Raw genomic sequence first — 53,049 nt, forward strand, 5'->3', positions numbered from 1 at the left:
GACTGCTTATGACCAGCTGACTGAGGGAGAAAACTCAAGCCTGGATTATAGATGGGTCTGTATGATATGCTGGTACTACATGAAGGTGGACAGCTGGAGCATTATAGCCCCACTCATGGGGGACTGTGAAGACAATGGTGAAGGAAAATCCTCCCAGTGGGCAGAAATTCAAACAGGATATATGACTGTACACTATGTCTGGGGGGAGAGATGGCCAGAGTACAGATCTACATTGATTCATGGGCAGTTGCTGATGGTTTGGCTGGATGGTCAGGGCCTTGAAGATTGGTGACAAGGAAATCTTGGACAGAGATACGTGGCTGGACCCCTCTGAAGAGGCAGAATGAAGATACCCGTCTCCCATGTCAACGCCTCCAAAGGGCAGTCACTGCAGAGAAGACTCTTAATGATCAGGTAGACAAATTCCTGTGCTCTGTGGAGGTCGGAGAGCTTCTTTACACAGCTGCCACAGTGCTTGCTCCATGGGACCGTGAATGAAGAGGCCATGCAGCAGGGAGCGAGGATGTAGCAACAACAGAACTCCCCTTACAAAGGCTGAGCTGGCTAATGCTACTGCTGAGTGCCTGATCTGCCAGTGCCAGTGATTCCTCTGTGGTGAGCCATAGGAATTTTGCCCGAAGGGAATATACATCTCTGTACGTCAAGCTGAGCTGGTTGTGACATCTTATGAATTCCCTTATTAAGTTTTATTAAGTTAAATAAACATTTTGATATATCTTCATGGTTTATTTTCAAGGGAGTCATGATTTTATCTTTTTGGACATTATATTTTAGCAGCAAGCACACAGTTTTTTCTTAGATTTGGAGTAGCTTGGGGGTTAGTGGTAGATCCTCTGGCCCTGCCATCAGTTAACTCTAATAGTTATCAGTGCAATCAAACAACAAATGAATAAATTAACCTCCACACAGAATTTCCTATGCAGTGTGCAGTCAGATTTGGTTACTACCCCCCCTCTGCCACTCAGAAGCTGGGCGACCATGAGCAAGTTATTCAGCCCTCCCAACTTCAATTTCCCCACCGATGAAATGGAGGCAATAAACTGCATTATAGGCTGTTACAAGGATTACATGAGTTGGTATGTGCAAAGGCCTTAGCATAGTACCTGGCACATCGTAAAAGCTCTTTACAGAGGAGCTTGTATTATTAGTATGAGTTGACCAGGGTTACCAGGCTCGCTTGTCCCATTTTTAACCAAAAAATCAAGATGTGACATTTTGGGTGAGCCTTACTTATATGGTTTCTGGTTTTGTTTTTGTTTTTAAAATACTGAAAATATCTAGAGCTTTTCAGTGATTCACAGCCCCCATTGGTCTCTTGCCTTTCCCACTGCCTCTCTGTGCCCGCAGGGCCCCTCCTGTGCCGCATATGGTTGCCCCAGAGCCTCCGTTTGATCCCCCCTCTCTCAATTACCTTCTTCCTCCACTTCCAAACCCCTACAAGGGCCTGAATGGCCCCAGGGAGGTCTCACAGGGAGGGGCTGGAAAAGGGCTCATTAGCCCAGATAAGCTGCTTTCAAAGTTGATCTGACCCTGGGAGTCCTTCCAGGGGATCCTCCAAGATCAAAACTATTTTCATAATAATACATATTACATAATAATATGTGTGGCTTTTAAAACACTCACTTTCTCAGGAGTTTTCCAGAGGCTACTGATGTGTGGTAAAGGCATCATCACCGGAATATGAGCTTCTGTATTCTTGTTTTATGATTTTTCTCAGTTTGAATTTCTAATATGATAAATACTGATAGGTATAATCCATATAAACAAAAAGCTCTCTGGGGTCCTCAATAATTTTTAAGAGTGTAGAGGGATCCTAAGATGGAAAACTTTGAGAACCACTGGCCCAGATGAATCTCTAACTGATGATAATTACCAATTTGATACATGAGTAGGGATCGCTTATGTGGGGTGGGGGGAGAGGAGAGAAAAGAATGAACAAGAGGAAGAGGAATATAGAGAGGAGGGGGAGAAGAAGAGGGGGAAAGGGGGGAGGAGGAAGGGGATAAGGAAAGAGGTGAGACAAGAAGATGGGCTTCCCTGGTGGCCCAGTGGTTGAGAGCCCGCCTGCTGATGCAGGGGACACGGGTTCGTGCCCCGGTCCGGGAGGATCCCACATGCCGCGGAGCGGCTGGGCCCGTGAGCCATGGCCGCTGAGGCTGCGTGTCCGGAGCCTGTGCTCCGCAACGGGAGAGGCCACAGCAGTGAGAGGTCCGTGTACCGATGTTGCAAGGGAGTAGGGAGAAGGAGGGAGAAGGGAAAGGAATTGGAAAGGAGAGGAAGGGAACAGGAAAGGGAGGAGGGGAAGGTACTTTACATACCTTGGAACTGTCCCATTTCCTAGATGAGGGAACTAAGGCTGAGACAAATTTAGACACTGTATATCCTGTAAAAGTGGTAGAGCTGGGTCTGAAACTAGGTGCACATCCTTTGTCCCCACGCCGTCCCCCTCTTAGAGATGAGTCCTAGTGTCAGCAGGACCACCTTCTAGCCAGATGGCCAAGCAACTATGAGAGGCAAGGATGCTAAGGCCCTTACAACCTGTACTGCTTTTAAGCCACTTATAATCCCGGGAAGGGTATAGAGGAGGTCCAGGGTGGGAAGAGGGAAGTGGATATGGGGTGCCTGCTCTGGCCTTGGGCTCATTGCAGAACAGGACCAGCAGCAGGGCCCTACTTCTGGGAGGCCAGCCGCCCATTCCCTCCAAAGCAGCTGCCTTGGTTTCAGTTCACAGGTATTTCCCACAAACACCTGTCATCACATACCTCCTTGTTTGACCCCCCTGTCTGCCTAACCTTTCTCTTCTCTGGCTGGAAAGGGGGTGTCCAAGGCTATGCACACCTCAGGGCACATCTATTTGGCCCCTTCACCACAACGGTTTGGTAGCTTTGCCTCCAAGTCCTCTAAAAAAAGAAAACCAGATTAAAACACTCCACTCAGCATTATTTTGAATATGCAAAATATAATTTATTACCTGGGGTTTATCCTTCAGTTTCCATGTGGTGTAGTATATTTCCAACCAAGTATTTCATCAATAAATACTAAACAACAGGCACTCTGAGATTAAATACTTATAGGGGAGGTGGCTAACTGCCCATGGGGGTGAGTGTTTCAGGGAATACTGTCTTAGGGCCTTGAAGGTCACTTTAAAAAAAATTATTATTTATTATTTTTTTAAACATCCTTATGGGAGTATAATTGCTTTACAATGGTGTGTTAGTTTCTGCTGTATAACAAAGTGAATCAGCTGTACGTATACATATATCCCCATATCCCCTCCCTCTTGCATCTCTCTCCCACCACTCTAGGTGGTCACAAAGTACCGAGAGCTGATCTCCCTGTGCTATGCGGCTGCTTCCCACTAGCTATCTGTTTTACATTTGGTAGCGTATATAAGTCCATGCCACTCTCTCACTTCGTCCCAGCTTACCCCTCCCCATCCCCATGTCCTCAAGTCCATTCTCTACATCTGCATCTTTATTCCTGTCCTGCCCCTAGGTTCTTCAGAACCATTATTTTTTTAAGATGCCATATGTATGTGTTAGCATACGGTATTTGTTTTTCTCTTTCTGACTTACTTCACCCTGTATGACAGTCTCTAGTTCCATCCACCTCACTACAAATAACTCAATTTCGTTTCTTTTTATGGCTGAAATGTGGTCACATTGTGGTCACTTTTTTGATTGGAAAGTTAGGGGCTATTTTGCACATATACTGAAGATGCTCCCCCACCTCTCCAAACATATAACCTTGAATTTGCTTCCCCAGAGTCTGGGTGACTTTTCCTTTGCCCTGCCTTTCTTCACTTCTGGGAGGCCCAGGTCAGAGTGCAGAGACACAAAAAGGTCTGTGGGAGAGAGGGAAGGGGATGCCATAACTAGGAGCCCAGGAACAAGCTCAGGAACATTCTGGGAGCAGAGCTTGGGAATTTCACAGGACACATTGTGGGGCCAGCCCTTCAGCAGTTGGCAGGAGCTGGGTAGACCCTTTGCCCATTTCCCTGAGCCCCTGTTCAGACTGGAATGTACTAGAGGGAGAAGGTGGCTGAAAAGTTGTCCCTCTGGACCATGCTCCCTCCCCCGCTTCCCTCTGGGCTCTCAAGGTGGGTAGGGCGGGGTGGAGGTCTGGGGGATGCAGGAGGAGGGGGTGGTGAGGGGGTATGGGGGTGAGCAGGAGCCTTTCATATTTTCTCTCTCTACTCCAGGGCCTGTTGTGTAGTAAAACCCTTGGTAAATGTCTTCTTGGCAAATGATTGCATATAATCATTACGTTTATTTAAAAAGAGTTGATTGAAAAGCTGGCTTGGGTAATTTTTGACTGACTGGGCCCATCTTGATACCTGAACAAGTTGTTTTGCAGGTGGGCCTGGCACACCCCCTGAGGTTTACAGGGGCACTGGGTCCAGGCCTGTCGGATGGCTCCAGCCCTGGAAGGGCAACTTCAAGCAGCAGAGCCTGCGGCTGGGCCTGCAAAGCCAGAACTACCATTAGGAAAAGGGCCAGGCTGGAGCAGGGTCAGGAGAGGGGACCGAGGATCCAGGGGACTCAGCACACACAGCCCTCGGGCACCACGAGAACCTGGCCTGCCAGACCCCAGACCACCCACAGGGCAAGCCTCACCCAGGAACTATTTTTGGTCTGAGATGACCTTTTATTTCCCTAAGTGATGCATGCCATCTTTATGAATGAGGAGTTTTCTAAAACAAAGAATCAGCCTCTACACCTTAAAACAAAACAGAACAGAAAATAAGGGATCCTGTAACTAAAGCACTTGGTACCTTCCAGAAGGAACTGCTGAATTTCACATAAAGACAAGATATATTTTATGTTATTTTTCCTCAATATAAGTGAAGCAAAGACATTATCGTTCGAGACCTATCAATTAATTTGTATATGTAATTGCACTTGCGATGCAATAAAGATGAGTATAACTGATATGAACAAGATTCATTTTAGCCTGAGTAGATGCTACTAATCCTAGTACCTCTAACGCTACAAACAGGTTTTTAAATGAGTTTACTGACTTGTGTTCCCACACAGAAAGGTTTTGGTTGCTCTGAGAAGCATTTGTGTCACAAACAACATTCAGCTTTTCCCTCTAAGAAGACGTCCTGTCCCCATGATGCAGAGATATATCCCACCATCACAAGATTCACACATCAAACCTTCTATTTTATGATATCTCTGCTTCATTTATAACTGTTCACACATATGAAAATGTTTTATCCGAAAAAATACAATAGGACGCAAGGCTGAGAAGGATACTTTCACCATAAAAACACACTTTAAAAAAATTGATTCTGTCTAATTACATTTGGAATCGGCATTTTCTTCTATCAAAGACCAATCAACGCTGTCCTTCTCACACAGTCCATTAAAGTCAGCACTTGCAGGGGAACGTTCCAAAAGTCACAGTGTACACTGAGAAAAATCAGCTTTTAAAGTGCTCCGAAAAATAAATTTGATTCAAGGAAACAATATGGAATATATTATATGCTGAACTGTACTGGGGATAGAATGAGCTGAGACGATAGTTTAGAATAACCTTAAAAACAGATACATTTTAAAAAGTGTTTGAAGTGAAAAACACTGTACTTGAAGGTGTTCTCATAGCGCTAGAGGCTCACACTGGGATCTTTCCAGGGTGGTGGTTTTAACAGCAATATTGGAGATGCTTGCTGAACTTTCAGTCATGGAGCTGCTCCCTTAAGCTAAGTTGCAATAAACTCTGAGATCCTCTAGAAGCAAGATCTATTTACATGTGACGATTTCAAATTCTATTCTCAGGTACCTATATGTGAATTATGATTAAGCCCAGACCTGCAAAGACACAAATAGATAATTTTTAGTCTGTTTTCAGTTAATGACTTGTAAAACCTGAGTTTAAAGAGATAAAATCATAGTCTACTATACACAAACATACACACGACATCCAAAATAGAGCATTCACATGTCTTAGAAAGATAACACTTTACTCCTAGCAACTCAAAGGTGCTTCTTTGGCCCTGGCTCCCCCTCTCCCTTAGTTAATCATCTGAAGGGCATCTGTGGCCTTCTTGCTAGGAAAGGTAACTCTTAGATTGAAAACCAGAACCCTCTGTACCCATTCAGCTCACTGGGTACACTGACATGTTTATTAATTTAGCAAACTCTTGCCCAGGATGATGAAGTCACAGATAACTTTACTGTTTGTTTCAGGAACTTTGCAAAAATCCTTTTATCTATTTACCCTAAGACTAGACTACTCAATTACCCTCTTTAGAAAAGACACACACTTCTCACGACAGTACACAGCATCAAATGACCGCCTACTTTTCAAGATGGTCTTCGAAATTCTCTCCCTCCCCCCACCCTGTGTCCAACAATCTTAAACTATGCCACAAATTTGTCCAATCCTAATTAAGTCCCTCCATCAAAAGACTTGCCTTCAACCAGACTCCCCAAACCTCATAAATACCTGCCTTTGCTCTCCCCTTCTGAAATGCTAATAAGACTGTCAAGTTTGTGATCTTCCACAGTGAGGTAAGCTTTGCTTGATGAACAGGTTATTTTGGTGGCATTTCTAGGGAGCCAACATCTGACAAAGTCATGGAGCTCTTTGAGAATCTACTAAAAGCCATGAGGACACTTTTCCTGGAAAAATGCGCATGCGCGCGCACGCACACACACACACACACACACACACACACACACACACAATTTAGCATATAATTGCAGGGGCTTCATAGGTCTCCTGAAGCCCCTGTGTGGGCTTCACAGGGGTCTGTGACCAAAGAGTAAGAACCCAGCACTACTGGGAGGTGAGACTGGCAATCTGACTTGTCAAAGGCTGGAATCAGACTTTCAGGGTATCTATGCTTGAATAGCAGCATTGATGGGGAACTCACTACCTCCCCAGGCAAATCATTTCTCTGTGGCTATAGAATTGAAAGTAGAGCTCTATTTTGGCTGCCCAGGCCCATCCTAGCTTACTCTGACCTCTCTGCTTTCAGGAAGGCCAATCACTCCTGCTCTCACACACAGAGGAAAGTAGAAAAACTTCTCTCTTACTCTGAGGGTATGATCCCATGATCCTGAGCAAAAGGCAGTCCCATCAGGGGAAACTCGTAGAGTACTAACACGGTTTTCATGTCCAAACAAGATGGAGACTCGGGATCCCTTGAGGACATCCCAGACGTTGATGGTATAATCGTTGTATCCAGCAAACAGCAGGCGACCTTAAAGCAGGAGGATATGATGGTTATGAAACCAGTTCCTTCCTTCTTGTTTTTCTTTTCATGACTCTCACTCATGCACTCGCTCATTCATTCATTCATTCATTCACTCATTTAATAAACAGTGATTTAGTGCCCATATGTGCCAGGCACTGTGCTTTGCCCTGGGGATTCAAAGAGGAGAAAGCACAGTTGCTGGCCCCTGTGGAGGGTGGTGGTGGGCAGGCTGACTCATAAATCATTGCAGCACCCTGTGGTAAGGGCTGTCATGGAAGTGCTCAGCTATGTGTGAAGTGTTATGTGATCATAGAGGAAGGGGGATCAAGAAGGGCACTACAGGGGACTTCCCTGGTGGCGCAGTGGTTAAGAATCCGCCTGCCAATGCAGGGGACACGGGCTCGAGCCCTGGTCCGGGAAGATCCCACATGCCGTGGAGCAACTAAGCCCATGCGCCACAACTACTGAGCCTGCGCTCTAGAGCCTGCAAGCCATGACTACTGAGCCTGCGTGCCACAACTACTGAAGCCCGCGCACCTAGAGCCCATGCTCCGCAATAAGAGAAGCCACCGCAATGAGAAGCCCGCGCACTGCAATGAAGAGTAGCCCCTGCTCGATGCAACTAGAGAAAGCCCACGCACAGCAACAAAGACCCAACGCAACCAAAAATAAATAAATTAATTAAAATTAAATTAAATTAAAATGTTTTTAAAAAAGAGCACTACAGGGAAAGCAACATTTGAGTTGGCTTTTGAGGACTGGAGTTTGTAATGCAGAGAAGGACGGGAAAAGACGTTCCAGTAGCAGCATGTATGCACAAAAGCACAGCTACACAACCGGGGAGTGTCTGGGAAAACTGAATGGTCCAGTGACCCAGCATACGAGTGCTGCCTTAACTTTCACAGGCAGCCCCCCCCCAGCTGTGAGGGCAGAGGTGCCATGAGCTTTAGGGAATTAAGAAAGGGACTCTTGCTCACTCCCCGCCCCCCCCACCGCCCCACCTCTGGAAAAAAAGGTCCCTTTTCAGGTGTGAAAGGAAAATGGAAGGCTGGAGAGGAAATGCCTAAAGGCGCAGATGCAGTTTTGATACATCATTGTTTTGAAGAAGAGCATTAGGTGGGCCCAGCCATTTCCCGTGGAGTGAACTGGGCCGGGGAAGCTGCTTCAGGCAGGGCAAAGCGGGCTGTCAAAAATGCAGTGGAGGAAAACTGGTGCAAAAGTAGACTCTTTAGCACATGGACCCATAGGAAGTTTAGCTAGGAGGGGAAGCTTGGCAGAGTTGGGTTTCATTGAAGTCCTGTTTTACGGTCCTGGGAAAGTTTCTGAAATAAAATCTTACCACTGAGGGAGAAGTCCACGCTGGAAGCTCCAAAGATGATACTCTCTTTGGAATAGATGGCAACCTCCCTGTCTGCCCGGAGGTCGTAGAGGCGACACTGGGGTGACAAAGAAGACAAAGAGGCACTTGTTTCTGGATCCTGTTTGGTGCATTGATGGCTACAGAGCTACAGGCTGGTGCCAGTGGCTTGTGTAGTTTGAGGGATAAGGGAAAAACCTCTTTCGTTTTCTCTCCTAGTATTTTCTCCCTCAATCCCGATTCCCATCAATCTCCAGGGATTACTGGAGATTCAAAGAAACAGCAAATACAGATTTCTTTAGGCACAAAAACAAAAATGAAAGCCCTCTTTTTTTTTTCTGACAAAGAATATGTGTTCACTGTAGAAAATTCATGAAAACTCAGAAATGCATAAAGAAGGAAATAAACGTCACCCCCAATCCTAGAGGTATTTACTAACATCTGGACGATTCCCTTCAGTCTTAATCTATTTTATGTGTGGATTTAAATGGGGAGGATGTTTCATTATTGCTTCTATTAGCATTATGTTATGAGCATTTTCTCATATCATTAAATAATCTTAAAAAAAAAAACAGGAGTAATATGGTTGTTATATTCCTCATGTGGATATATCAGAATCTACTTAGCTATACCCTGCTAAGTGTTTGATTACGTCTGATTTTTCTCTTTTACAAATAAAATTATGGGGAAGCCATGATCCTTCTTCTATAAAAATCTTTATATGCATCTCTGATATTTTCCTTAGAACAGCTAAAAAATAGAATCCTTAGAATAGAATTGTTCCCAAGAAATAGCATGGCTGGATCAAAGGGTAGGGAAGTTTTGAAAGCTCTTGAATTCTCCCAAAGGTATGCCCTTAAATTTTGTTAAATATCTTTTGAAATACAGAAGTTTAAAATTTTCATGATTATCAAACCCTCAATCTATTCCCCTGTAATTTCTTCCAGGATAGCAAATTAGAGTGCAGTTCATTATTTAATAAGATATTTGCTATTTTGAGGGAACAGGAGGATATTTTTTTTCTCCTGAAATACAGGTCAACATAATTTGACAATTAGTATCAAAAGCCTTAACACTAGGCCGATTTTGGGCTTCCCTGGTGGCGCAGTGGTTGGGAGTCCGCCTGCGATGCAGAGGACGCAGGTTCGTGCCCCGGTCCGGGAAGATCCCACATGCCGCGGGGCGGCTGGGCCGGTGAGCCATGGCCGCTGAGCCTGGGCATCCGGAGCCTGTGGTCCTCAGCGGGAGAGGCCACAACAGTGAGAGGCCCGCGTACCGCAAAAAACAACAACAACAACAAAAAACTAGGCTGATCTTTAACTCAACAAGTTCATGTCAGAGAATTAATTCTAAGGAAATGATAAGAGAGGTACCAAAAATATTTGCTTATAGCAGTGTTTTTAACAGGAAAGAAAACCTTGGAAAAAACCTAATGACCCCAAACCTGAAGATTGGTTAAGTAAATGATGGCATATCCATAACATGGAAAACTATTCAATCATTAAGAAAATATAACGTGGGACAAAAATATGTATTGGCATGGGAAAATGTTCACAATCTATTGCTCAGTGAAAAAAGCAAATTATAAAGCATTTTGTTTAAAAACTAAAAAGACAGAAAGGAATTCATCGAACTGTGATTTCTCTTGGGTATAATGATTAACATAATTTAGTGTTTTCCCCCAAGTTTTCTTTATTGAAGTCACATCAGTTCTGTAATCAGGAAAAAAGTTATTTTTGAAAACTAAAATTAGGTCAGCATATCTCTCCTTTGGATAGGAAAAGCTCTCAATAACTTAGAAACATACCGTAGCATCATCTGATCCCGAAGCAAAGGCATCTCCGCTCGGGTAGTATCTGCAGAGAGAAAGTGTGGGCACTTAAGAGTGGTGATTCCCAGTCCTGGGTGCCCATCAGAACCATCTGGGAAGGCTGTCCCATGCTGGTCCCCCAGACTTCTAGGGATACACAGACCACTCATTACAGAGGCAAGAAAGGGAGGCTCATCTGGAAGGTCCCATTGACCTAATTTACTTCTCTGTAAACAGGGGACAGTGACACTGGCCTTGCAGAGTACTGGCGAGGAGTAAATGAGATAATATGTATATCTGTACCAGACACTGAACACAGGCAGGTCCCCTGTATCCTTGCTTCCCCTTGATCATATACCCCATTCCCAAGACTTGGCCAGAGCTAAGGGATAAGACAGTGGTTATAAACACAGACACTGCAATCAGATACACAGAGCCACGGGAAGCTGTCTGCACTGACCACTCACTACACGGGATACTTCTGGCAAGTGCCTTCACCTGGCCCAGCCTCAGTTTCTTCATCTGAAAAGTGAGGATGATAATGCACATTTCCTGCTATAAAGACTGAATAAGACAGTATACATATTATACAAAGAACGTGGCATGGTGCCAAATAAAAAGCATGCAATAACTAATGATTATTACTGTTACAGTCATCCTCTCCTCTAATCAGGCCTTCAGGGACTTCCCTGGTGGTCCAGTGGGTAAGACTCCGCGCTCCCAGTGCAGGGGGCCCCGGGTTCGATCCCTGGTCGGGGAACTAGATCCCGCGTGCATGCCGCACGCCGCAACGAAGATCCCGCGTGCTGCAACTAAGACCTGGCACAGCCAAAATAAATAAATATCTAAAAAGAAAAATAACCACGCCTTCTGGAGAGAGGGCAGCCTAAGTAGAGACCTGGTGGATATTAGAAGAAGAGGGTTCTGGGTAGAGGGAACAGCATGGGTGAGAGAACGTGCATGTTTAAGCTGTTATTTCATGAATATATAGGGATTTAATTTAGTTTTGTGGCTTTATATTCTATCCTGTATCTTAAAAACCTCATTTACTGGGCTTCCCTGGTGGCACAGTGGTTGAGAGTCTGCCTGCCGATGGAAAGGACACGGGTTCGTGCCCCGGTCCGGGAAGATCCCACATGCTGCAGAGCAGCTGGGCCCGTGAGCCATGGCCACTGAGCCTGCGCGTCCGGAGCCTGTGCTCCACAATGGGAGAGGCCACAACAGTGGGGGGGCCCGCGTACCACACACACAAAAAAACAAACCTCATTTACTATCTGTAGTAATTTCTCAATTGATTTCCTTGGATTTTCTGGGTAATTACTGCACATGTGCAAAAAGTGATAGTTTTTTTTCCCCTGTTTTCCTTTCCTACATTTGAGGTCAAAGAGCTAGAAAATTCTCATTAATATTTCTACCACTAAGGTAATTAAGTATTCTTATTGTGTTCTGGCTTTTTAAAAATTATTATTACTATTATTTTATCTATTTATTTTTGGCTGTGTTGGGTCTTCACTGCTGCATGTGGACTTTTCTCTGGTTGCAGTGTGCGGGCTTCTCATTGCTGTGGCTTTTCTTGTTGCAGAGCATGGGTTCTGTGCGTGCAGGCTTCAGTAGTTGTGGCACACGGGCTCAGTAGTCGTGGCTCACGGGCTCTAGAGCGCAGGCTCAGTAGTTGTGGTGCACGGGATTAGTTGCTCCGCGGCCTATGGGATCTTCCCAGACCAGGGCTCAAACCCGTGTCCCCTGAATTGGCAGGTGGATTCTTAACCACTGCACCACCAGGGAAGCCCTGTGTTCTGGCTTTTAAGGGGAATAAGTCTAGTACTTTCCTCTAAGTATAAATATTCTTGAGTGATTAAACTTTAAATGCTGTCCTGACAGTGCCAGCTTCTAAATATATATGTCAAGTCCTGACCTCTCTCTTGGAATCCGGTTCACAGCTCCTGCTACCTACTTGACATTCCCACTTGGTCGTATAATAGCGTCTCAGACTTAGCTGGCCCAAGACAGAGCTCCAGAATCCATATGCAACCACTGCCTTCTCCCTGCACTGCCTCCAACCCTCCCTGTCTTAGCAAATGGATCAATGCTTACTGCCCCTTATAAAAGATACAGGTTCCCTGAGCTGAGGGTTCTTCTCCTATAATGCAGCCCTTTGCATGGGCAGGTGTCATTTGGCCCTTTTCATGTGACCCTGTAGAATTGGGGCTTAGGTAACCAGCACAAAAATGCTGATACCCCAGCTACTGCCATCACTATGAGTAACCAACTATCCTTCATCTCTAACCCAGGAGTCTCATGCCTTCTAGCAGCATCCATGAATCTGTGGCAGCTAGGGTAAAATCTCAACTCCTTCCCAATTCTGGACATTTCTATCCTCCCTGTGTGTCTTCTTTAGTTTCAGCCACCATCATCTCATTCTAAAACTCACACAACAACCTTCTAACTGGCCGTCATACTTCCATTCTTGCTCCCCTACAATCCATTCTCCATACAGCATCCAGAGTGACCTTTTAAAGGCAAAACATGGATCACGCTAGCCACCTCCCCAACTCAGGACTCGCTAGTGGTGACCTGGCTTTTTGTTAGGTCCCTGAACATCTCACCTCCCTGATCTTCCTCCCAGCTCTTTGCAAGCCTGCCTCCTTCATTATCCTGGTCTCAATTTAAACATCAATTTATCAGAGAGGCCTGACCATTCAAAGAAATAACCCATCTTATCACAGTTCCCTGTTTTACTTTTTCTTAGCACTTAGCAGTACTTAAATAGCACATTTATCTGTGCTTTGTCTTCTGTAGGACAGTAGAGATGTTGTCTTGTTCAAAACAGTACTCCCAGTTTCTGGAATAATGTCTAGCAGATAAGGACTTCATAAACATTTTTTTGAATGAATGAATGAGAAACACTGACTTGACCTAGACAGGATAATATCCATTGCCCCTAGTGCAATTATATTAAAATTCTCCAAGAAATCGGGAGTGCTGTTCAGTCCCACCACAAATCAGCCATTATTGCTGGAAAAGCCTCTCTCAGCCAAATAAATTGAGCCTAGAGGCTAAGTACTAGCCCAGGCCGGGGAACACTGGAGGACAGAGGAGCAACGGGAACATTCTACTCACTGACCGGACGCTGTTGATGTCAGATTCGTGTGTTTCAAAGGCCTGGACGCACTGTCCGGAGCGCATGTCCCACACCATGGCTTTCTTGTCACATCCCTACAAACAGAAAGTTGCCCAGAGTTATGTACAATGCAAGGAATGTCTACAGACAGGCATGAGTTCTGGTTATGTCACAGAGACCTTTTAGTTCCCATTAGTAAATGGCTGACAATATGCTTTTCTGGCACTAGCTTTACCTAAGGCCACCTTCCTCAACTGATAAGCCCTCACGCAGCCAGAGAGAGGTCTTGGGGTCAGGGTGACGAGCCAGGGAAGGCACCCAGCCCCCTTTTAAGCATGTTTTCTTCTCTCCCAGCTTTCTGAGGGGCTGCAAACTCTCCAGAGCCTCCTTCTCCCCTTCCTCCTGGGCATCTCTCTTCACTTTTCCCTCTCTTTCCCCCTCCTCTTTATCTCTGCCTCTATAAGCCCAGAGGAGAGGAGGGCAGGTGGACAGTGGGTGTGGTGGGACCTTCCAGCTTTGTCTCAGGTGTGTGGGGCAGCCTGAGCACAGGTGGAGAGCCAGGTGCCCCTGGGCCAGCTGCACCCCAGCAGCCTAGTCAGGGTGTTGCCCGCAGTCAGCTGCGTGGCTCAGACAAGTCACCTCCCTGGACTCCTGCCTCAACACCTGTAAAGTGAACCTTCTCCGGGCCGCTACCATGGCCCAGAGAATCATGAACACTAGGCTTTCCCATACTCTCTTGCTTCCGGGAGCATTTTGATCAATTCCTGCAGAGCTTTCTGTGATCAAGCATGAGCCATATAATTAGACTCTCAAAGGTCAAACAGGAGGAGTCATGGGTTAAAATTAGTGTCCAAGTTGTTGGTTTCAACTCAGAGGAAAGGGTGGATGAGGTGCCACGACTGATGTCTCAGAAAGACCTGCTGTGGGACTTCCGCACTCCAAGCATCTTTACTGAGAATGTGGACAAAGGAATCAGCGAGTCTCTTCAAATCGTTACAGGACCCTACATCAGATGGAGTTTAATACTCTGGAAGAGACAATACAATCCACAATGATATCAACCATTTGAAAAAAGAGTGTAGTTGAGTAGGGATAAATACAGTTATACAAAGACTCAAGAATGAAATGTACACAGGTAGGGCCAAATACCCAAGAAGAAAATCAGGGTCCCTGCCAACTCGAGGCCTCACAGCCCTCACCCGAGGCCCGGGACTAAGATGTGGGCAGCTCGGAGCAAACATCATTAGACGGCGTTTGCATCTCTGTCCTCTCTCATCACTTGTCTCCTGAGCGAGATGAGACAGGACCCAGGGGTCAGGTCAGCCACCTCAGTTCTCCATTCTTATTCCCAGGTGTCCATAGAAATACTTGCCTCTCTGCATAACACACTGTAAACTCTTCCCTCTACTGCTCACAACATCCTGGGGAAGGTTGGGGGCAAACGCTAGCGTGCCTTATGCCCAATTTACAGAGGATGAAACGTAGAGTCAGGTAGCAAACGTGGGTCCCAGGTATCCTGGCTCATCTGGTGCTCCTCTGCCATGGTGGCCTGCCTGTCCGACTCGTAGCCTTCAGATACGCTGTTCCCTGTGCCCGAGAGTGGGAGGGGCTGGCGACTGGCAGGGGTGGGGCGCGAGAGTGTCCCACCAGTGTCAAAGCTCTGATCACGCCACAGCGATGCTTCACCACCACTGTCACCTGAGCCTCCTGGTGCCTAGCGACTGTCTCTAAAGCTCTCAGATGCTAACTCTCTGCTACTTATTTAAGGAATCTCAGCCCCATCCAGGCAAGTGTCCAGTCTAGTCCCGCGAATTAACAGGAAGCGCCACCATGAGCCTCCCTCGTGGACAAAGGACCCCCCAGAGATCTTCCTTGGGTCTTTACCCCAGACACGAAGGTGTTCCCGGTTTCTGAGGGAGCCAGGTCCAAGCAGAGCACGTCGGCCCCGTGCCCGTGGAAGCTCTGCAGCAGCTGCCCGCTCTCCACGTCCCACAGGGCACACGTGCCGTCGCCACTCGCTGTCAGGATCTGCCGCAGGAAAGGACAGGAAGGGTGTGGCTGTCATTAATGTCCCTGTCAGGGGAAGCCAAGCAGATGCTTACAGTTCCACAGGGAAGAGGAGGCTCCTTACACACACACACACACACACACACACACACACACGCACACACACCTGCTAAATCTGGACTCAAGCACAGAACTCTTTCTCTGGTACTGAGAAAGAAACAGTTCATTTTTGACACCCTCGCTGTCCTGGAGCTGTTTATGTGCCTGTCCTCCTGCAGAGTATGAAATCCAGAGGTCTCCCTGCGGTACCTGCGGGGCTCTATACCTGCCTGCCACGTAGGAAGTGCTCTGTGAACATCTGCTTAACAGAACCTCAAGCGGCTGCCACAAGCAGCCACGCCCAGCATTGCGCTTCCCAGACATTAATGGGCAACCCCGCACGCAGCTGCCAATAGAGAGCCTGGGGTGGGGCCTGAGATTCTGTATTTCCCACAAACTCCCAGGTGATGCTGACGTTGCTTGCCGGGACCCACCTGGAGCAGGATTTTGCTAAACACAGTCTCCTGTAGCTGGATCCCCCAGAGGCTCCCTGGGCCACTGAGTGGTGCTGACAGACACACAGGGTCAACCAGCATCTGCCGTGTGCTGACCACGTCCAGGCCCTCCGCTAGGCGTCAGGGTTTGCAGAAAGACTGTGTCTTGGTCTCTGCTCTCCTGGAGCTTGGTTAACAGGATTGTCAGGAAGGCCTGAAACCCACCAAACTCCCTGTCCCTATGTTAATCAATTCCAGGGCCAGGCACACTTCCCGGTACTGCGTTAGACAATACTGAGAAACCAAGTAAAAATAACCTAGCTGCCTGCTCCAGGAAATAGCTGCTCCTGCAAGATAAAACTGTGAACCAACTAAGCTTACTTATCAAGACTAACAGCTTTGTAAAAAATTAATGAAACAGAAGCCTCAATTAAATACAGTGGGAGACCGGAAGGGGGAGCTTTCATGTCCTGTGATGATAGAGACCAACAGGAAGAAGACAGACTTTTCTTTCCTGGGAACGATTCAGCCAATGAAAAGCCATGGACTCGGGCTTCCCTGGTGGAGCAGCGGTTAAGAATCCACCTCCCAATGCAGGGAACACAGGTTCGATCCCTGGTCCGGGAAGATCCCACATGCACGGAGCAACTAAGCCCACGCGCCACAACTACTGAGCCTGCGCTCTAGAGCCTGCAAGTCACAACTACTGAGCCCGCGAGCCTAGAGCCCGTGCTCTGCAACAAGAGAAGCCACCACAGTGAGAAGTCCACGCACCACAATGAAGAGTAGCCCCCGCTCGCCACAACTAGAGAAAGCCCACATGCAGCAACGAAGACCCAACGCAGCCAAAAATAAATAAATTAAATAAATTTTTTTAAAAAAAGAAAAGCCGTGAACTCTTTAATCCTCCCAACTTCCTTTTCCACTCTGTAAAACGGTTCTCCTTGCCTTGCTGTGTGGGGACTTGCACGTGCCTCGCCATGGTCCACACGCTATGGTTGCAGGCAAAAAAAGCGCAGGGGCAGCAGCTTGCCCACCAGCTCTTTCCGGAAGCCTCGCCAGTTTCCTCCACGACCGCTGCCAAGGTGTGTGCCCTCCCACTTTAAGGTGGGTCTTTTAAGGTGGAAAATTAGTTAAGACATGATAGCTTAGGGTTGGTAAGCCCAGCGAGGTAAGGTTCTTAAAGCAAGTCCTGGTGAGCAAGCTGTTGCCCTGAAACAAATAGACTGCCAGGTATTTCTCCAGCAAAGATGGGTTTATTCAGGACCCGCAGAGAACTGCATTTCAGGGTCTGCAACCATGGTGAGGTTGGACCACTCACTCTGGACCCTGAAACCCTCTAAGGACCCTTCCCCAGTTTCTTCATTTTGAGACGGTATAGCGATTCTGTCAAGTTGGGGTTCTCCCTTGCTGCAGTAGGTTTAATAAACTTAGCATTGCTGGGTGGCAGGTGTTTCTGATGGACTTGGCAGACGAGACAATGATCACTTATGATAGAGTGAGAAGCGCTGAGATACAGGTAGATCTGTGAGAGGGACACCAAACCCGCTTTGGCAACATGTGAGCTGATCTCAGAGGAGGACTGAGAGCTGGCCACTCACTAAGGAAGGGGAGGAGAGCAGAGCGAGCTGAGGGGAAGGCGCACCTGTGCAGTGAATGAAAGGTGTGCCTGGGTACGGAGTCAGGACTTTAGCCTGTAGGCAAGAGGGACCTGTGGAAAGCTTCTGAGCAGAATGACCAAATCAAGGGTATATTTTAGGAAAATCTGTCTGAGGTCAGTGCAGCTGTCCCTCAAGCAGACTCTCGATAGTTTCAAGTCCAAAGGCTGGCCCATGCATGAAGAAGAACACTGGGGTGCCTGGGGAAAGGCATGGTGGCCAGAACTAGGGTTTTAAATTTTGTTGCTGCCCGTGTGTGTGAGGCTTGGGCTCTGGTGCAATTGGGAGAAAGGCAGTGGGGATCCAGGGCTCAAGGCCTCAAAGACCCAGCTGATGGTATCGCAGAGCCCTGGAGCCAGCATGGTTCTGAGCAGCCATGGGGGGACCCACAAGGGTTAAGCCCTGGCAAGCAGAGCCTCCCTATGCCCCACCTTCCTGCTGCTCACAGGGGCTGGACGAGGTGATAAGACAGTGTGGGAAGGGGCTCTTGCAGTGTAAGTGCCCACAACAGAGCCCTCTGTGGGTGGAGATTACTGATGGCTGAGGAAAGGAAACAGGAAGTAGGCCTTAAAGACTGCCAGCATTCAGTGCACCCACTGACTGTGCTGCATCCCTAGTTTCCACGTGCTGGTGGTCTCCTCTCATCCTCTCCCTCCTTCCCCCTCTCTTCCCTTCCCTCTCGCACGCTAGGCCTAGCACTTGTAAAAGAATCTTCTTTTTCTTGCAGGGAGGGGACATGTTACAAGGAAAGAATCCATTCCCACCCTGGCCTTCCACCTGCTGGCCACACCGTCTTGGGAGTGTGTTCCTGCCAGCAGTCCGGGAGGCCTAGGATCTTCTTGCAGCCAGGAGAGGCCCCTCCATGGAGAAAGAGCTGGCTGAGTTCCAGAGTTCTCAGGCTTCTTGGGTGTGGGCCCCAAGGCCCTCCTCAAAGCCCCCACTTGCAGGCAGCTCTCAAATTTGGAGACTCTCCAGGCTGCAAAGCCCATGCAGCTGCCCATGGGACTCCCTCTGGCCTCGACTTCCCTTAAGAGGCCTGTGTACACCTGACAAGAGGACTCAGGCTGGTCAAAGCAGCTTAGGAACACACAAGACTTGGACCATGTCTTAATTTGAGAACTTGTATTTTGTGATGTGCTACAATTCCCTCCAATCTCTGCTGGCCACACCCACTAGTGGATGCTCCACCCCAGTCCTGTCCTAACATTTGCAAAGGGGCCAGTAATTGTCAATCTTTTTAGGGACATCAGGTCCAAACAAATGACTGCCTGAAATGATTCCCTCGGTCTAGCTCTTTAATGGGAATTTTCCATACCATACTCTTCAGTCAAAGAAATGAATAGTTTTTAAAAGCTAACAGTAACTTCTTAATATTTAAAAAATATTTTAAATATTTGTGCTCTTCATTACAATGTAAGTAAAAATAAATTTTATAAACCAAACATTCATTATGATAAATGCACTAAACAGATCCTCTAACTCATTGTCACTCATTTATTCTGGAATGTAGAGAATCTGTAGGTCTTATACCAGCTTCTTGAGGTTTTTGTTTTTCATCTTAGATCCCAGAGCTGGAAGGAAGCTTAGTTCCTGAGTTCAGTGGTACCCAAACTAGGCTATGCATCTGAATCACCCATGAAGCTTTGCGTTAATATAAATAACAAAACAGTAAGAGCTAATGTTTATTGATATTTACTAAGTATTTGAGATGAATCATCTCATTTAATCCTCAGAAAACCTCATGAGGGAGGAATTTACTACGATCCTCACTTGCAAGTGAGAAAAACAAAACACAGAGAATAATAAAAGCTTGTTCAGGATTCACCATCCAGAACAGGAGACTAAACATCCTCTGTTGCTTTGGCTGCCCCTCAGGCCCAGAGACATCCGATGTGGCCACTGCAGCAGCCAGGGCAACAGCACTCTCTACTGCACAGGCCTGCAAGACTCCTGGTCGCAAATAACAGGTGTAAACGCTGCCCTCTAAGTCCGAACAGCCCTCCCGTCAGAAGTGAGACAATTACCCATCCCCGGGTCTCCTTGCCGCTATCCTTGCCACACCCCAACCCCGCCGCTGACGTCAGGCAGCTGAAGCCAGAGTGGCCTTTAATCTGACTCAGTCTCCTCCTTCAAACAAACCCAATCTGCCCCAGCCCCAGCAATGGCTCCCTGCCATTTGTAGGGTCACCCCCGACACTCAGGGCACCCTGTGGTCGGGCCCTGCCCACCTCTCGGGCCACCTGCCTCCTACAATGCTCCCTTCCACCTCACTGGCAACACACTCGTCCTCCAGGGTGGCCCCTGCAGCACGTTTACGACCCCCCACTCCTGCTCTGAGCTCCCAACCTCCCCTGCTATTCAGTCACCCCTGGTATCTGGCAATGCGGGTGGTGGCATCTGCACAGATTTTCTGGAGAGATGTGACAGAGACACGATAGGATGCTTTAGGACTTGTGAGAGAAAACGTGGCCAAAGCATTGAAGTTGGATTGTCTCCACTTTGTGGCTTGTTCAAAGTAGGGCACAGATTTACCCTCTGATGCTTTTTCCTTTCGAATGTGTTAAAACGGGAGTGTAAAACAGGTACGATGAGGCGTGTCACGTACACAACTCTGAAAGTCAGCACCTGTGAAGTTTTATATACGGAGGCACCTTGGAACCACCTCTCTGACCCAGACAGGAATTTCCACCACCCCAGAAGGTTCCTTGACCCACTTCCACCCCCACCAAGTCAATTAGAGGAGGAGGTTCAATATGGCATGGAGTTCATCTCATCTCTGCCAACAGTCAACAGCCTTGACTTTCCCCATTTCTGATTTTATTAAAAATATAACCAGGAATTCCCTGGTGGTCTAGTGGTTAGGATTCGGCCCTTTCACTGCCGTGGCCTGGGTTCAATCCCTGGTAGGGGAATTGAGATCCCACAAGCTGAGTGGCATGCTCAAAAAAAAAAAAAAAAAAATATATATATACGCATATATACACACACATATATACACATAGACATACATAAACATACACATACATATATAAACATACACACGTATACACATACACACATATATACACATAAACACATATATACACACATATAAACATATACACACATATACACATAAACATATATATACGTATACACACATAAACATATATATACACATATACACACACATATACACACATATAAACATATATACATATACACATATATATGAAAAACAACAGGAGCTTCCTCTTAGAGTCAACTGGAGTGCACACAGCCTCCTGTGAAGAGGGACACCAGCACAGCTTCCTCGCCTGCAACTCCGCTTTAGCTCTCCACGACCAACCCTGCTCCCCAGCAGGCTGGCCCGTCATCATGCGTCCCCTTATTTACCTGCATGTCAGAGTTGGTAAAGCTGCAGGCCGACAGGTAGTTGGTGTGCATAGCAACAGACTTCTTTTTGGCAGCCATGTTTTCATTTTTGTCAAACGTCAGTGGATACACAGAACACTTATTATCCAAGCCACTAGCATGGAAAGACAGAAGTGTCAAATGTTAATATAGGGCAGTAGAATATGCGTATGCTTTCTCATTCACACAAACTTTTCAAATTGTTTTCCTTTGGCAGTATCATATGCTGTAACCTTTCCCTCAGCTTTTACTTTGAAGATTTTCAAATGTACAGTAAAATTGAAAGAGAAAATAGTACAATGAACACCCAGATCTCTTCACATACGTTCACTAACTTAACATTTTGCCATATTTGTGGCAGCAAATTCTGAACCATCTGAATACAAGTGGCAGACATGACACATTACATCTAAATACTTCAATTTGCAAATTTACATCTCCTAAAAATAAGAACATATTCTATAATCACTAACTCATTATCACATCTACGAAAACAAAAATTCCATAACACCGTTTAATAAGCCATCCATATTCACTCTTTCCCAACTGTCTCCAGGATCCAGGGCCCATTTAGATCCACACATTACATTCTGTTTTTATATCTTTTTTAGAACTTTTAATGGAGAACAGACACATTTTTTTGGTTGTTTATAATGAGAGAACTTAGGTCAGTTGTCCTACAGAATGTCACACAGTCTGGATTTGTCATGTTGTTTCTTAATGGTTATATTTAAGTATAACATTTAAAAAATTTTTTATTTTATTTTACTTATTTTTGGTTGCGTTGGGTTTTCATCACTGTGCGTGGGCTTTCTCCAGTTGCAGCGAGCGGGGGCTACTCTTAGTTGCAGTGCATGGGCTTCTCATTGCAGTGGCTTCTCTTCGTTGCAGAGCACGGGCTCTAGGTGTACGGGCTTCAGTAGTTGTGGCACACGGGCTTCAGTAGTTGTGGCTCGCAGGCTCTAGAGCACAGGCTCAGTAGTTGTGGCACACGGGCTTAGCCGCTCCGCGGCATGTGGGATCTTCCCGGACCAGGGTTCAAACCCGTGTCCCCTGCATTGGCAGGCAGATTCTTAACCACTGCGCCACCAGGGAAGTCCCTCAAGTATAACATTTTTAACAATAATATAAATGTGATATATAAAGGTGATATTGTGTTATTTCTTTCTCACTGCTTCACTTTAGGAGGCTTGCAATGCCTCTTGTGTCAAGATTGGTGACGCCAGCTTTGATTACTTGGTCAAAGTGGGGACCACCAGATCTCTCCATGGTAAGGGTGATTTGTTTGTAATTACAAGCATATTTTGTTTTATTGCGCTTTGCTTTATTGCATTTTTACAAATTGAATGCTTGTGGCAACCTGGCATCAAGCAAGTCTATTGGTGTCATTTTTCCAACAGCACTTGCTCACTCTGTGTCTCGGCGTCACATTTTGGTAATTCTCACAAATATTTCAAACTTTTTCATTATTGTTATATTTGTTATGGTGATCTGTGATCAGTAATCTTTGCTGTTACTATTGTAATGGTTTTGAGGCACCATGAACCATGCCCATATAAGATGGTGAACTTAACCGATAAATGTTGTGTGTGTTCTGGCTGCTCCAACTGACTGGCGTTCTTCTCTCCCTCTCCCTCTCCCCAGGCCTCCCTATTCCCTAAGGCACAACAATACTGAAATTAGGCCAATTAATGACCCTATAATAGCATCCAAGCATTCAAGTGAAAGGAAGAGCTGCATGCCTCTCACTTTAAATAAAAAGCCAGAAATGATTAAGCTTAGTGAGGAAGGCATGCTGAAAGCCAAGACAGGCTGAAAGCTAGGCCTCTTGTGCAAAACAGCCAGGCTGTGAAAGCAAAGGAAAAGTTCTTGAAGGAAATTAAAATTGCTGCTCCAGGGAGCACATGAATAAGAAAGCAGAACAGCCTCATTGCTGAAAGGAAGAAAGTGTTAGCGGTCTGGATAGATGAAACCAGCCACAACATCCCCTTAAGCCAAAGACTAATCCAGAGCAAGGCCCTGACTCTCTTCAATTCTATGACAGCTGAGAGAGGTGAGGAAGCTGCAGAAGAAAAGTCTGAAGCTAGTAGAGGTGGTTCATGACATTTAAGAAAAGAAGCTGTTGTCCGTAACATGAGTGCAAGGTGAAGCAGCAAGGGCTGATGTAGAAGCTGCAGCAAGTTATCCTGAAGATCTAGCTAAGATCAATAATGAAGGTGGCTACACCAAACAACAGACTTTTAATGTAGACAAATGAGCCTTATATTGGAAGAAAATGCTATCTAGGACCTTCACAGCTAGAGAGGAAAAGTCAATGTCTGGCTTCAAAGCTTCAAAAGGCAGGCTGACTCTCTTGTTAGAGGTCAATGCAGCTGGTGACTTTAAGTTGAAGCCGATGCTCATTTACCATTCCCCAAATCTTAGGACCCTTAAGAATTATGCTAAATCTACTCTGCCTATGCTTTATAAGTGGAACAATAAAGCCTGGGTGACAACACATCTGTTTACAACACGGTTTACTGAGTATTTTCATCCCACTGTTGAGAACTACTGCTCAGAAAAAAAGATTCCTTTCAAAATATTACTGCTCCTGGACAATGCACCCAGTCATCCAAGAGCTCTAATGGAGATGTACACAAGATTCATGCTGTCCTCATGCCTGTTAACACGACATCCATTCTGCAGCCCACGGTTCAAGGAGAAATTTTGATTTTCAAGTCATTCTTTAAGAAATACGGTTCGTAAGGCTATAACTGCCATAGATAGGATTCCTCTGATGGATCTGGGCAGAGTAAGTTGAAAACCTTTGGAAAGGATTCCCCATTCTAGATGCCATTAAGACCATTTGTGATTCATCGGAAGAGGTCAAAATATCAACATTAATACGAGTTTGGAAGGAGTTGATTTCAACCCTCGTGGACGACTTTGAAGGGTTTAAGATTTCAGTAAGGGGTTCAAGACTTCCGTGGAGGAAGTAACTGCAGATATGGTGAAAACAGCAAGAGAACTAGAATGAGCAGTGGAGCCTGAAGATGTGACTGAATTGCTGCGATCTCATGATAAAACTTGAACGAATGAGGAGTTGCTTCTTACGGATGAGCAATGAAAGCGGTTTCCTAAGATGGAATCTACTCCGTGAAGGTGGTTGAAATGACGACAAAGGATTTAGAATATTAATAGACTTAGTTGATAAAGCAGTGGCAAGTTTTGCGAGGATGGACTCCAATTTTGAAAGTTCTACTGTGGCTATAATGCTATCAAACAGCACTGCATGTGACAGAGAAACTGTTTGTGAAAGGAAGACTCAATCGATACAACAAACTTCACTGCTGTCTTACTTTAAGAAATATCCAAAAAAAAAAAAAAAAAAAAAAAAAAGAAATATCCACAGGCACCCCAGCCTTCAGCAACCACCATCCTGCTCAGTCAGCAGCCATCAACACTGAGGCAAGACCCTCCACCAGCAAAAAGATTAAGACTCATTGAAGGCTCAGTTGATGGTTAGCATTTTTTAGCAATAAAGCTTTTTTTTTTTTTTCCTTTGCGGTATGCGGGCCTCTCACTGTTGTGGCCTCTCCCGTTGCAGAGCACAGGCTCCGGACGCGCAGGCTCAGCGGCCATGGCTCATGGACCCAGCCGCTCTGCGGCATGTGGGATCCTCCCGGACTGGGGCACGAACCCGCGTGCCCTGCATCGGCAGGCGGACTCTCCACCACTGTGCCACCAGGGAAGCCCAGCAATAAAGCATTTTTTAATTGAGGTATATACATTTTTTTTTGACATAATGCTACTGCACACTTAGACTACAGTATAGTGTAAACATGACTTTTATATGCACTAGGAAACCAAAAAATTTGTGTGACGCACTTCATTGTGATATTTGCTCTATTGCAATGGTCTGGAACCAAACCTGCAATATTTCCAAGGTATGCCTGTAATAATAATCTGTGGTGTGACACCTTTAGGTCATGTTAATATCCTGTTGCCAACAACCATCATACAATGGCTTTAGCATGATTAACCTTGCTTGAATAAAATATTACTTTATGATACAAAATGGTGATCCTCTAATTTGATAATTCCTTCTGCATTTATTAGCTGATATTTTTCTGTAAAGACAAATCCAATCCCTCCTCCTCCCAGTATCACTGCACACCCATGGATTCTTTTTTCTCTTCAACTGGGTTATGATCCATTACTACCATTATTCCATGTGATGCTAAAATTATCCCAATTTGGAAAGTTGGCGGGGGGCCCTTCAAGCGGCTCCTGTTTCTGTTTGATAAGATTCCATTAATATGACTTGAGTGTTCCCTTGCTTTCTGGAACAAGAAAATATCCTAGGCTCACTTTACTCTTTTCCTGCCCTAGACCTACTATCAGTCTTACTCCAAGGAGCTCTGCTTCCATTTAGTGGGGAATGACATTTAGGAGGGGCACTCCCTTCTGAGGCCCTGGGGAACCTAGGGGACCCCTTTGCCTTTCCAACTGCTTGGAGGTGCAGGTATAGACTTGGGTAGTCTCTTACCAGTAACTAGCTTTGGCAGCATGTTTATAGATGGTGTGAGTGGGAATGATTTGCACTTGGCTGTGACAATGAACCAGCATGCTTCAGACTATGGGCTTCCCTGACTCTCAAGGTGAAACATGTTCTCCTATTCTGAAGCTTCAGAGTAATTTCTGCAGCTCTGTGGGGATACTCACTCACACTTGGGTTTATTTGCATTGCTATGAGAAGCAGAAAGGTTTTGCAATGTGATGCATTTGGTATTGCATCTCTGCTTTAGTACCTAACTCATTCTGTGATCTTTGTTATGTTTTTTAGCCTCTCTAAGCCTCAGTGTTCTTAACTATAAAATGGAGTGGATCCCACCCACCTTTCACAAGGGGCTGTTGTGTAGATAATATAGAGTTCAGAATGGCTCTTGACACATGATAGAGGCTCAGTAAGTGGTTATTATTGTTATTTTTTAATTCTTGCTTGGAGGCAGGTACTATGTTTTATTCATCTTTGAATTTCCCTAGGACACCCAGTCCAGTGCCTTGCACACAGGTGCTCATAGCAAGTGTACAATACCTGAATGAAGGCTTCTTGGTGATATGGCTTCAAATAAAAAATATACATATATGTATATAAAATCAACTGACACATTTTTTTTGAGAAGGGAATTGTGTATATACTGGTGGAGTTTTAGCTTTCAAGTTTGGAACCAACTGAGAGATAGACCCAGATGAAGAGAAAAACACCCTTTTGTCACCTGTAACGACATTTAGAGAATACGACATAGGTGTGGATCTGTGTGATAATGGAGTTACAGGGATGTCACAAAGCCATAGCTGGGAAACACTATGTTAGATTATCACTGGAAACTCAAAATGAATTGCAGCATGGTCTGAGTAGGGCAGATGGTGCTTTTATCTAAGATGAGGACTCAGTCTTTCTCAGTTTAGTTTTTCTGCTCTCTCCTCATCCATGGGACTCCTGATATTTTAAAAAGTGCTTTCCCAAATATTCACACCTTGAACTTCTACTTTGGTTTTTATATCAGCCTGTGAGACAGCCAATGCAGGTCTTGACCATCTACCACATGCCCGGACCTGGGAAACAGAGATGACAAGAGATTAAGGCACCAGCCATTCCTCCACTCTGTACTCTCTCTGAACCGGGTGTCACCAAAAAAGCTGTCTACCTGGGCCTTGTAAAATTATTCTCACCCCTGACTGTCCCCCTGTCCTCCTGGAAACCCTTCCACTGGGTTTCATGTAGTGAGGGTTAAAATAAGAAATAGCCTACAGAATCATTTTCTGAACTACTATTGAAGACATTGTGTGCTATATTATTATATTCATCATATATCACAGAAGGATATACCCAATGTGTTCTTTTTGTAATTTGGCGCTAGACATCTGATATCTCAATAGCAAATATTGAGAAATTTATATAACCCATCCAACTCTATGCATTTGCTAGAATTAATGCCTGATTAGAAACATATGACCCGAGGGTTTTTTAAAGTGTAGAGTGTTTATCATTCCCACTGATAACTGAAGAATTAACCTTACTTAATGGAAGGTCTGGCCTTTGCCCTTCGCTACTGGGAGGTGATCTCTAAGGCCCTGGAATGTCCTGTCTGTTGGCAGTGTCTTTTCCTGGGGTTTTGGCCACTGGACAGTCTAACACTGTGATCTCTGATGGAGGTTTTGGGACACATCCTGTGAGTTCTCACCTCCGAAGGAAGTAGAGACTAAAGATATTAACCTGACCTCCAGGAGAGAGGTCACAGAACAGTATTTTATGGCCAACAGGACATGTGAAACGCTGCTGTGTCACCCATACTTACCCGCATGCAATGGCACATCCCGATGGGGCATACGCACACGCCATCACCCACGTGCAGGGCATTGTGACCGCGTGCTCCTGCAACACAGCACACACCATGCACGCAATGAACGAGGGCACTTCTACACAAACGTCAGTTTTGACCAAGTAAAATCACTGAAGCGTCTACCAAATTACTTTCTAGTTTCAAAGGTCAGTGGTTTGGGCTGAGACTGATGAGGAGACTCAGATCCTCTATAATCAACCAAACTTTATGTCATACATTCTAAAAGTTAAAAATCTCAACTAGCAAAAGAATATCCTTAACGTCTTACTTCTTTCTTACTGTTGTACTCCCCCTGCTGTTCTGAATGAATATTGGGGCTCATTTTCTTCGAAAGATCTGTCTGAATTTCATTTCACATACGTATATGCTTCACCTTATTTACTCAGATTCCCTCTATCTTAAAAACGTATTCTTGAATGATTTTTTACATGTATGTTACAAGTTTGTTTACCTGTGAGTGAGTATACAAGAGCCTCTGTCCTCTGTGGGTCTTAAATCATTCCTGGGCAGGTAGGAATGGGGGTGGGCTTGGGGAGGGGGATTAGAGCTGTGCTCTGGGAGAAAAGGAAACCTGTAACATGGAAGCATTCAGAGGAGGTGTAAGTCCTCGGCTCCTGGCTGGGGTCTGAGTCACCCGTATTCTCCTGCACGCATATAAGCAACTAAGGCATGATTCAAAAAACTTCTGAGTCTGTGGCCCTGTTTCCATGGGAGCCATGGGCCCTGGACCTGGTTCTAACACCAGCGAGATGTGCAGCCTCACACAGGCTGGCCGCTGTCTTACCTCATTCTCCTTCTCCGTCTGGGAAGGGAGAGGATGGGACTAGATGGTTTGTAAAGTACATTCAAGTGCTGGTCTTCTTTCCTGTTATGATTCTCTGTGTTTTTGTGGGGAGACATGGGCCTTGATACTGCCTGTCAAAGTTCTTTGTCACTCATGGAGTAGTAGCCCTTCAGACATCATGAATAACCTACTTCCACGAATGAGTGGCCACTCTCAGCACAGGGCATCCCGGCCCCTTTGCTGACAAGTGATAACTATGGCCCTGCCAGGGACCACAAGCGGCCACCCAATGGCTCCCCAGACATCAGGAGGCGTGTGCCCTACGCCATGCTAAGGCATAAACAGAAGCAACCCCCTAGCCCCAGCCCTGAAGATGCTGAGGAGTTCTGGAGAGGCAGAGTGATGTATAGGAAAGCCCTCTGCAAATTGTTACGTTGTCATTTTTATTATTCCCCAGGGGCCTGACCATTCCGGACTCTGCTCTACAAGATGGTTCTGGGCCCCCTTGAGCAGGTTGTATAACAACTGCCTATTATGACACTTACTGAACACGTTCAATAATGCGGAATAAGGACGCTGTTCAATTTGAGACAGATAATAGGTTTCTTTTTTATACAGTGAAGAGGAAGACTTTCTTTCTAAGTAAACACTGGAGTCCATATCTAATATACAGTACTTGTTACTGCAAATGCCAACACGATGCAGGCGTGCAAGCGCACGTACACATAGATTCTGGCCTTTCTGTTGCATTACAAGTCTAAACTTAGGTCTCACTTGGAGCAGTACATGCCTATGCCAGACTTGCAAGCGGCTGAGACTCCACGGCATCCCTGTGAAGAGCAGTTTAATCCCACTGAGGTCTCAGCTCCCCACCCACTGTTTGCTCAAGTCCACGTGCTATGGAGTCTCGTCGAAGACAGAGAGGGGAGAGGAAACTGGGGGTTGGGTACCTCTTATCATCAGCCAGAAGAAAAATCCTAAATGCAGTAGTAGCACGTGTGAACGTGACAAGTTTCGGGGCCATGCCCTTTCCTGTTTCCGTATCGGCACCCTCTATGTTCGCCCTGCATGCTCTTCTCTGGGCGAGGTGTTCGGCTCAAGAGAGCAATGAATGCTACAGTGGACTGCTGAGCCATCCGAACACGGGTGGGCTTTCATGGGGTTTGCACCCCCAAATAGGCTCCTGAAGGGCAGGGAGACCAGTAGTGGGGTGCTTGGAGAGGACGAGGACAGGGCTGGGGTTCTGAAGTGCCTCAATCCACCAGGGACAATGCCTTACCTTGTTAGTAGTGAAGGAATCCCACACGATCACCTTCCCATCCTGGAAGGAAATGAGTAAACAGTTGAACAAGCTAGAGGTCACCACTGGGGAGATGGAAGCGGGGAGGGGCAGTATAGGGGTAGGGGATGAAGAGGTACAAATTGTTATGCATAACATAAGCTACAAGGATATAGTGTACAACACAGGGAATATAGCCAATATTTAATAATAACTATAAATGGAGTACATAACCCTTAAAGCTTGTGAGTCACTATACTGTACATCTGTAACTTATATAATATCGTACATCAACTACACTTGAAGAAAAACAAAAAAGAGTGAACAGTTCAAAAATTCTCAACAAGCCCCAACACGTTAACTGCTGAGAACCTCATGGAAAGCCAAGTCCAGCTGGGCAGTGCCAAGTGGAAAGCCAGAGCAAGTATCTGGACAATCAAGACCCTCCAACCCATCCTTGAAGAAATGGGAGTGGGTGGCGACAGCACTTTCCAGCCCGATGCAAGTCTCAGTTCTCAACCTTGCATCCCTTGTGTAGATACAATGACAGAAAGCAACACTCAGACACTTCTTTTATGCCAATTATAAACCAAGCACAAATTGTTGGTAAACTGTCATCACCATCGTACCCCGAATGTCAGTAAGTTATACAGGGATAAGGTAAAGCTGAAATTACCTTCAGATGCCTGACAGTAACTAATGGTCCCCCCACCCCACCTCCCCAGCCTGTCCTCCCTACCATTCGCCTGAGTCCACGTTCCCTGCAGAACCGTGTAAGAGCCCCACCCCACTCTTCGCCCCCCTCCCTGTGTGGAAGCTGTGGAGGGGGACTGGGTGGGTCTGACATCAGTCTGACTCCCCCAGGTGCTCAGGGACATCACAGCCTCACCCCCACCCACCCTGCAAAACAACATGGGACTCACACCTATGATGGTGGGGACCCCCGTGGGCAGCTGTTCCGGAAACAAAGAGCACTCCCTGTGGAGGGTGAGCTCTGGGCGATGCCACAGACAACACGGCCACTTTCACTGCAATCGTTCTGCAGCCCCAGTAGGGAGTGTGGGGAGGGGCTATGATGCCATCTGTTTGTAATGCAAACCCATCAGAGATAAACCCACGTAAGCCCCGGTCACTGCAGTGCAGTCGTCTACCCAGAACGTGGTGTAAGGGTTGTCTGGGCCCCCAGGCTCCCGCTGGCAGTGGAGGAGGACGGCTGAGCCGACCTCCTTCAGCACATGGGTCCCCCCCACATCCTCAGGGATGGAGAATCTGCAGCCTCTACCGCAGGCTTGATTTTTTTTAATCACTCAAGCCATTTGGAGCCAGATCTGGTGAGTGAGGTGAATGCCACTTAGGGGCACCAGCAAGGTCTGAGTAATGAAAATGACACAGCTGCTTGCTTCACTTGATCTGATGGAGGATTTCCATATTCACGCTGTGTGGGGCTGAGAGGCCGTGATCAAAGGCAAAGTCGGCGGTTTGGGGCCTTTTAAGACTCCTAAGCACATTTGTGCTTCTAATTTTTCTGACTAAACGCCCATACATGCTGTGTGGGTGAATTAGACAACAGAGCAGAGGGCTGCGGTGGGGCGGGGGGTAGAGACTCAGTGTATCACCCAAGTCAGCATTCCCTTCAGAGGCTTCCTCCACCGCACAGCCCGCCTGCCTGGCTCCACCGCCCACCTACTGTGCGCTCTGGAGAGAGAAAGGCAACCAAGACGCTAAAAGCAGTCTCATAACTAAATGTGGTCCCTCCGTGAGCACAGACAGCAGGGGCCTACGTACCTGGAGAGACTGTGCCTCCACCCCAAACCCCAACCCACTCAGTCAGGCAGATGAATTTCCTGCCTTTTAAGGGAGAAAGGCTGCTCTGAGTCACTCAAAGCCTGTTCCAGAGCCCTTCTGCTGTTTCCCACCTTCCTCCCTTCCCCCACCCACTCTCCGACTCCCTCTGCAGTAGAGGTGGATGGATGGAGTCAGTCAGCAGTGCTGAAGCATCCCTCCTCCTCTCCCACCCTCTCTAGTAAGAGTGGTACACGAGCGACAGAAAGTCCAACATATGGCATCCTTTTAAGGATTAAAAAAAAAGTCTAAAAGGCTAGGTGGCAACATGTACATCTCAACAACCACTTTGTAAAAAGGAGCCTTTGGAAAAAAGTCTAGAAAGAGGTGCTCTAAGATAATAATGATTGTAACAGGGTGGTAGGGGTAAAAACCTTTTCTTTTTTCCAGTTAAATACATAACTGATACATTAAATTTTTTATGAACATTTAAAAAGCAAGTGCAACGTGATATACTAGATTTGTAGGTAATACAGGAGATTAATAACACCTGTCCTATCAAACATAGTACCGACAGAGATATTAGAACTCATGGATTATTTAGAATATTTACAGTTTTGATACTTAAAAGGGTTATAAATAAAAACCAAATTTTCCTTTGAAAAAGCTGGACTAAAGGCAGAGGCAGGGGTCGGGGGGGCGGTAAACTGGCCATAAAAATATATGACTTCAGTTTATGGTTTTATGTTCAACGAATGTAACATCAAAATAGACATAAGAAGCACTAAGCAGTAGTAGCTAGCCTCCTGAAAGACATGTCCTTGTCCAGGCCCCTCCGTCATTATATCGGTGTTGGTCTGTGTGACCAGTGGAATGCAGAACGGAAGGAATGTCACTTCTGAGGCCAGGTCATCAAAGACAGCACGGCTTCTGCCTTTGTCTCCCTCTCCTGCTCTGGTGGAGGCCAGCCACCATGTCGTGAGCAGCCCGATGGAAAGGTCCACATGGTGAGGAGCTAAGGCCTTCAGCCAAGAGCCATGTGAGTGAGCCATTTTGGAAGTGAGCTTCTGCCTTAGCCAAACTGTCTAATGACTGCATCCCTGACCAACATCTTGACTGCAACCCTGTGAGACACCCTGAGCCAGAACTATCCGGCTGAGCTGCTCCTGATTCCTCACTCTCAGAAACCATGTAAGATACGAAATATTCACTGTGTAAGTTGTTAAACTTGGGGGTAATTTGTTATGCAGCAGTTTAATAACTAATACATAAGATGTAAAAATAAACCATGTCAGCTATATAAAATGAATGAAAGAAGTATACTTCACAAAATACATAGTTTAAATTTGTTCTTTAAGGCATAAAAACCGCTAAACTCTTAAACTGAAAGAAGCCACAATGGCACTTCAACCACTTACGCCCTCAACTTGGAGGAAAAAACCCCCTAATTTAAAAATGGTTTCACTTACAAATAAGACCTTGAAATATACTCAGGAAGAAAACTTTTGAATGGTTTGTAAAATAGAGTTTATAATATTTCAGTTATTACTAATTTCAAATCTACCCAAATTAGTGAAGTTTTCAAGTATGCCAGAGAATTCTTACCGGGGTAACTCGTGTCCTTTGGCGAACAGGCAGAGACATAGCATTCGGAGAGGGTCTTTTGAAAAGGACGGCTCTTTCCCTTCAGCTTACAATCAGAAATGTGCCCACCATCACCTGACAGGTGTGACGTACCTGCGAGGAGCTCACGATCCTCCTCTTATCCTTGCACCAGTCCATGCACAGAACCTTGTTCCCGTGGCCTTTGAGGGTCCTTCTGGTCTTCATGACAAACTGCCCCAGGGCCTCCACGCGCTCGGCCACCTGGTGCACTGCAAGGACAAGACACACTCAATCCTGTGACCAAGGACCAGGTCTGAGCCACAAGTTGGCACACGGAAGCCGTCGGTGCTTCATTCTCCTGCGCTTTACCCTATTGCCCTCGCGATGCTGTCTCTTTCAAGCTCAGGAGAAGGTAGAGACACACTGTCATTCTCTCTGTGTTTAAGACCCTACATTTATAACTTATATAATATTGTGCATCAACTATACTTCAATAAAAAATGACCCTGTTTTTCAAAGCACTTCCATATATGTACGTTGAGGGGAAAAAGGACAGGACTGCCTCATATTTGCAAAGCTCTGCATAGAACTCTCCCACTGAAGGGCCACAGCTCTGCAAGGCGGGCAGGTAGGCAGTGGAGTGAGATCGCTATTCCCTTTGAATGGGTGAAGAGACTGAGGCTTACAGAGGTTATCCAGCTGATACGAGTTCATACAACTGACCAGGAGCAAAGTGGGGGCTTCTGGTTCTTTTACCTACTACTTTCCAGTCACAGGGACAAGTGGCTTTACAGAAACTGTCCTATCAGGTGCCAGGACATGCACCATCTGCTCAACAGCAGGCCCTGTGTTTCCTCACTGGTCCCCCCCATGCCGGGCACGGGTCTGGGACATGGTAATTGCCCAATCCACGTGCTGCAGGAAAGCAAATTGACTGACCCTCCAAACAGTACACTGTGGATTTACTGAAAACTCACAGGGCAGGCAGAGATCAACGCAACATTGCACAAGTCTGAACACATGATCTGCAGAAGGTACATACCTCAGGAAGGCACTCCAAAAATCAATCTCTCAGGGGCTGGGAACACAGCCTCTTTCCTGAGGCCAAGGGAGAGCTTTTGGGGGGCTTTTGGAGAGGCTGTCAGAGGGAGACAAATTCACGCAAAGTAGCAGAAAGGGCCCCAGAAACCATCCAGTCCATGCCGTCATTGTGGAGGTGAGGAAACTGAGGTGGGGGTCATGTGGCTTCTGTCCCCTTGTGCGGTGCCACTCCCTTTCAGGTTGGAGGCTGCTCCGGGCTCCTAACCCCACCTCTGCTTCTCCTTCCTCTAAATCTTTCAGCTGGGCCTTTTTCTGGGCAGGTGGGGAGGAGAGAAGGGGGCATTCTAGGCCAGGGGACAGCCCCAGGAAAGGTGTGGTGTCTTGGTATAGACAGAACACCACGCGTAGAGAGAGGCAAGGCTCCGGCTCTGGCCTTCCCAGGGAGCTGCTGGCACTCACTGGGGAAGTGCCCACCTCCCTCACTTGAAGCCTGGGCTGAGGGGCTGACTCTGTGCTTTAACCCTTGTGACAACAGTGCCCCTTCTCAGGAAATCCTTCCTTCCTTCTTCCCTCCCCTCTTCCCTTCCTTCTCTTTAAATACTTCAGTGTGTATTTCCTGAAAACAAGGAACTCTCTTGCATAACCACAGTACAACTATCAAAGTCAGAGAACTGACACTGAAACAATACGATGTCTAATCTATAGACCTTATTGAGATGCTCTCCTTTGTCCCAACAATATCTTTACAGCAAAAGAAAACCTAAGATCACGTGTTGCAGTCACTGGTCGCTTTCCTTCATCTCTAGTTATTTTTTTCCCCAACCTGGGCTTGTCTGATGCTTCCTCAAGATCAGCTTTGGGTAATGCACGTTTGGCAGGGACACCACAGACTAGCGCTGAGGTCCTGCCCCGAACACCTGTCCCGTCAGGAGGCAGCCCGCTAGTCCCATCACCAGCAATGTTTACTCGGATCATTTGGTCAAGGTGGCGTCTGCCAGGGTTCTCCACTGTACAGTTACCATTTTGCCTTTTGTCATGAAAAAGTACTTTGTGGGGATGTACTCTGAGAGTATATAAACGTCACAATACTCCTCAAACTTGAATACCCTACTTTTAACATCCATTCATGATTCTTGCCTGAACCAATTATTTTGATGGTTGGTAAGTGGTGACTTTTCCAATTCCATCATTCCTTCTGCATTTTTTAGTTGACTTTCTAATATAAAGAGGAGTGTTCCTTCTTCCCCAACGTATTTATTCATTCGTTTACCTTAGTAGGGACTCATGGATTCTCATTTTATTCAAGAAGTTATAATCCTTTACTACTATTTATTTTGATGCCCAACTCATCCCTGATTTGCTCAGTGTCGAGAACTTCCGACACGTCCCCATCATCCTCGGAGCACATCTTCTTGCGGGCTCATGTTCCCTCCCTGCCCTAGCCCTGGAAGCAGACATTTATTTCTCCAAGAAGGCTTGGTTTCTTATAGTTGCCCCATTTCTTTGTGATGAAATAAATATGAGCGAACAGGTTAAAAGTCTCTGTGAAAACCCATGCTGTTAAAAAGTACTTGCTAAACTTTATAAAGTGCTACACGAGTGTGCAATTATGATGCCATCGCTTCTGCGAAGACACCGCATTCTTTACTGCCACCAACAGCACGTTAGTCTTTTATGGAAACATTCTTCACAAAAACGTATTGAATGCGATTTAAAAACAGACTGAATGTTTCTAATTTCTTATAGGCCTTTTACACAAGCCTATACCAGCTCAGAGCTGTGAGCATATTCTAATTAGTATTTTACTTTGAAACTTCATACCAATATTAGTGCTGCTTCCCCCAGTTCAGCATTAGGACAATCATAGCCATTTAATGTCACTCTTACCAAAAAAAAAAAAAAAAAAAACAGATGACTCACCAACCAAAACAGGGCCTCCCTGCAAAGCATGAATTTGAACACATCCCAACTATTAATTATTTTTTCTCACTGCATTTTCTCTTCCCATATATAGATTCACTCCCAACCTACTCTATCCTGTTTCTATCTGCCAAATCTCACATCTGCTGAATTAGAGACTTTTTTAAAAACTTTGAACACCAGAAAGTAAAAACAAAAACCAAAAAACTGGGAACGAGTGGAACATGCTCTGTAACTCATTTGTGGGAGCTTGGTTCCGGACAGATGTGGCTTCTCTCCTTTGCCTGCTGATGAACCATGCCTTCAGGATTTAACTTTTTCTTTTTTAAAGAAAGAAATGATGAACACGGCTAGCTGGTTTCTATAATAACAACTTACTAGAATAGAATGACAGCCTGTTAAGAAATTCCACTAGAAGGTAAGTGGCAGGAGGATGGAGTGCTATCTTGTTGGATCTCCTTGGAGCATTCACTGCAACAGAGCGGTCAGGAGCCCGGGCTCCGGGTCACAGTCCTGCGCAGTCACACACCAGCTGTGCAACCGTGAGCCTCCGCTCACCTTCCTGCCCCCTCGCTTCCCTCATGGGGTACCCACACAGTGGGTACCCAGTAAATATTTATTGAAAGGATAAAGGGAATGCTCAGTGATTACTAAATTTCAGTCAACTGCAGCAATCCTAGGCAGCAGGTTTTGGTGGGCTAACCTAACTTTTCAGCCCCTTTCCCTTCGTTTTCTGTACCTCTCTCTACCCCTCATCCATCATCTCTGCTTCAGCTGCCAACCAACTCCTAAATTTATCAGTGCAAACTTGCTAGCACTGGCAGTGGGAGCCTCACTCGTTTCCTGATCCAAGGAGTCTGAATCCATGGGATGGAGCCAGGATGCTGCATTTCCACATGCTCCCCAGGTGAGTTATACCCACTAAAGGTGGAGGCGGGGCAGCTCTGAGAAGGTTCAGAAAGGCAGCTTCTTGGATGGGAGGGTGGGGCGGGGAAATGGGGCAGATAAGGGGAGGATTCCAGAGTCTGTGGTTGAGAACACAGCGATGCCTCAAACCCCAACGGACAATTCAGAAAGGAGCTGGTTGGGGAGAAAGCCATAATTCAAAAAGATATGTGCACCCAGCACCCATACGTGCACTGCAGCACCATTTACAATAGCCAAGACATGGAAACAACCTAAATGTCCACTGACAGAGGAATGGATAAAGATGTGGTACATATATACAATAGAATACTACTCAGCCATAAAAAAGAATGAAATAATGCCATCTGCAGCAACATGGATGGACCTAGAGATTGTCATACTGAGTGAAGTAAGCCAGAAAAAGGCAAATATCATATGCTATCACTCATATGTGGAATCTAATTTTAAAAAATGATACAAACGAACCTATTTACAAAACAGAAACAGACTTACAGATATTGAAAACAAACTTATGGTTACCAAAGGGGAAACGTGGTGGGGAGGGATAAATCAGGAGCTTGGGATGAACATACACACACTACTATATATAAGACAGATAACCAACAAGGACCTACTGTAGAGCACAGGGAACTCTACTCAACATTCTGTGATAACCTATATGAGAAAAGAATCTGAAAAAGAATGAATATATGTATATGTATAACTGAATCATTTTGCTGTACACCTGAAACTAACACAACATTGTACATCAACTCTACTCCAATAAAGTTTAAAAAAGAAGAAATAAAGGAGCTGGTTGGGAATTAAGATGGTAAGCGCTCTTTCTTATGAATGATGTGCAGGTAGGGTAGTTGCTGGAAACTGAAAGCCATGGCTGGAACTCAAGAAGAGGGATAGAGCTGGAAGTATAGGCTAGTAACTGTCTACTGCTTGAATGATGTTTCCCTACTATGCGCCAAATGCTTGGGTACGGAAAAGGAGAAGACAGTTCCTGCTCTTACTGGGCTCACAGTCTGCAGGGCACGGACAGGCCAGCACACAGGTAACCACTGCAGTGTAGTGAGAAGGTAGCTAACAGAGGTGTTAGGGAGCCGAGGCAACATGGCTGACTATGCTGCAGGTGCAGCCATTGGAGGAGACGTCACAGGAACCTGGTTTTGAAGGATGCATAGGAGTTGGGGTAGGGAAGGGGGAGGCAGGAAATTCGTTTCTTACCATTTACTTTTGTTCGTTATTCAGTAAAATGGAAGACGTGACCTAATCCATGGGGTGTGCTGAGGTTTAACAGGGAAAGCAAATTAAAGTGCTTAATGATATTCGGCTGGCCAGGAATCAAAAATGTACAGGTGGGGACTAGGGCTCTGAGGACCAAAACACTGGAAACAACATGACCTGGAGGAAAGAGAGCTTCTGAAATGGAAGGGCCATGAAATGTCAAATGTAATTACCTGTCATTTTTAATGACGGCAGAACATTCCACTTATGAATATACCATTAACTAAAAATCCCCAACCAGTGGACACTTACTTTGCTCCAGGGCCACTGTGATACCCATGCATTGCATTACCTCCTTAGATAAATTCCAATTTGTGGCATTGCTGAGTTAAACAGAAAGCACATTTTTGAAGGCTTTCAATGCCCATTGCCATTATCCATCATTTACCGTGTGTCTCCCACGTGACAGGTGCTAGGCTGAGAGCTTTACACGTGGTCTGAGGTCACAGGCTTTATCTCCATTTCTACCAAAAAGAAAACAGGCTCAGGGAGGCTAAGGACCTTATGCACACACAGACTTGGGCCTCTAAGAACAGATAAACACCTCCCACCGTGGGGTAAACTCTGGGCAGGTGGCTGTGATTCTTTAGAAAATCAAGGACTAGGTGAGGCAGCGACAAAGGCTTCCTGGTCCAGAAGAAACCCCAACCTTGGATCCCTCCCACTTCCTGATGTAGCCAGAGCAATGGGTCATTTAGACCAAGAGTCAAGAAACCCACCCTCACCTGGCTCAGCCACCACCTGGCAGGGAGAGGGGTGCCAAGTTAGAGCCAAAAGCAACCTTAGCAACTCGACAAGCAGTGCCCAGCATCATTCCCAGGCACCCTGTGCGGGGTGTCCTGTGTGCAGGGCTGAACCCTCCCTGCCCGGGGCCTGGGGTCGGGTAGTCATATGGAGCAGTTGTTTTCAAACTTCTATTTGAATTGCACAAGGCTCCCTACCCCTGCATGCTTCCACTTTCTCTCATAGATAAAATCTTACTAGAAGCCCAATCTAGAAACTAGACAGAGCAAAGCCAGGCTGGGGAACAGTCGAGCGAGCTGCTAGGTTCAGAGGCGCTTCTGCTCTGCACACCTCGAGCCCAGGGGCTCCCAAGGTCCAAACAGCAAGCGTGTAGGCCGACGTAGGGCGCCAGCCCTGTCACTTCTCAGAAAGGAAAATGAGGCCTGAGAGGAGGGCACACTTATAAATTAGAGGTAAACAAATGTGTCCTCTGAGCCTGTGCCCTCCTCTGTAAAACAAGGGTGTGAAGAGTTTATCTATGGGGCCTTGGAAATGACCTGTAATACTGGCTTCAGACAAAGATGAACTTTTCATCAAGATGTGGCTTCCCAGGGTATATGCCCAGTAGTGGGATTGCTGGGTCATATGGTAGTTCTATTTGTAGTTTTTTAAGGAACCTCCATACTGTTCTCCACAGTGGCTGTATCAATTTACATTCTCACCAACAGTGCAAGAGGGTTCCCTTTTCTCCACACCCTCTCCAGCATTTATTGTTTCTAGATTTTTTGATGATGGCCATTCTGACCGGTATGAGATGATACCTCACTGGAGTTTTGATTTGCATTTCTCTAATGATGGGTGATGTTGAGCATCCTTTCATGTGTTTGTTGGCAATCTGTATATCTTCTTTGGAGAAATGTCTATTTAGGTCTTCTGCCCATTTTTGGATTGGGTTGTTTGTTTTTTTGATATTAAGCTGCGTGAGCTGCTTGTAAATTTTGGAGATGAATGGATAAAGAAGATGTGGCACATATATACAATGGAGTATTATTCAGCCATAAAAAGAAACGAAATTGAGTTACTTGTAGTGAGGTGGATGGACCTAGAGTCTGTTATACAGAGTGAAGTAAGTCAGAAAGAGAAAGACAAATACCGTATGCTAACACATATATATGGAATCTAAGAAAAAGAAAATGTCATGAAGAACCTAGGGGCAAGACAGGAATAAAGACACAGACCTACTAGAGAATGGACTTGAGGATATGGGGAGGGGGAAGGGTAAGCTGCGACAAAGTGAGAGAGTGGCATGGACATATATACACTAACAAACGTAAGGGAGATAGCTAGTGGGAAGCAGCCGCATAGCACAGGGAGATCAGCTAGGTGCTTTGTGACCACCTAGAGGGGTGGGATAGGGAGGGTGGGAGGGAGGGAGACGCAAGAGGGAAGAGATATGGGAACATATGTATATGTATAACTGATTCACTTTGTTATAAAGCAGAAACTAACACACCATTGTAAAGCAATTATACTCCAATAAAGATGTAAAAAAAAAACAAAAAAAAGAAAAAGATGTGGCTTCCTCTCAACTTTCAGGGAATAGTTTTGCTATTTATTTTATAATCAGTGCACACAGGAACCTAAAGTAAAATGTAGAACGTGGAGGTCAATACACAAGAATTCAAGCCATGTAACTTCATAAAGTGCAATTATGCAACAGCGTCATTCCTGTTGTTCCATAAGGCCGTGAAAAAATGACCCCAGCATGAACACGCTCTAAAATTTCCCTGAAAATGAACATTGTGAAATTGATTGTAAATACAGAACACAAGTTCAAAGACATATGAGAGGTCTTAAATACGAAAACAGAACTCTTTTAAAAATGATCTTGGGGGCTTCCCTGGTGGCGCAGTGGTTGGGAATCTGCCTGCCAATGCAGGGGACACGGGTTCGAGCCCTGGTCTGGGAAGATCCCACATGCCGCAGAGCAACTAGGCCCGTAGGCCACAACTACTGATCCTGTGCGTCTGGAGCCTGTGCTCTGCAACAAGAGAGGCCGCGATAGTGAGAGGCCTGCGCACCGCGATGAAGAGTGGCCCCCACTTGCCGCAACTGGAGAAAGCCCTCACACAGAAACGAAGACCCAACACAGCCAAAAATAAATAAATATTTTTAAAAAATGATCCTGAATAACTTACTAAATTTTGCACCAACATACAGTCTTGTGATGGCCACAATTTGGTAGAAGATCAAAGGAATCAAGGAAGAAAACTTATCCAAAGCTAATTTTTAAAAACTCATTCTGTCTGATTCTACCCCAAGGTAGAATGGGGTGGGATGTATACAAAACCCTCACCCACCTGGATGGAAGGAAAACATTTATAATCACATTACCTCACTTGTGTTAGAGATTTTTTTTTAACATCTTTATTAGAGTATAATTGCTTTACAATGGTGTGTTAGTTTCTGCTTTATAACAAAGTGAATCAGTTATACATATACCTATGTTCCCATATCTCTTCCGTCTTGCGTCTCCCTCCCTCCCACCCTCCCTATCCCACCCCTCTAGGTGGTCACAAAGCACCTAGCTGATCTCCCTGTGCTATGCGGCTGCTTCCCACTAGCTATCTACCTTACCTTTGGTAGTGTATATATGTCCATGCCATTCTCTCACTTTGTCCCAGCTTACCCTTCCCCCTCCCCATATCCTCAAGTCCATTCTCTAGTAGGTCTGCGTCTTTATTCCCATCTTCCCCTAGGTTCTTCATGACCTTTTTTTTTTTTTTAGATTCCATATATATGTGTTAGCATACGGTATTTGTTTTTCTCTTTCTGATTTATTTCACTCTGTCAGAGATTCTTGAATTACCCCCAAACCATAAATCAGCCACAGACAAAAAAGCCTGAATTCCTGAATTAAAAGTTGGAAGGGTTAAGTTATGGTACAGCCTTTATGATGGAATACTATATGTTTCCAAATCATAATTTTTAAATACTGACATTAAAAAGAACTGTAAAATGACATGAGGAGCAATTCAATCCATTGGGTTAAATCAAAACTAGACTCATACAAAAAAAAAAACTAAACTCAAACTATACCTACTACAATCCCAAGTATGCTTATAAATACACACGCAGACATGAAAGCGTAAGCTATAAAGTCCCAAGTAAGCTTATAAATACACACACAAACATGAAAACATCAAAATCTTAAAAGTGGCTACCTCTGGGTGGTGGGGTTATGGATGACTTGTTCTCCTGTATTTCTGAATCTGCTACAGTGGCGTTAGCTTATTATGACAGTTTTCTAGCAAGAGGAAGGGGCGGGGAAATGAAAGGCAAGTTTGCTTTCTGCTCCTTCTGACACCACAGGCCACACGTGGAAGAGCAGCCGGAAGCAGATTACTCTGCTGGGAAACTCACTTTTATAAGCCTCAGTACACGCAGCGTATTTCCTTAGAACGTGGAAAAAGTGGATCAACATATTTGCTTCAGACTAATCCAGAAATACGGTTTTCCTAAATTTCTCCTTACACTGTAAAGTCAGAATAGTCCAAGGCTCTAGCCACAAGTTCACAAAGTTACACTTAGAACACAAAGAAAAGGGAATAGCATCAGATGATAAATCCTGTGGTTTCCCATATTTCGTCTGATTTTTAACCTAAAGACATTACACAAATCTTTTTTGAGCTGCTCTGCTCCTAGATAATAACAGAATCTTCCCCAAAGGAGCTGGGAACCGGAATGAAGTCATCCCCAAACAGGCCCACAAGGCTGCCACGTATGTTGGCCAAAATGAACACGGCCTCCCTCCTGCTGTCTGCTTTCAGCCTGTCTTCCAGATCATTTGTCTCTTTAATTTCAAGTTAAGAACTCTTTAAAACTGAACTCTCTCCTTTTCTCTGGATCTTGACTCCCATTTCAGTATTCATTTTTTATTATAAAAGCAATAAATGCACACATGTATATAAAGTAAAACGTACCTCTACATCCCCCCACTCCCCTCTCTAGAGATAACAAGCTTCCTGTGTCTCCCGCCACAAATTTAATGCATATACAAGCAGCTCTTGTTTAAGCTAATGAGACTATATCATACACACTGTTGGGCACTTTTTTTTTCTTACTCAATACTGACACCTCTTCACACACACACACACAGATTTAGTTTTTCGTTTCTGTTTTTTTTCCATTTTAATGTGACTCTCAGCCTTCTGAGAGACCGTCTACCATGGTGAGAAGGAGAGCTGTACTCCCCATTTGCCCTTAGAATAGCTGCATAACCTCTGGGAAATCCCTTAACCCTTCCCTGGATCTCTGCTGCTACTTCATCCCCAAGGAAAGGGGAGAGGGTTGTTGGGAGGGGAAGAAAACTTTTTGTGCCCGAAAACTGAGGCTGAAGCAGGTGACCCCTCTAGTTTCAAGAGCTGTGTGATAGGCCCCCCCAAAGATGTCCACATCCTAATTCTCAGAACCTGTGAATATGTTACCTTACGTGACAAAAGGTGCTTTGAAGATGTGATGAAGTTAGGGATCTAGAGATGGGAAGAGTATTCTGAATTATACAGGTGGGCCCAATGTAAGTAATTACAAGGGTCCTTATAAGAGGGAGGCAGGGGGATCAAAGTCAAAGAAAGAGATGTGATGACAGAAACGATGTTGGAGTGGGGTGGGGTCACAAGCCAAGGCATGCAGGCAACCTCTAGAAGCTGGGAACAGCAAGGAATGGACTCTCCCACAAAGCCTCAGAAGGAATGCAACCCTTCCGACCCATTTTAGATCTCTCATCTCCAGAACTGTAAGAGAATAAATTTATGTTGTTTTAAGACACTATGTTTATGGAGATTTGTACAACAGCGATAGGAAACTAACACAAGCTGCCACCTCACGGTTCTAAAATGCCTGAGAATCCACCGAGCGAGCACCTACCCATGGGAGAAGGTAAGCAGAAGGCGATGACGGAAAACATGTGGAGAGAAGCAGGAAATGCTGGAGGAGTGAGGGGAAAGGCAGGGCAGGGGCCCGAGGCCTGGGGCTGTGGAGTTTGATGTAGGCTGGCTTCCCCTTAGGTCACCCATAAAGGCCACTTCCTGTAGTTAAAGTTGGCCCAGGGTCTGACTTGGGAATGAGGGTCCAACAAAATGGATGCTGGTTTGAGGGTCAAAGGGATGGGAGCTGTAGAACTGAGAGTCTGAAGTTCAGTTAAGTTCTCTTTCCTCCAAGTTTATGCTCTGTAGTTTTGTTGTGTTGAGTTTTTTACAGCAAGAATTTGGGCAAGTCAGAGCTAACAGAAGGCTGAACAACTGTCCTGGTTTGCCCAGGACTGAAGGCTTCCCAGTATGCAAGGCTTTCCATTTTAAAACCAAGAGTCTCAGGTGCACCAGGATGACTTGGTCACCTTGGCTACGGCCTAAAGACCTTTCCCCGACCAGGGTAGGGGCTACAGGGCAACCTATGATCTAACATCACCAAAATGCAAAAACGCACACGCTCAGGAAGAGGCTGAGAGACTGGAAGAGAGAAGAGCCCAGGGATCATGGAGATCTCTGTGGGAGAGACTGCGGTCACAAAAGGAGAAGCAGTGCTGAGTGCTTACAAGACCCCGGGGGGCTGTGACGGAGTGACTCTCCTGTTCACCCTTGTGGATCCTGAAGACACCAGGGATAGGACAGGGCTTAGGGTCAAAAGGAAGGCTTGAGCCATGTGCCATAGTCCTCAAAAACGGAGGGAGCCTGGCTGGGGTGTCAGGAGACAGCAGCATGGAGGAGGAGATCAGTTGAATGCTCGGAGACTCAAAGGAACAAGGGTTTTACATGAGAGTGGAAGAGAAGTGGTCCGGAAGATACAGAGGGAATAAAGGGGACCCTGACCACATGGCTCCTGGTCTTTTCTACTCAAAAATTCTAACATATGCAGGTGGGGATAAATCCTTCCACTGTGGGTCCAAAATTTGGCCCCGACCTCTGAGAGCACTGCATTCTTGGCAGGACAGAGGTTCCCTGTTGAAAAGCTGCATCTTGACCATCGCTCTGCCTTTGGCAATTTACCAGATTCACAGAAAAGCCTGAAAAATATCCCAGTGGGCAGCCTTTACTCTCCAGAGCGTTTCTGGAGAATGCCCTCTGCATTGAGCACTAAGACGTTTGGCAAAAAAGCTGAAGTGAGGATGGGCTGGAGCTCTGACTGGCTGGGCTGGAATCCTGGGTCCACTACTTACTAGCTGGGATCTTTCGGCAAGTCCTTTCACCTCTCTGTGCCTCAGTTTCCTCGTCTGTAAAATGGAGAAATCAGACGACCTACCTCCGAGGCACTAACACCATGCTTGCAGCATCGTCACTATCACCTGCAGAGTGTAGGAATTTGCAAAGGGAAATGGGGCAGACCCATTATCCATTCCCTACTTCTCTGATAACAGAACCCAACTTTGTTTGGGGATGGCAGCGTACTCAGCTCACTTCTCCCTTTCTCAGCCTCCCTTGCTTGTAGCCATGTGACCTAGTTCTGGCCAATGAAGTGCAAACAGAAATCTGTTGGGGAGAAAGGAGGTTTGTGAAAAAACTTTTGCCTTCCTGAAAAGAAGGAGAAACAGAAGCTGGTGCCTACATTCCCCCTTCTTCCAGCCCTGGATACGGAGGTGATGCTGGGCGCTGTGGCAGTTATAATCATGGGGCAAATGCCAGTGCTCTGAGGTAGTGGAGACAGAAGAAGCATGGGTTCCTGATAGCACACCGGGCAGCTGAACCAAAGCTGATAATCGCCTACCCTTGCTCTTGTTAAGAAAAATAACTCCCAATTTGCTTAATTACTTTATTTGGGGTTTGTAGCTAATTGTAGCTGAATACATTTCTAAATGATATAGGGGCTTAGCCTGCCTCCTACAAAAGCACAGCACATTTGAAATTCAGGTCACCTGCTTCTATCAAGTGATTTTTTTTTTCAAAGAAAGGAATCAGGTGCTAAAGGACCTAGCATAAACCCCATCTTTCTTTTCCAAAGTGAATGTAGAGGGGTGGTGCCAAAAGAGCAGGATCACAATGTATAGGTGTGCCTGAGAACACACGCACGAGGAGGCCCTGTTCAGCAAAGGGGAGCTGCCACCCTCAGGGCTGAAAAGGAAGCAGATGAAGCCACTTCCCCAAGCCTGGCCTGAGCCCAAGCACTACTGAGGACAAAGCATCCCACAGAGTAAAGGGAAGCTGATCCCACTAAGAGTCATGTAACCTGGCTATTTAGCTGTTCCCTCACAAAAGTCACAGCCCGGTTCTGAATTATGGTCGTGGTCAATAATGTAAGTTTATTTAAGACTGCTACTGCTGTTTTATGCTAACGACACCTCATCCATCCAAAAGCTTCTTAAACAGCCTTAGAGGAACTAAATGTTTGGATTTGGTAAGCTCCTCTGCTTCCCTTCCCCCATCTGGCTCTCCACTCTCGGACTGGAAAAGTGAGCTTTTATATCAGTCTGGGTCCTTGCAAAAGCAAAACTGAGAAAAGACAACAGTGATGGAGTAAGTAAAATGCTTACCAAAAAACCCAGGAGTTTACCCTAGGCCGCGTCCACAAGAGCTCGCTGCTTGCCCTTGCTGACAACCAACCCCCTCCCCGCCCACCCCGCTCCGCTGGGGAAGGGCAAGAATGAGATCAGCTTGCGTCTTCCAGGCAGGCAGGTGATGACCGTAACTGGTCCCACGATCCAACGTCAGGAGGACAGCGGCTAGGGGCCGCCCCCGCCCAGAGGCGGGCTGGCTTCCACTAGCCGGCAGGGGCTCTGCGAGGTGCCGGGAGCCCGCGAGCGTCCGTCTCGGGTCCCCCACCCGCGCGTCCGGGGGCTCGGGCCGCTACCCGCGTCTCATTTGGCGCCCGGGCACCGGGGCCCTCATCCAGGGCGATGGCGCGGGCCTGGCTCCGGGCCCGGGCCGCCCCGCTCCATCTTCTCCCCCTATCCCCCCCGGGAGCCGGAGCCCGTCTCCTTTCCCGGGCCCGCCTCCAGGCGCGCAGACCCCGGCCCCGCCCCGGCCCGCACTCACGCTCCACGTCGTGCAGCTTGGCCCGCTCCTCCTCCAGTTTGCCCTTGAGGCTCTCGGCCTCGCTCTTGAGCGACGCCAGCGTCTCGTTCTCGTGCAGCCCGTCGGTTGCCATCTTCGAGCGGGGACGCGGCGGGAGGGAAGCGGGGATGCGAGTCAGCGGGCGGCGGAGGCCGGGCCGGCGAGCTTGCGCCGAGCCGCCACCGGCGCAGCTCCAGCCGTCTCCCCAAGCGCGCCCCGCCCCTCGGCGCTGACGCCGGCTGCTGAGAGCCGGGCGGCTGCGGCCGATCCCCCTCCCCCCTTCCCCGGACGTGTCCGCGGGCGCAGAGTCCTTGCGCAGTGCCCTAGGCGAGGCCCGAGTTAGCGCTGCAACGCACAGCACCCGGGGACGCAGGGAGTGTCGTGCCCATTTTGCGGGTGGGAAAACCGAGGTTAGGAGGAGATACGTGACTTGCTGAAGGACGCGCACTTAGTGAGGACCAAGCTGGGATTCCAACCCAGGACTGTCCGACTCCTGGGAGCTTGGGTTGTCCCAGTGACACAGCCCTTGCAACACCCCTTTCCCCCAGTCCCTCGCACACATCTCCCGTCCTTGGTGGCTTCTGCCTGCCGAGAGAGGAGAGGTTAAGGGGGCCTGGCTCGCGCCACTGGTACCCAGTCTGACCCCTGGTAGCTCTGAGGCTCCCCCTACAACGAAATGAAAACTCTCCTCGTTTATTGACTTAAATATACAAAGCTAGTTCTGGCTTCTGAGAAGCTGTGGGGTCTTTGCCCGTTCTTGGTTTTGCCTTTCTTTTATTCACTCGGGAATTAAGTCCCTGGCAGCAGAAGGAAGTGGTGGTGGGGCCAGGGACACACAGGGACCCAGACTCGGGGCTTTTGAGCCCCTGCCCAGCGATCTCAGATACGTCACTTCTGAGGCAGCTTCCTCCACCTTAGAATGAAGGGTTGCTATAGTTCCCTCAAGGAAGCAAATTAGTGACTTTGTGGCCGACTCAAGCATCTGTTCTTTCCAGTCTCTTTTCATGCCAGGCACGGTTCCAAGTGCTTTACATTAATAACTCACCACAGTCACCCTGAATGGGTACTATTGTCACCTCCATCTTACAAATGAGGAAACTGAGGCACAGAAAGGTTAAATGATTTGTTTAGTTCACACTCCCAGAAAGTGTCAGAAACACCTTCCTCATAGGATCCTGATCAGGAGTAACTACGTAGAGCATTCAGAGTATGTGCTGGTTGTTATCATTAAGGCTGCCTGGTACACTTGAGCAATTCACAGGAAGTAATTTAAATGAGACACTGGACCATGGGGGACACTTCTCCCAAGGGTCATCTCAGAAGACCTGGAAAGAGCAGCATCCTCTCATCACCTCCTCAGGCTGGCACCTCTTTGCCCACCGTGGGATGTGTGTGTCTGCCTCAGGGGCTGCCTGTTTGTGAAAACCTGGGGTGAGTGGAGCTTCATACTGGTGTGTGCCCTCCTCTGAAGGCTCTTTGTGTAAAATAATCCCCAAACAGCCTCCAATCTGGAGACTTTACCATCTAGACATGAGGCCATGTAACTTTTCAATGGCTGGCAAAGTTTGCAAAGTGCCTTCCTGTGGTTTGCTGTTCACTGCTTTTTGTAAGTGAGGAAGCTGGGGGTCAGAAAAGTTGAGATCTGCTACGTTTCAGCAGTGGTGGAGTTACAGGGTTGCCCCTATCCATGAAAAGTGTCCACGGGGGGCTGTGTCTACACAATCCCAAACACCTGGATTAAAAAGTTAGCTGTCAGTCGTTTTGATGTCTGCACAGTCAAAAGAATCTGTCTGAATATTTGGGAACCCCAGGTGCTTGTGGTGGAGATAGCTGGCGACAATCCTCTGAAGAATATCTCCAGGCGGGGTTCTGACCTGGGAAGAATCTGTGATGCTACAGAGGACCTGACATCTGGGATTCTGGGCTCCTTCTGTCCACAGAGGAAGTTGTATCAAAAGGAAAAGAGCTGGATTAATAAATAGCACTGCTCCAGGATGGTAGGGCCATTAAAAAGCAGGTTTATTTTAAGAACTGAATGTGCTCAGTTTGCAGTTTGCAGATCCAAGTTTAGAACACAATGTGCTGCAGGTAGAAGCCCATCACACTGAGCCTGAACCCCGTGACGTCAGGATTACTATGCTGTACCAAAGCCTGTGTGCCACCTGAGGCTGCTTACTTGCAATTTGCTTTATAGGAATAATTTTTTTAAATGTGATCACTGTCAGGGGTTACAGTGGGACCAAAAGGATGAATATGGTTTTTCCTCTTCAGTTGGGTAAAATGTCAACGTTATCTTTCCTCCCTTAGATATGTGTTTTGTTTTTTGTTTTTTCATCGTGTCCATGATCAGGATTTCCTACTGAGCTTGTGGGGAAGAGTGCTTTACCACTTGTGACCAGGTGGGGGCTCCACACGGCTTTGCAAATCCTCTGAGACAGGATATTCCTAGTGCCTCAGCCCGGCTGTGGGCATTTCTGCGGCAAGATCTGAAGCCTGCGCAAAGCCATCTCTGGTGAGGATTGATGTGTGTACTTTGAAAAGTGCCAGGTTTTGTGTTCAGTGCCTACCCTCGCTGAAGGCTTAGACCCAAGGAGCACTTTTCCTTGAGCCTGATTTTGCTAAATACTGAGGCCCTATATGGTTCAATTTTCTGCAGAGCTGTTCCTAGGGACAGCTGGAACAGGGCCTTTGGGAAGGTGCTCCCCGGCTCTTTATTTACCAGAGTTTCTTTTAGCTTGCTTGCTTGCCAAGCAGACTAGGAGAAGACAGAAGAAAAAAGCATTAGCTCTAAAAACTAATAAGCTAAAACATTTATTGAGCACTTCCTCTGCTGGGTATTGTTTTAAACATTTTCTCAAATAAACTCACTTTTGTTTCCCCCAAAACCCTATGAGACAGATGCCATTATTGTTGTTTTACAGATGGGAAACAGACCTCCTGGGAGAGGGGAGGTCCATTGGTACAAGGCCTCCAAGTAACATAACTGGGAGTTGAACCCAGGCAGTCAGAGCCCAGAGCCCACATCCTAAATCCCCACACTATACTGTCTCACCCAGCCTGGGTGTGCTGCAAATGTGTGTGTGTGTGTGTGTGTGTGTATGTGTGTGTGTGCGTGAACTGATTCTCTGGCAACCCACCTGTCACAGGACCCTCACATTAGATATTGTTTCAAGACAAGTAATGACTTAAAGTTTTAAAGAGCATCACTTACAATTTCTGCACATGGTGAACAGTAGCTGAGCTGTTGAGATTTCTTGAAAACTGGTCTCAGAGCCCGTTGTTTGAAACATTTGTCACAGGAGCCAAATACGTTAACGAGAAAGGTCTGATCACACATCTTTTACCCAAGATGAAGCTGAAAAAGAGGGAGAGAAGAAAAAGGGATGTGTGTGTAAGTAACTTCACCTCTCTGAATCTTTGTTTGCTAGTCTGTCAAATGGGTATCTTAGAAGCTACCATCACAGGGGTACCAGGGGAACTATGAGGGACAGCGCAGGAAGCGTTTAGCTCCAGGCTGGAATACAGTTATGCTGCCCTGTGGGTGGCTACAATAGCAGCAGCCATAGCAGCCGCCACCACAGCAGCGGTGGGGGGTGGGGGGGTGGGGGGAAGGAGGGGAGGGGGGATGAGGCTGGAGATGAGGAAAGAGCAGAGAGGAGCCTATGGCCACAGTTCAGACGAGATGAAGACGTGAACTAAAGCAATGCTCTGGGGTCTGAGGGGTCGTGGTGCCGCTGTTGGAGAGGGAGGTCAAGGCGGTAAAGGTGGGAGGGAGCAGCCATTGTCGCCGAGCCGATTTAACAGGCGTTCCAAAGAGTGGGCCATGTCAAGGGCAAAGAAGAGAACCGCTGAGTGTAAAGATATTGGGGCCCTGGTCTGAACATTTGGAAGAGCCCGAAATGAGAGGGATGTATTTGTGGGGCAGGTGGCAGTGGGGACACCGCTGAGGGGGAATGTCTACCAGAGGTCACCATGGGGGCTGGGGAGAGAATGGGGAGCTCATGAGTTAGGGTGGACTCCTACAGCCAAGGGCCGGCTGGCGGAGTTCTTGAGATCTCTGAGGAACAAAGGAGTAGAGGGCAGTCCCCTAAGGATGAGAGATCAGGAGAAAACCAGCTACTGATCACCTCTAAGGGCTGGTCCCTGACCTCTCACAGCCACCCTGGGAGGGAGGAAGGACATCTGTGTTACCACAGAGGAAATGCTGAGGGATTAAATGAGATCAAGGTCAGTGACGGAGCCTGAATCTGTATGTAGTGGGACTCCACAACGTTTACCACAGAGCTAGACCATCAAGCCGCTCTGCTTTGTCCCAAAGAGCGAGTTAAAGACTGGCAAAGGGCCTGCCCCCCGAGCCTGGCCCGTGCCGGGGGCCTAGTAACGTTGCCCACCTCCCGCCCCCCACTGCCCAAACCTGCTAAGGCGGCCAGTCACGGGGTCGTGCTGAGGACTCCAAGTAATAGCATTAGGAAGGTGAGCCGTGGATTTATTCAGCAAGGGAGTGACGTCATTCAAGTGGATTATTCCAGCATTTGCACTTCCAGAAGTAGGTCAGAGAGACAAAGTACAGCAGGAAAATCAACTAGGTTAAGAGACTGTTATCATGTTCTGGGAAAGAGGAAATAATGTCTGGACAGAGTAGCAGCTGCAGGAATGGAAGGAGAGAGGAACCCGAGGAAGCGAGGGCAGAAGGAATAGAAGGATGACTAGGAATTATGGGAGATCAACCCCTACAAAGAGAGAAGTAGAAAAATTGCCACACAGACAAATATCATATGCTATTTCTTACATGTGGAATCTAAAAAAAAGGGGATGCAAATGAATTTATTTACAAAACAGAAGTAGAGTCATGGATGTAGAAAACAAATTTATGGTTACCGGGGATAAGGGGGGAGGAGGGATAAATTGGGAGATTGGGACTGACATATACACACTGCTATATATAAAATAGATAACTAATAAGAACCTGCTGTATAGCACAGGGAACTCTACTCAATACTCTGTAATGGCATATATGAGAAGAGAATCTAAAAAAGAGTGGATATATGTATATGTATAACTGATTCACTTTGCTGTACAGCAGAAACTAACATAATATTGTAAATCAACTATACTCCAATAAATATTAAAAAGAAAAGAAAAATTGCCAATATTCCAAACCTGGATAATTTTTTTCTCCCAAACTGAATTTTAATTTTTTTCAAATTATAAGAGCTGTACATGTTCATTATAAATAATTGGAAACAGAGGAACATGAAGAAGGAAAATCAATCACCTACATGCCCTGTCCTAACAAATAACTGACCTGTGTTAGCATTTTATGTTTTCTTCTAGTATCTTCATAAGCACCTATGTGTATATATTTAAAAAATTGGAATGACATGTCATATGCAATTTTGAACTTTAGTTTTTTGCTTAATAGTGTTTTCGCCTTTGCATGTCATTGCATATTCTTGGAAAACACCAATTTTTAAATGGAGACTACACAGTTTGAATTATATCAACCTTAAATCATATCGCATAGCTAGCATCTTAGATCTGGTTGGTTGAACATGGGCAAGCTACAAACTAAAGTTGGAAGATTATAGTATTTTAAAACTATAAACATTATACATGGTTGTTGTAGAAAGTTTGGAAAAATCAGAAAGGTATAAGGAAGAAAACAATCACCTATAAACCCACTGCCCAGAGAGACTCCTTTTCACATTTCGGCGTATGCAAGAATAGATTTTTAGGACCAGGGGTCATACTGGTCATGTACACTGTTTATATTTTTACATCCTGGTGTTTTTCATTTATATTTATAACATGGGCTAAATTTAATTTCAGTACATTCTATTGTACTTATTGACAATAATCCTTTTTATGATGAGGGAATTTTTCAAGCTAGAGCAAATGCTTCAATGGGCATTTTAACAAGAAAAAGATAAAAATACCCCATTTTAACAAGCTTTGACATGAAGTTGTTCTGCAGTAGGAGTTCCCTAACCCTAAGGCACGCACAAAATTTCTTTGAAATATTTCACTTAAAGAGATGTTGCAAAAAATCACCAAAACCCCCACTACCCCATGATTATTTTTAAAAAGTCAGTGCCAAGATAGAAAATCAAAAGTGAAAATCCCCACTATCTGCCCTGCACTCAATTCCCTGAGTTAGATGGCTATTCTTCCAGACTTT

General features: G+C 46.2%; 1 protein-coding gene across 2 annotated transcripts; it reads right to left on the reverse strand.

The window, feature by feature from the left end:
- Window positions 1–4,888: 4,888 nt before the first annotated feature.
- On the reverse strand, window positions 4,889–50,228 carry GNB5 (G protein subunit beta 5). 2 transcript variants are annotated; one of them, XM_065901451.1, is made up of 12 exons: window positions 50,083–50,228; window positions 46,854–46,965; window positions 33,076–33,212; window positions 29,557–29,598; window positions 27,449–27,525; window positions 21,090–21,222; window positions 15,401–15,544; window positions 13,520–13,611; window positions 10,393–10,441; window positions 8,568–8,664; window positions 7,068–7,234; window positions 5,188–5,837 (listed from the first exon to the last, which is right to left on the reverse strand). In XM_065901451.1, the coding sequence occupies exons 1-12, from the start codon at window positions 50,206–50,208 to the stop codon at window positions 5,826–5,828; spliced, it is 1,188 nt and encodes a 395-aa protein (XP_065757523.1). In that variant the 5' UTR covers window positions 50,209–50,228; the 3' UTR covers window positions 5,188–5,825. The 2 variants fall into 2 exon arrangements, with proteins under 2 accessions (XP_065757522.1, XP_065757523.1); XM_065901450.1 differs by lacking the exon at window positions 50,083–50,228 and having other exon boundaries at window positions 4,889–5,837; window positions 46,854–46,995.
- Window positions 50,229–53,049: the final 2,821 nt, after the last annotated feature.

The sequence above is a fragment of the Phocoena phocoena genome, chromosome 2 (genome assembly GCF_963924675.1).
Source record: "Phocoena phocoena chromosome 2, mPhoPho1.1, whole genome shotgun sequence".
Lineage (NCBI taxonomy): Eukaryota > Metazoa > Chordata > Mammalia > Artiodactyla > Phocoenidae > Phocoena > Phocoena phocoena.

What these genes read in the sequence shown, in the direction of transcription:
- GNB5 (XM_065901451.1), bottom strand. Translation starts at nt 50,208, where the DNA reads ATGTGTGATCAGACCTTTCTCGTTAACGTATTTGGCTCCTGTGACAAA. An exon ending in ATTCCTTCACTACTAACAAG is followed by an intron (nt 27,526 to 29,556) that starts GTAAGGCATTGT and finishes GCTGTGTTGCAG; the next exon opens with GAGCACGCGGTCACAATGCC. An exon ending in CGTGGACTTCTCCCTCAGTG is followed by an intron (nt 7,235 to 8,567) that starts GTAAGATTTTAT and finishes TCCTGCTTTAAG; the next exon opens with GTCGCCTGCTGTTTGCTGGA.